We start from the raw sequence: 61439 nt of genomic DNA on the forward strand, positions 1-61439 counted from the left end.
TGCCCGATGTCTGCGTGTCCTGTTTGGTTGTGGTGAGTTTGGGATCCTGGGAATTCTGGGAAGCAGCTCTCAGAATTTGCATAGGGTATTTGCAAGTCCTTTGAAGAGTCTCCTTTCAGTAAAGTGTCAGACTTGCTCCAGTGATGGCTCCTGGGTTTGTTGATTAGTAACCAGATGGTTTTGTGAAGCTTTGGTCCTTCTTATCTCTGAACCTTGGCCCTTCGCCCCTCAGGAAACTGACTTTTTTTTTACCGAGGCCTCTCCCTATCTGCCTATTTCCTTTCTATCTTCTCACAAAGGGCCTGCCAAGTAGCCGAGGCTGTCCTCGAACAGCAATCCTCCCGTCTCAGCCTCCCAAATGCTGGAATTACAAGTGTGCCCCCCTCAAAAAAACTCTCTCTTTTTTTGTGGTTGTACTGGAGGTGGAACCCAGAGGCTTTCTACCTCCGGGCTATACTCCCAGACCTATTTTATATTTTATTTGGAAACAGGGTCTCACTAAGTTGCTGAGAGCCTCACTAAGTAGCTGAGGCTGGCTTTGAATCTGCAGGATCCTCCTGTCTCAGCCTCCCAAGTGCAGGGATTACAAGTGTGCGCCACCACGCCCAGCGTAAAAACAAAAAACAAAAAACAAAAAAAAAACTCTCTTATTTTGAAAGTTTGATCTTCCCATTTCCTATTCAGAAATTTAAATCTCCAAATTTCTGAATTCTCTTGTCTCTTTTGTCTCTAGTTTGCCTACCTATCACCATCAGATTTTTGGGGTAAGGGAAGAGGATGCTTCAATTTCTATTAATAGTGTTATGAACATTCTTCCAGGCACTCATGGTGCTATTTAATAGGAAGCAGCCTGAGGCATAGGAAGGAAGGCTTTAAGATAAGATTTGGATTCTAACCACAGCCCAGATGAACTGAGGAATCTTCAGCAGGTTTTTTGCCTTGGCTTCTTAAGTGAAGATAATAAAACTTTTTTTTTTTTTTTTTTTTTTTGCAGGTTTGGAGATTGGACCCTGGGGCATTTAACCTCCTAGCTACATCCCCTGATCTATTTTTTATTCTTATATTGAAACAGGGTCTCATTAAGTTGCGGAGGGCCTCACTAAATAGTAGCTGAGGCTGTCAGTGAACCGCGATCCTCTGGTCTCAGCCTCCAGAATGCTGGGATTACAAGCGTGTGCCACCAGGCCCTGCTAATAAAACTTTTAATACTCACATTTATTTTGTTTCACAAAATAAAACTCCTTATGATGACAAAAATGTAGTCATATATTTTTGGTGTTTTGCTTGTTTTGTAGTAGTGGGGATCAACCCAGGGCCTTGCACATGCTAAGTCCTATATCCCCAGCCCTATGACTTCAATTCACAACCCTAATGTTTATGGCCCTATAAACCTGACAACACACATATTTTTGTGACTTACATTTAAAATAAATTAGGAATTTGTAGGGCACACTTTGTCAAGTGTTTTATTTAAATCATTCTTAATGGGTGTGCTGGAGCATGCCTGTACTCTGAGTACTTGGGAGGTTGAGACAGGGGAGTCTTAGGTTCCAGATAAACCTCAGCAATTTAGTGAGACTCTGATAACCTAACTAGATCCTATTTCAAGACCTTCCCCACACTCCTACCAAAAAACAAAACAAAACAAAAACCCCCACAAAAGCGGTGGGTGTAGCTTGGAGGTAGAATGCCTCTGGTTCAATTACCCAGTAGCAAACAAAAAACAAAAACAAAAACAAAACAAAACAAACAACAACAACAACAACAAAAAGGAACAAAAAATGTTGTCATGTCAGGACCCTATTCAGATCCAGGAACAGCGACACAAGTTTGTAAGCCTAGTACTTGGGAGGCTTAGATGATCACAGGTTCTAGGCCAGCCTCAGCAATTTAGCAAGAGACCCTTTTTCAATGTACACAAACGGAGCCGGGCGTGGTCGTATATGCTTGTCATCTCAGTTCTTGGGAGGCTGAGACAGGAGGGTCATAGGATTGCAGCCAATGGTCAGCTACCTTGTGAAGCCCCCTGCAACTTAATGAGACTGTTTCAACATTTTAAAATCCGGCAGGGAGTGTATCTTGGAGGTAGAATGCCCCTGGGTTCAATCCCCAGTACCAAAAAAGAAATCATCATAGGGCAAAAAGGTCGTGGTAAAAACGCAAAAAAGAAAACAAGGAACTTGAGAGTTTCCATACAAACGTCAAATTTAGACCAAGAGGCCTCGCCCGTTCTGATTTCCTATTGGTTAAGCTTACTATCAATCGCATTTGTAAATAAGCTGGGGAACGGAAGCATGTTGTCAAGGGGTGGGATTTTCCTGTCGCCATTGCTAGGGTGGGTGAAAACAGGTTTTCTAATAGGCTGAAAGCTCCTTCTCCCGCCTTCCACACTGCTACTAAGGGGTGGGACTCCCAGGGTCCTGGGAGGAATCGGCGTTCGTCCCAATTGGCCGGTAGGGGAGAGCCTTGTAGAGGATTGGCTGCTGCGGCTGTCTGTCAGGGGCTAGTTGCTGGGGAGAGGCACGTGAGGAGGAGGCGGCGTAAGGCCACCATGGCGGGAGGAATCAAAGTGGCGGTCTCCCGGGGAGTTGGTCCCGGGCCCTGGGGCTGGGGGTCCGGGGGCGATGGGGCAGTGTGGCTGCTCCTGGTCCTCTCCGGCTGCTGGGTCTGCGGCTCAGGTACCATCCGGGCTGCAGCTGCTAAGGGGGCGGGTGCTGGGGCGTTTGTTTTGGGAAAAGTGGAGTTTGTCCCTAGGGTGTGGGCCGTTACTCGAGGAGGGGCGCCGGGCGAGGTGGGCTAGTGGGCGTCGGGCTGAGGGGCTAGGTCCTGGGCGGGCTGGAGGGGCTCGCCAGGAGTGGGGAGGAGCGACCAGGAAGAGGGGAAGCCTGGACCGGATGACAAACGGGCTGGGGGCTGCGTCGCGCTGCTGGAGTCCTCGAGTTTTTAGGTTGAAAGGAAGAAGGTCCAGGGACCCGTCGGGCGGCGGAGCTGCCTTGAAAGGGAGCGTCCCATGCATTCAGCGAATTAGCAAACACCTCGGCGTCTGCTCAGTCAGGACCGAGGGCCAGATAGATGGAGTTCACAGAAATGTATTGATCTTTTGTAAGACTCCGGACCCTAACAGCCCTATAGAACAGAGTTTTTATACTGTTTCCCGGAAAAAGATAAGCGTGCCATTCAGCATCGAATGGATTTCTTTGGGATATGTATTTATTCATTCAAGCACAATTATTTCGTACCTGCTGCTTGGGACCAGAAAGTTCTGGACTGCTCGGATCCAGAAAACTTAGTGTTTGTAGGAAACCTCCTTTTTATCTCATTGTTAAATTCAGGACAGAAAAATAAGCGAGGTTTCCAAGTTTCCACTGGGGGGAGTTGGAACTCAGGAGAATAAAGATAATCGTATCTTGTCAACGCACGTTTTTGCTCTTGACTTCTTTCTGTTCAGGTTCCTAACTATTCCTGAAGTCATTTAAGCATTATTATTATTTATTATTATTATTAATTATTATTACTATTGTACTGGGAATGGAACCCAGGGGCATTCGACCTTGGAGCTACACCCTCAGCCTTATTTTATTTATTTTAGGTGGTACTGGGGTTCCTGTAAACCCTACTTCCAGGCTACACTCCCAGACCTATTTTTATACTTTTTATTTATTATTATTATTATTTTTTGGTGGTGGTACTGGGGTTCCTGGAAGCCCTTCTACCTCCGGGCTACACTCCCAGACCTATTTTTACATTTTTATTTGGAAACAGGGTCTCCCAAGCCAGCGCGCGCGGCTGGCTTCGAACCTGCGCGATCCTCCTGTCTCAGTCTCCCAAGCGCGGGGATTACAAGCGTGCGCCACCACGCCCGGCTCTATTTTTATACTTTTTAAAATTTGGAAACAGGGTCTCTTTTAGCCAGCGAGACTGGCTTCGAACTTGCGTGATCCTCCTGTTTCCGCTTCCCAAGCGTGGGGATTACAAGCGTGCGCCACCACGCCTGGCCACCCTCAGCTACTTAGTGAGGCCCTTCGCAACTCAGTGAGATCCTGTTTCAAAAATAAAAGACTAAAAAATAGGGCTGAGGGTGTAGTTCGGAGGTAGAATGCCTCTGGGTTCCATCCCCAGTACTGCAAAAAAAAAAAAAAAAAAAAAAAAAAGAAAGAAAGAAAAGTTCTTTTTATGACTTTTTAGAATCATATTCAGTCCTCGCATACTGTGAATCATTTTTATTATCTTCTACCTGATGAGTATTATTGATTGAAAGGTCCGGAATGATTAAAAGTAAATATGAAGCTAGGTGTGGTGGCACATGCCTGTGATCCTGGTGTCTGCGAAGCTGAGAGAGGAGAATCGTAGGTTTGAGGTCAGCCTCAGCATTGTATTGAGACTCAGCAACCTAGAGGGATCCGTTTTTTTTTTTCTTCTTCTTCTTCTTCTTCTTTTTTTTTTTTTGTACTAGGGATTGAACACAGGGTCATTCTCTTTTTTAATAAAAAAAATTTTGTGTGTGTGTGATACTGGGGATGGAACCCAGAGACATTCTACCTCTGAGCTATACCCCAACCTTATTTTTTTTCTTTATTATGAAACAGGGTCTTACTGAGTTGCAAAGGGCCTTAGTATTAGTGAACCGTGATCCTCTTGTCTCAGCCTCCCAAATGCTGGGATTGCAAGTGGGATTACCACGCCCAGCTCAGGGGCATTCTAACTCTGAGTTATACCCCTAGCCCAATTTCCTTCCTTCCTTCCTTCCTTCCTTTCTTCCTTTCTTCCTTCCTGTGGTACTGGGAATGGAATCCAGGGGCATTCTACCTCTGAGCTACACCCCCAGCCCTATTTTTTATTCTTGATTGTTTTGAAATAGGGTCTCACTGAGTTGGAAAGGGTCACTAAATAGTTGAGGATGCCCGCAAATCACGATCCTCCTGTTTCAGTCTCCCAAATGCTAGAATTACAAGTGTGTGCCACTGTGCCTGGCTTCTGATTTTCTTACTTGGTAACAGGGTCTCACTAAGTTGTGGAAGGCCCCTATAAGTTTCTGAGGCTGGCTTCCAAACCTGAGATCTTCCTGTCTTAGCCTTCCAAGTACTGGGATTACAAGTGTGCGTCACCATGTCTGCTGAGGGACCTTGTTTCAAGGTCCGGCTACAATCCCCAGTGAGACACACACACACACACACACACACACACACACACACACACGGAGTTATTAACTAATGATGGGGATTTAACCCAAAGCTTCATGCATACTAGGCAATCTACTACTGAGCTACACTACACCAGCCCCTAGTTATTAGCTCTGAATAGTTACTTATTAGGTAAATAATAAGTTATGGCTCACTAAATTCTGTGAAGTTCAGAAAAGGTTTTTTTTTTTTTTTCTCTCCTTTTTTTCTTTTTTTTGGTGGTACTGGGGATTAAACTCAGGGGCATTCTACGTCTAAGCTACACCCCCAGCCTGACTTTATTTCTTATTTGGATACAGTAATCACTAGTTTGCTGAGAGCCTCCCTGAATTGCAGAGGCTAGCTTTGAACCTGTGATCCTCCTGTCTCAACCTCCCAAGTGCTGGTATTACAAGTGTGTGGCACCACATTGGGCTTATTCCTTATTTTGAAGCAGCCTCATTAACTTGCTGAGGCTGGCTATGAACCTGTATCCTCCTGTCTCAGCTTCCCAAGCCCTGGAATTACAAGTGTGTGCCATCACACCTGGCTAGAAGGTGTTTTTTTTATTTTTACTTTTTTTGAGGTACTAGAGATTGGACCCAGGTACTAGAGGTACTTTGAGGTACTAGAGATTGGACTCTACCTCTCAGCTACACCCAACCCTATTATATTTTTTAGTTAGAAACAGGATTTCACTAAGTTGCTGAGGTTGGTCTTAAATCTCCAATCCTCCTGTTTCAGCCTCCCAAGTACTGGGAAGACAGATGTGTGCCACCATGACCAGCAGAAGATGTTTTTCTTACAATTTAATTCTGCTCTTTTACATTTTTTTGGTGTGTGTGAGCTTTAATTTTTTTTGTCATCCTTTGGACCTAACCCAGGATTTTATGTGTATTAGGTAAGCGCTCCACCACAGAGTACCCCAACCCTAGTTTATTCTGCTTTTTTTTTTTTTTTTTTTTTTTTTTTTTGCAGGTCTGGGGATGGAACCAAGGGGCATTCGACCTCCGAGCTACACCCCCTGCCCTGTTTTTTATTCTTTATTTTGAAACAGGGTCTCACTAGATTATGGAGTGCCTCACTAAGTAGCTGAGGCTATCCTTGAACCAAGAGCTTCCTATCTCAGCATCTCAAATGCTGGGATTACAAGTGTATGCCACCACACCCGGCTTTTATTATTTTTACTTGGAAACAGGGTCACACAAAGTTGCTGAGAGCCTCAATGCCTTTTTTTGTGTGTGTTTAACTTTGGCTTTCTAAGTTTGGTGGAGGTTTTGTTTGCTTATTTATACATTTATTTATTGTGATACTGAGGATTGAACCCAAAGGCATTCTACCTCTAAGCTACACCTCAGCCCTATTTTAATTTTACTTTTTTTTTTTGGTGGTACTGGGGGTGGAACCCAGAGGCTTCCTACCTCCAGGCTATACTTCCAGACCTATTTTATATTTTATTTGGAAACAGGGTCTTACTAAGTTGCTAAGAGCCTCACTAAGTAGCTGAGGCTGGCTTCGAACCTGTGCAGTCCTCCTGTCTCAGCCTCCCAAGTGTGGGGATTACAAGCGTGTGCCACCACACCTGGCTCTATTTTAATTTTAATTTTAATTTTAATTTTAATTTTAATTTTAATTGGAAGCAGGGTCTCACTAAGTTTCTGAGAGCCTCACTAAATTGCTGAAGCTAGCTTTGAACCTGTGATCCTCTTGTTTCAGCCTCCCGAGTACTGGGATTATAGGCATGCACTACAACCATGCCCAGCTTAGTATTTATTATTACTTGTTCTGAATATTTGTAATATTTATTCATTTATTTTGGTATTGGGGATTGAACTCAGAGACATTCTACCTCCAAGTTATACCCCTAGCCCAATTTCATTTCTTATTTGGAAACAGGGTTTCACTAAGTTGAAGAGGGCCTCACTAAGTTGCTGAGTACTGGGATTACAAATGTGCATTACCACATCTGGCCTTATTTGTAATATTTAAATAATTAAATATAGGTTGGGTTATAGATTGTGGTAGAGCATTTGCTTAGCAGGCTTCAGATCCTGGGATTAGTCCTAAGCATGCTTGTGCACACACATACCCACACACACCCAAAATTGGATAGAAATACCATTCTGCTTTATTTACTCACCAGTTTTTTCTTAATTTTTTTTTCTTTTTTTGTGGTACTGGGGGTGGAACCCAGGGGCTTTCTACCTTTGGGCTATACGCCCAGATCTATTTTATACTTTTGGAAACAGGGTCTCACTAAGTTGCTGAGAGCCTCACTAAGTAGTTGAGGCTGGCTTCGAACCTGTGCCATCCTCCTGTTTCAGCCTCCCAAGCACTGGGATTCTAAGCATGTACCACCATGCCTGGTATTTTTCTTAATTTTACACAAAGTTAATTTTTTTTTTTGTGTGTGTGTGTGTGTGGTACTGGGGGTGGAACCCAGAGGCTTTCTACCACTGGTCTATACTCCCAGACTTATTTTTATATTTTATTTGGAAACTGTCTCACTAAGTTGCTGAGAGCCTCACTAAGTAGCAGAGGCTGGCTTTGAACCTGCGGTATCCTCCTGTCTCAGCCTCCCAAGCACTGGGATTACTAGCATGCACCATTACGCCTGGATGCCAATATTTTAAATATGTGAGAAGTGACAGTTCCCGAATCCATTGGCTTCAGTTTCCTGTCACTATTACCAGCTTAGCTCGCAGAGGCCTATTCCTCCATCAGCTAGCTGACGGGTCAGAGACAGGAGGATCTGCAAAACCATGCCCGGCTTTTTCTTAATTTTAAAACAGGGTCTCACTGTTTTGAAGGGCCTTTCTAAATTGTTGAGGCTAGCCGGGCATGGTGGCACATGCTTGTAATCCCCTTGCTTGGGAGGCGGAGACAGGAGGATTGCCCAGGTTTGAAGCCAGCATAGCTGGCTTAAGAGACCCTGTTCTCTGTTTCCCCCTTAAAAGTGTAGCCCAGAGTGTAGCCCGGAGGTATAAGGGTTCCATCCCCAGTACCACCAAAAAAACAAAACCAAAACAAACAAAAAAACAGGTGTGGTGTCCCACGCTTGTAATCCCAGCGTTTGGGAGGCTGAGACCAGAGGATCGAGGTTCGCGGACAGCCTCAGCTACTTTGTGAGGCCCTTTGCAACTCACTGAGACCTGGTTTCAAAATAAAGAATAAAAAAATAGGGCAGAGGGTGTAGCTCGGAGGTTGTAATGCCCCTGGGTTCCATCCTCAGACTCACACACACACAAAAAAGAAATAGCCGGGCATAGTGGCGCACGCTTGTAATCCCCGCGCTTGGGAGGCAGAGACAGGAGGGTTGTGCAGGTTCGAAGCCAGCCATGCTGGCTCAAGAGACCCTGTTTCCAAATAAGAAAAGTATAAAAATAGGTCTGGGAGTGTAGCCCAGAGGTAGAAGAGCTTCCAGGAACCCCAGTACCACCCAAAAAAAAAAAAAAAAAAAAATTGTTGAGGCTGACCTTGAACCTGTGATCTTTCCTCAGTCCCCAAAGTACTGGGATTATAGGTGTGTGTCATCATGGCTGGCATATTGCTGATATATTAACCCCAAGTTTAAGAAAGTGGTTAGTCAGGCATGGTGGCACACATCTGTCATCCCATTACTTGGGAGGCTGAGATAGGATCACAGGTCTGAGGACAGCTTCAGCAATTTAGTGAGAACCTGTTTCCAAATGAAAAAATCGGGCTGGGGGTGTAGCTTGCAAGTAGAATGCACCTGATTTAACCCTCCCAAAAAAGTGGCTAGTTTAATTTTTGAAATGAGTTAGTTATTCGCATGTTCCCTTATGCTTAATTCTTTTTTTCCTTTTTTGCATAAAGCTGGAATTGATGTAATGATGCTTCAGGAATCACAAGTTTATACTATGGATACCAGCCAACAGTTCTGTTATAGAAATGTGCTTAGCCCAAAGTGGCATGATATATGGACACGGATACAGGTAATAATTTGGAGGCCCCTCACCAGGGCATCTCAGCTTCCTTAAGTAGCTTATAGTACTATGACCCTGAGCTAAACTTCCTTCCTCCCTTCTTTTCCCAAAGAAACTGCTGCTTTTTCTTCCCTCCTTGTGCAGCATGCGTGGACTCACATACCCACGGCACACACATCCTTGTCTTTCTCTTTACAGGTCTTAGGCTTTTTGGGCTTGAAACTGGCATGTCTGTCAGGATGTAAACTTCTGACTCGCTGCTCCTATTCTATTTTGGTTCTACCCAAGATGTTTCCTCAACTCCCTGAGTTGAAGTTTCCCCTTGGCAGAATGACTTTGGTCTCATTTATTTCATAACACTGTTAAGTCACCTGGCAAGCAAGAGTGCCCAGCTCTAATAGTGATTGAACAAAACGAGTCCCTTTGGAAATGCTGCTGCTGTGATAAGTAGGGATACGGAGAAGGGTATTTGTTGTTCACATAAAAAAAAAAAAAACAAAACATAAGATTGGGCTTGTGGTTTTTGGCTTTTTAAAAAATTCTCGTTTATTGTCTGATATAAAAACCATATTCCATCTGGGGCACATAATAACCGACATTTACCCATAATCAGTGATTTGTGACAATGGGTTGAACTTCTCAGCCTGTCATTATAGGAAACATTTTCAGTTTTCTGGGGCTGTTTGTGACAGGCAATTTTCCTAATATTCTAGACCCTTGCTTTGTATTATCTCTCATAAATAGCTATATTGATAACTCAGCCTGGGAGGCTCTCCCCACTATGTTCTAGCCTAATAGTAAATTCAGATCATGTTAACAAGACATCTTAACAACAGCCTCTCTGTACCATGTGCGGTATTATTTGCCCAATTATGTTTTAGCTGCTGCCTCTGTATGTTTCTGATGAGCCTTGTGGAAACTGGCACCATTTACTAATTTAGCTATTTAAGATTTTTAAAAAATTGTGTTTGTGAAAATTCTGCTTCCTTCTTATTTTGATTTTACTTGTATTACAGATCCGGGTAAATAGTTCCAAACTGGTCCGAGTCACCCAGGTGGACAATGAGGAGAAACTGAAGGAGCTAGAGCAGTTCAGTATTTGGAACTTTTTTTCCTCCTTTTTAAAAGAGAAATTGAATGACACCTATGTTAACGTGGGTCTGTACAGCACAAAAACCTGCCTCAAAGTTGAGATGATAGAGAAGGACACCAAGTACAGTGTTGTGGTGACTCGGAGTAAGTCTCGTCTCTGTTTTTCTGGTGGATTCTGTAGTGAGAAGGGACTGAGCTTTGAAGGTATAATTAGTGAGACAGGGAAGTCAGCCAGGACAACTTCACTGGGTTCTGATTATAATCCTGAATATACCATGGTTCCATACAGTTCATCAGTTCATGGAGACTCCACCCCACATTAGACTGTGTGTGTGTGTGTGTGTGTGTGTGTGTGTGTGTGTGTGTGTGTGTGTGTGTGTGTTACTGGGGGTTGAATCCAGTGGCATTTTGCCTCCGAGCTATACCTTCAGCCCTATTTTATTTTATTTTATTTTATTGATTTTTTGCAATACTGAGAATGGAACCCAGGGGCATTCTACTTCCGAGCTCCATCCCTAGCCCTATTTTTTATTCTTTATTTAGAAACTGGGTCTCACTGAGTTGCAAAGGGCCTCACTAAGTAGCCGAGGCTGTCTGCGAACCATGATCCTCATGTCTCAGCCTCCCGAATGCTGGGATTATAAGCGTGCACCACCATGCTCAGCTATTTTTATTTTTTTAATTTTGAAACAGGATCTCACTAAGTTGTGGAGGGCCTTGCTAAGTTGCTGAGGCTGGCCATGAACTTGTGATTTTTCTGTCTCATACACCCAAATTTCGGGATTACAGGCATGCGTCCTCACACCTGGCTCTACATCAGACTCTTCAGGCTGATGAGTCAAGACTCACAGCATACCAGAATCAAGACTCAGAATCAAAACTGCCTCAGGCCATTCTGAACACCTCCTTGTTAGAACTATGAAGGCTTATTTTCCTAATATTGCCAATGACTTTGAGCTGATATGTCTAATATTCTTACAATAAATCAGACAGTTAAATTCATGGTTTCTAGATATAGAAACCTGTCCTGCTGGGTACATTTGAAAACCTTAATGCGTAAGCAATAAAGAGCAAAGAAAGGTTAAAGTGGATGTTAGTAATTCACAAGTAAAAAAAATATGTTTGTAGAATCATAAGTGAGATGAAGGCCACTATAATTGAAGACTTATTCAGTGGAACCGGGAGAAGTTTTCCTTTTCTGAAGGTTCTGAAAAAGTTTTAGAAGAGATGGATTCTGTTGAATTTTCTCTGACTTGGTTTCTCTTTGGTTACTACCCAAGGTTCTGGGATGTTGTGAGTAGTAGACATGTTTGTAGGGGTTTTTTTTTTTTTTTTTTGGTGGTACTAAGGTTTGAACCCAGGAGCCTTCTACCTCTGAGCTATACCCCCAGCCCTATTTTTTTTTTTTTTTTTTGGTGGTACTGGGGATGGAACCCAGGGGTCCTCTACCTCTGGGCTACATTCCCAGACCTATTTTATATTTTTATTTGGAAACAGGGTCTCTTAAGCCAGCTGAGGCTGGCTTCGAACCTTCATGATCCTCTTGTCTCAGCCTCCCAAGCACGGGGATTACAAGTGTGCGCTACCACGCCCGGCTTATTCTTTATTTTAAAATAGGGTCTCACTAAGTTGCTGAGGGCCTCACAAGTTGCTGAGTTTGGTCGCAAACCTGTGATCCTCCTGTCTCAGCCTCCCAAATACTGGGATTATAAGTATGAGCCACCATGCTGGGCTATGTTTGTAGATTTTGCTACAAAAATAGGTCCTTCCAGCTGTCCCAGGGATCCACGGTTGTATAGGATTAACCCCATCTTTTGGTGTTCCATATATATATATCCTTCTTGCTCTTGCGCTTCTGTCTGTTTGTGGGCCTTCCTAGACTCAGCTTTTTTTTTTGTTTGTTTGTTACTAGGGGTTGAACCCAGGGGCATTTGGCCTCTGAGCTAGACCCAGCCCTATATTATTTTATTTTATTTTTTTAGGTTGAAACTGGGTCTCACTAAGTTGCAGAGGGCATTGCTAAATTGCTGAGGCTGGCCGTAAACCTGGTATCCTCCTGTCTCAGCCTCCCAAGTACTAGAATTATAGGTATGTGCCACTACACCTGGCTTAGACATGCAGCATTCAAAAGTCAAAACTGTAGGAGTCTCTGGTATGCCAGGAAGGTCCCCCAGTTCCAGGTAAGATGTGTTTGGTAGGTAGGCTTTTTCAGTACAGTGCTGTATAGTAAAAGAAAGTGGATGGTATTGTTGAACATGAAAAGTAGTAATCCCAGCATGTGGGAGGCTGGAACAGGAGGATTGCGGTTCGCAGACAGCCTTAGCTACTTGGTGAGGCCCTCTGCAACTTAGTGAGACCCTGGTTCAAAATAAAGAATGAAAAATAGGGCTAGCCAGACCCGCAAAAAAAAAAAAAAAAAAAAAAAAAAAAAAAAGGCTGGTGCTGTAGCTCAAAGGTAGAATGCCCCTGGCTTCCATTACTAGTACCGAAAAAGAAAAGTAGAGAACAATACAACACAGTGCCCTCACTCAAAGTTCTTTGCCAATCTGTTGCCTTCTGTGTCTGAGGAGACTAAGGCTTGAAAGCCAGAGTGGTAGCGCTCCCTTGTGGGAAGTGCATGAAGTGCTGATGACACTGTGGCTCGATCCCAGGGAAGCCTTGGTTCTTTAACTCATAGCCAAATAAATGTCTCACCTTTGGGAAAGTGCAGGTTAAACAGAGATTCGACTATACTTTATATTTGTAAGGAATCCCAGACTCTGTGTGGAATTTATAATGCCATTTAGATAGGCTATTTGCATTTTTTATAGTAGCTGACCAGCAATGCTAAAGCTAATAAAGTTCTTTTATTCTATAATTTCTTAAACTGTTTGGCCCTCTTTTAAGAAAAAATATTTCTTTATTTCAGGATTTGACCCCAAACTCTTCCTCACTTTTCTTCTTGGACTTACGCTATTTTTTTGTGGAGACTTGCTGAGCAGGTAGGTCCAAGGCTCGTGCCCACACTGCTTGACTTCTGATGTCCAAATAGCAAGAACTGCTGTCCATACCTCCAGAGCTGAATGGCTAAGATGTTGCCTGCTTGGGTATTTTTAAAACATTATGATGTGTTATGATTTTTGTTTTTTTCTGATTTGAGTAGTATTGTTAATAACCCAAATTCCCATATTAGATAGACTTACCACTAGGTTAGTAAGAGTTAGTACTCTAAAGTTGACCACAAAGCTGGGCGTGGTGGTGCAGGTTTGTAATCCCAGCATTCAGGAGGCTGAGACCTGGAGGATTGCGGTTCGCGGACAGTCTCAGCTACTTAATTAGTGAGGTCCTCTGCAACTAGTGAGACCCGGTTTCAAAATAAAGAATAAAAAATAGGGCAGCGGGTGTAACTCGGAGGTCAAATGCCCCTGGGTTCCATCCCCAGACCCGCAAAAAAAAAAAAAAAAAAAGTTGACCACACCCTTTCCACTGTTAGAAGTAATATGTTAAGGTCTCATTTCTGTAGGGCCATGTATTGATGAGTTTCATGCTATTTAGATGTAAGGAGACAGATTCCAACTACTTGTTCATTTCCTTTCTTTTTTGCCTAGTAATTAAAGAGTGGTGAAATTGTCATGTGTAAATATGAGAAAACACATAAATACTAAGCAAACTTTGAATGAAGGTAGAATCAGCGTTAAATGTATACAATATAAAAAGATAGTTTGGGGATGAACGATTAATAATTGGAGTGTAAAGTTGGGCTGATGTGGGCTTGGTGGAATTGTTCCTTATTTTTGAGATCCCGAGAGAAACTCACCAAGAGTAAAGAATAACTGGTAGAGAGAGCCTGGAAAGGGCTGCGCGTGGTGGCCCTCTCCTGTAATCTCAGTACTTGGGAGGCTGAGACAGGAGGATCCCAGGTTTGAGACCAGCTTCAGTGACTTAGGGGACCCTTTCTCCAAAAAAAATTAAAAGGGAGAGGGGTATAGATTGAAGGCAGAATGCCCCTGAGTTCAGTCCCCAATACCATTAAAGGAAAAAAAGAAACAAGAAAGAAAGAAAGAAAGAAAGAAAGAAAGAAAGAAAGAAAGGAAGGAAGAAAGGGAAAAACTATTAAAACAGGGTTGAGGGTATAGTTCAGAAGTAAAATGCCCTTAAGTTCAATCCTAAGTACTAAAAAAAACCACAAAAACAAAACAGCAAAAACAAACAAACAATAAGGAAGAACTAAATGGGAGTAGAACCTCTCTGTTCTAGGCTCCACGAAGGACTTTAGTTTATCCTTCTGGGTAGTTAATTCTAGTTTTTATTCTCTACTTGGGTCATGTGTGTATGTGTGTACGTATGTCATACTGGGGATTGAACCCAGGAGCATTCTGCTTCTGAGCTATATGCCCAGCTCAATTTTATTTTTTATTTGGAAACAGGGTCTAACTAAGTTGTTTGGGGCCTCGCTCAATTGCTGAGGTTGGCCTTGAGCCTGTAATCCTCCTGTCTCAGCCTCCCAAGTACTGGGATTACAGATATGCACCACATGGCACTTGGACCATCTTCTTGCTCATTCCTTCTTCCCAGGGAAGTTGTATAATTCCTCAGGGGAAAAATATTTTTATTAAAAATAGGTTTAGGAGAGAGATTGGGGATGGGAGAGGGAGATTAATCAGAGGCTTAGTGTTTGGATATATTTGAGGGGAATCTCATTGATACTAATCTTCATATCAGTTTCCACAGTTTTCTGATAAATCGTGGGCAAATGCCTGCTCTAATCTTGTGCTTTTGAAAATCTTTTGGCTGGTTAGTTATGTTAGTTTCAACAATGCTGTGTTAAAACTATAGTCAATAAATTTTCTCCTTGCAGGAGCCAAATTTTCTACTATTCCACTGGGATGAGTGTAGGAATTGTAGCCTCACTACTAGTCATCATTTTTATACTTTCCAAGTTTATGCCCAAGGTAAGTGGCAGAATCCTATTTTGCATCTTGGATGATCTTGGATAGCTGGAGGACTGTTTTCTTGGGTAATCTTAGAACATTGGAAGTTTGCATTGATGGCTGGTGAGTGAATGTCTTATTCTTTTTTTTGATTCTGAAAGGTACTTTCCATGATGAAACTTGAAGCCCAATTACATGCAAACTCCCTTTTTATTTAAAATCCTGTGCTCAGTGGGAGGTTAAAGTCCCTTTTCTGTTTTCTAATTACATAGTCAGGCTTTTAAGTTACTTAGCATCTCATCTTCCAGGTTTCTTGCAGACTGTACCCTCGCATATATAAAGGACATCTTTTTAAGAGATGTGTTTTTTTGTGCATTTTGAGTAGGTTGAATTTTAAGGAAAAAAGTTACGGTTGCATTTTGCTTTTTTTATGTATGGAAAATCTGCGTTAACTTTTTGCTTTCACTTCTACTCTCTATCTTAGAAAAGCCCCATTTACGTCATCCTGGTGGGAGGCTGGTCCTTTTCTCTGTACCTCATTCAACTAGTTTTTAAGAATTTACAAGAGATCTGGAGGTGTTACTGGCAGTATCTTTTAAGTAAGTGTTGGTTTTGCTTTCTTTTTTGCATGTTTATAAGCTATGTTAGTTAATTTGATCATGAGAAGCTGTTGCCTGCTTACAAGGAGTTAATAATTTATGTCATTTTATGAACTTGTAAGTCATAGTTTTCCACTTTGAATACCTCCACCATAATCACTTTTTTTTTTTTGCGGGTTTGGGGATGGAACCCAGGGGCATTTGACCTCCGAGCTACACCCCCTGCCCTATTTTTTATTCTTTATTTTGAAACCGGGTCTCACTGAGTTGCAGAGGGCCTCACTAAGTAGCTGAGGCTGTCCGCGAACTGTGATCCTCCAGGTCTCAGCCTCCTGAATGCTGGGATTACAAGCGTGGGCCACCACGCCCAGCTTATCACCTTCCTTTAAGCAAAAAGAAACACCAACCCATTAAAGTATTTTCTTTAGTAGCTTTAATGTTTCATTTGAGCCAAATAAACTGTAACACTGAAAAGATAGACACTTAAAGATATTATGTATGTTGGTGTGTGTGTCTTTATATTTCCTAATAATGAAAAAGAGTGACAATTGAGTAAAGATCATATCCATTTTCCTGGTTCAGTAGATGCAAGTGGTGAATTTACCACTGTTCCACACAAATTATTTGCACTAGGTATAGATGAACAGTAATGTTTTCTGATAATTTTCTCATAGGCTACGTCCTCACAGTTGGATTCATGAGTTTTGCAGTGTGTTACAAGTATGGGCCCCTGGAGAATGAGCGAAGTATCAACCTACTGACCTGGACCTTGCAGCTGATGGGCCTGGGTTTCATGTACTCTGGCATCCAGATACCTCAAATTGCCCTTGGCATTATCGTTGTTGCACTGTGTACTAAGAACCTGGAGTACCCTGTTCAGTGGCTGTACATCACCTACAGGTGACTGAAAGGCAGGGTGACTTTGTTGACACAATACAGTGTGCAGTGCGGTTTGCAGCAAAGAATACAGAGGTGTTGCCTTGGGAGCCTCTTTGTTAATGAGAAGTTACTGTGTTCTGCTTCTGCCTTTGTTCCTTCTTGAGTCTTTTTTTTTTTACTCTGGGCATTACAATTTTTTATTCTAATCTTTTTATATAAAATAAAAACATCCAGTAAAGTGTCATGTGTTCTTGTTACCACTAGGTGGTGCAAACTATATCACTTTTGTACCACAGACCTCAGGTCACCTGGTTTCAGATTATTTCACACTGGCTCTGATTGCACTTGAAGTCCTGATCTTATTTTACGATGTAATTCATAGCATGTTATCATCTTGTATAATGAGTATGGAATGGGTCATGAATTCTAGGTTATCAATGGTTGTTCTGTGGCAGGTGATACCTTTCGTTGAGGAAACAAGTTAAAAGACCACACTATTATAGCATCATTTTCTTGTTTTTCCACTTATTGGAGAATAAATATTTTGCTTTTCATTTATCGGAAGATAAGTGAATTTATTCACACTAGTGAATAATACCAAGACTCTGACTTTTTACCCATAGTCTAATGTGTCAGGAGTCCATTATAAGGAAAGATGTCTATGGAAGAAAGGTGGGAGCGCAGACTCATAGCGTTCAGGTTGTCTGCTGTATGCATGGTCCACTGAAGGGAGCTAGACATAAGGATGGATTTAGGTTACTGATTAATGATTCATGATGTTATTTTGGTGAGCACAGAAAGATGTGTAAGGCAACAGAAAAGCCTGCCCCCCCTCGTCTCCTGACAGAAGAAGAGTACCGGATACAAGGAGAAGTAGAGACCCGAAAGGCTTTAGAGGAGCTCCGAGAATTTTGTAACAGTCCAGACTGCTCTGCTTGGAAGACTGTTTCTCGAATCCAGTCCCCAAAAAGGTAAATGCTTGGCCAGAGAAGCCAAGTGTCTGTCTATGTAACTGTGACCTTGAGTTCTAACAGAGATCCTATTTCTAGATAACCATTTGTATTTGTGGCCTTTGTTTACTGTTAACCTAGGAGTAGTCAAGAGAAAGGTACTTATTGCATATTAAGCAATATCCTATTTTTCCAAAGAAACACCTGCCCTAGCTTTGATTATATAATTCAGGTGGGAAGATTCCAGTACCAGATTAGGTTCCCCTCTGTAAGTTTTACATTGCTGTCTGAGTTGGTTCTTTTCTTTTTTTCTTTCAAGTTGGGAGCAATTGTATGGAGCTTCAATTTGGAATCCTGAGAGCATAAAGTTTATAGGGCCATAAACATAAATAACTGTTTAATGCCCCTAATCTTATCAGGAATATGGTGACTCAAGGAACCTTAGCACTTCCATAACTAAAAAGGACAGGCTATGCTTATTAAGCATAATGGGGTTGCCAGGGATATTGGCCTATGATCCTAGCCTTCCTTTTCTCCCTATTTCTTGCTTCAGTCTATTTACTTGCCAGAGTAAGGAAAAAGATGTTGGCCAGACTTAGTATCATTTGAGCGGTGAGCATATCAGGCATTTCAATTTGTTCTTATTTTGAAGGACAATCAGAAATGATAGAGGGCAGATTCCTAATGAGTATCACCTTCTCTTTTCCAGATTTGCTGACTTTGTGGAAGGCTCTTTCCATCTCACACCAAATGAAGTTTCTGTCCACGAGCAGGAGTATGGACTGGGGAGCATTATTGCCCAGGATGAGGAAGCATCCTCTGAGGAGGAGGACTCAGGTTCTCTGCTCCCTGTTGTCCCACAGAACAATTTCCTGACTTTGGCAGTGTCAGTTATTTTCATATAGATTGGCTTGGTGCCTCTGTGGTCCATGTTGCAAGTGTCATGCCATTGTTCAGGCCTTTATAGCAGGCTGAGGGATAGTGCAGAAATTGTTCCACTGAAATGAGAGGCCTGAGTAGGTCTCCCTCTGGGAGTAGTCTTGTGGTCTGTGGGTCCCCGAGGAAGGAGAGTGGATAAAGGTAGTAAGTGCTCTGATGGTTTTGCTTCCCACTGGCTAAGCTATCAGCCCACTTTTCTGTTCCCAAAGAAACTGGATGGCCACAAGCAGGACATTCTAGCTTCTCCTTGAAAGTTGATTCAGTCATGGCTTTTCTGTCGCTGTGGCTGGCCCTCCTAAGCAAGAATTGTTGTAAGTGCAGAAATGCTTTCAGAGGATGCTCACAAATCTGAGCCTCCTTCCCTCTTTTACTTCATTGGCTGTAAAATAATCTTTGATTTAACTGTTTTTAAAAGAAAATGGATTCTTATTTGTTTTGTTTTTTTAAACAAATATATTTTAAAAAAGATAACAGACTCATGTTTCAGAACCAGCAAATGCTCCAGATTGACAAGCCCTTGTGGTCCCTAGATACTTATTAATACAGATTATCACTTATTAATACAGATTATCCACTGAAGCCCCCAGAGCTGTTGTGTTGAGCTTTGAATTTGTTCTCACACATGATATTCTGAGTCATGCTTGCTTTTGGTAACATGTCTGTAGGTTCTTCTGCAGGTGAGGGCTCTTGGCTTTTTATTATATTCAACGTTTAACTCCATTTAAAAATTACATTTGCTAGCCGGGCATTTCAAAAATAAAAAAAAGACGAGCTGGGCGTGGTGGTGCACGCTTGTAATCCCAGCATTTGGGAGGCTAAGACGGGAGGATTGCAGTTCGCTGGCAGCCCCAGCTACTTAGTGAGGCCCTTTGCAACTCAGTGAGACCCTGTTTCAAAATAAAGAATAAAAAAATAGGGCTGGGGGTGTAGCTCGGAGGTAGAATGCCCCTGGGTTCCATCCCCAGTACTGCCCCCCCCCAAAAAATTGCATTTTTTCTTTCCATTTCTCGTCACACTTCTTTTCCCCTTCAGGAAGGATCTGCTCCCACACCTGTGGAGTGTGTTTGTCTCACTCCCATCCTTCTTCCCTTTGGTTCATAGCATTCCTGCTAGCCAGGAGAAGTGATCTGTTCACCCTATTTTATGTCAACAAGTCACATATCTTTGAGTTGTTATGAAATCAAGAAACGATCTCCTTTTTTTCCCTTCCTTTATGTACCTATTCTACGTATCCCTTTCTTTTAGCCTTTCCTCACCATCTGCAGTTTCCTAAATCTGGCTAATATGTAAATCCTGAAACCATCTATGAAGTTTTTTGATATACAGTTTTATAGCTTATGTAACTGCTATAATTTGCTTTGCCAGGAAATAGACTTCCAGGCTATCTTTTTGCCTCTAGATGCTCATTCAGCCATCAGGATCAGACACATTCTTCCAAAAATTTACTATATTTGCCATTTCCTTTTTCGCCAGAGATTGATGCTGCCTTTCATTACAGTGGTATTAGTTTCGGATTCTTTCGCCATTGGGAATTACCCTGTGTAGACAATGTCATTTGTAAGGGAGCAAATTCCCAAAGTGTCTGTCATTTGCTTGGTTCTTTGTTTATGATCTTCACCCTTTTAACTTGGAAAAAGCTGTAATTCCTTTAGCCAGGAAGAGAGACGCTCACTGTGGTGCACGACATTGGTCTTACTGGCTTAAAACAATGGAGAAGCATTTTTAAAAAGCTGTGTGACTCTTTCAGAACAGCCATTAGCATGTCATTTTGAAAGGCCCTGGACTCCATTGCTGACTTCCAGAATGTCAGCTCTGAGACTCTCCTCTAGGTGGCCAGTTGATTATTTCCATTAGTATTTCCTACCGCCTTAAACTGTCCTAAAGTGACAACTACCTCAGTGGGCAGAAAAGAGACTTAGAGTAGAAAGTGAAAAATGAGCATTATTTGGGCAGATGCTATGGGCTAACGTTGCAGAATACAAGGAACTTTAATGCCTTTGTGAATTACGTACACGGTAAAATTTTATTCCTCACAACAAAATATTAAAACCTCTACAGGAATTGGGGGGGGGGGGTGCGTGCCTGTAATCCCAATACTTGGGAGACAAAGAACAGGAGTATCTTAGGTTTGAGAACAGCCACAGCAAATCGTGAGACTCTCATCAACCTAGTGAGACCCTGTTTTCAGATAAATAAAATATAGGGCTGGAAGTGTAGCTCTGAGGTAGAGTACTCCTGGGTTCAACCCCCAGTAGCACCAAAAAACCAAAAACAAAACCAAAAATTTCCACAGGGCTGAGGATGTAGCTCAGTGGTAGAGCACTTGCCTATCATGCACAAGGCCCTGGGTTCAATCCCCAGCATGTGGGTGAGGAAGAGCTCTCTGAAATATTGTAATTATTGATCCTCTCTATAGAAATTGACACCTAACATTTGAGCATAAATTTATTTGAAAAAAATAACCCAATGTACAGGAGGTCTCGGGATTCTCTGGAGACTGGTGCCTTCCCCAAAATAGCTCCTTAGGGAGGTGATAGCTTGCCTCCAGGGTGACTTCCTGACTCTTGTCTTTATTTCAGTGAGAAGGCATTGTGAAGTCAGGAAAGAGCCTCCATCTTTTCTGGGTGGTAAATCCTTGTCATGTATTGTTATCATACCAGTTTTTCACTGTGTTTGAATTTGGAGCAAGTAAAATCCAACTCATGTTATTACTCCCTGGCGGGTACGTGGAGAGCTGAGCTTCAGGCGGTGGGGTGACCACTGGTTCTGAGGCAGACAGTGAAGGACGGCCCTCTCTGGGTGTGCTGCTCGTCCTTGCCTGCTGGGTGGCTGTGCTTCAGCTGCTTCAGAGCCGCTGTGTGCCTGGGGCTCGCTCGACTCCGTAAACCTTTTTTAGGAGCTGCTCTTGTCTCCCTCATGGCCACTTAGTCGGCTGGCCCAGTCACTACTTGAAGCCCCTTTAATTTTCTCTGGCAGTTACAGCTCTTGCAATTTCAGCATAGTCTCATTTCTCAGACCGATCTCATCAAGAAGGATTGAAGGGGTAACTGGGGTGAGCTGGACATTGGAGCCACGTCTGCTGCCACGTCAGCATCTTGCTCGGCAAATATCAAGCTGTAAATTGGCTCCAGGGCTCAGGGTCTCATCAGCATTGGAAATCTATTGCTTCTAATCGGTCTGACATAGTTGTGTGGAGCATGACTCCCACTAATGGGAGTACAAGAGGCAACTGGCCTAAAACGTTTCCTTTTTACTTTCCCACTCAGTTTCTTTTCATGAGAGCAGCAGAACACATGACCAGAACCAAGGAAAATTTGGCAACTTCGATTACTCCGAACAAGAAATTTCTATCAGTCATTGTATCATACCAAAGTAGTTCAAGTCTCTCTCCAAATTTGTGATTTTTGTCTGTTACAAAGGGAATTTTGCTGATGCTGGCTCCTTGGGTCCCACTGTTCCATTTTATGATAGTCCACGCCATTCTGGGGACCAGCCTCTCTTCACCTACGAGGTTCCCTTGACCTCATCCCCACTTGGCGTGTATGATGGAGGCCTGATGGATTGAAGGATCCAAGTAGGCCACAGAGGCCCCCGGCCCTTAAATTCCTAAGAGTCTTGGGGATGTATTATGTCATTGCCCTCAATCCTTTTATTATTCCAGAAAAAAAAAAAGATGGGCTCAGATGGATGCCTGCGTAAAAATGGTTCTTAGCCATGTACTCATAACTCTTTTCTGAATTGAGTGGTGAAAGTTGAAGTGGGAGGGAAAGGAAATTAGATGTCCTTCTAGTATTCCTTTGGACTCAGGTCTGACGTGAGATAATAACCTATTTTGAAATGCTAAGAATTTTATCTGAGTCAAGGAGCAGACAGTTGAACAGGTTTATTGTGCCCTCACATTGTATAGCCACTGAGACCAAGTAGTAAACACACAAAATAACCATTGCATAGTGCAAATGTACCCATACCTTTTGCTTTGGTTTCCATGTAGTGGAAATTGATTATTATTTTTTCAGGGAACCTATGCAGTTGTGGTGACCCAGTGGTGGTAGTAACTTATGGATTCAGGTCACCATTAAATTGGATTCTAGACTATTTCTACCTTGGAAAAGGTGCCTTACAATACAGGAGCCAGAGCCAGCTAGAAATAAATAAAGCAGATCCACACCAGTGTCAGCCTGCGTCTTTAGTGAGGATGGGAGTGGCCACAGACTCTAACTATGCAGCTTGGTCTCCCACTCCTCCCAGCCATGGGTGTTATTTTCCTCTTTCACACTCTTGATAACTTGAAAATGGTGAAGTCTCTTTCTTTGAACTTCCCTACAGCGGGAGCAGCATTCATATGTTAACAGACAGCTCATAATGTGAATTTTACTGCAATTGCCACAGTTTTCCATGTTTATGGAATTGATGTTGAATAACAGGGCTAAGAAATGACTAAGTTTTAGCCTGTTGGGTAATGCCTTAGTATTATTTAGATAAAAGATTTGTCATTTATATTTAAAATAAGTATTCATGAATGTTTGAAAAGAAAAAAAATTATCAGGGATGGCTCTTTGCTATGGGTCTTATTTTCTCCCACCATTCTGTAAGGAAAAATAATGTCTTATGTAATTTTTCATTTTTATTATACAGTTTGTAAGTAATCCTATTTTAATAAAGTTTTATAGAATATACTGTGGTCTCTCGTCATGAATATATAATCTTGTTCGGATTCATGTAGCCAGGTAATCAGCAATAAACTCCTCAGTTTCATGCCATTGGCTCCCCTTCTCTTTCTTCACCACCCCTCTACGTCCTGCGTCTCTGCTGTCTTCTCCCATACTTGGACTGAATCACTTCCCATGATGGTAGATCTCTTAAGGGGCATTTTTACAGAAATACCAGGTTATACTACTGTGCTCTCTCATAGGAAAAAATAGTAAGGTTTTTTCCTGGCCCAGGAAGCCACTATGGTTGTGCTTTAGTTTTTTTTTTTTTTTTTTTTTTTTTAAATGAAAAAGTATCTCTTGTTTCTCTGTTGGGATAGGGTTTGGGGAGACCTATGGATCCAGTGGACCCAGCTGCTGGATGCCTGCCAAGACATTTGTATAGATGAAGAGGGCACAGAGCTGTTTTGAGTATTAGGGACCATGGAATAAGAACTTCAATTCTATCTAGACCCAGCATCTGCAGTAGGAGTCTGGTACATTTCATTTTACTTTTGGTATTGGCTGTTTCCTTTGTTCCAGGAATCTTTATAGCATTTTTATTAGATCTGTATATTTTCTGTTACTTATACTACATGGAAATCCATTGTTTTTTTTTTTTTTTTTTTTTTTTCTTCAGTACTGGGGATGGAAACCAGGGGCATTCTACCTCCAAGATACATTCCCAGCCCCATATTTTATTCTTTATTTTGAAACCGGGTCTCACTGAGTTGCGAAAGGCCTCACTAAGTAGCCGAGGCTGTCCACGAACCAGGATCCTCCAGTCTTAGCCTCCCAAATGATGGGATTACAGATGTGTGTCACCATGTCCGGCTTCATTGTTCTTTTTTTTTTTTTTTTTTGGTGGTACTGGGGTTCCTGGAAACCCTTCTACCTCTGGGCTAAACTCCCAGACCTATTTTATACTTTTTATTTGGAAACAGGGTCTCTTGAGCCAGCACGGCTGGCTTCGAACCTGCACGATCCTCCTGTCTCCACCTCCCAAGCGTGGGGATTAGAAGCGTGTGCCACCATGCCTGGGCCATTGTTCAGTTTTTTAAAGACAAAGTTGGCAAAATAAGAAAACAAGAGCTGGGCCTGATGGTGCACGCTTGTAATCCCAGCATTTGAGAGGCTGAGACAGGAGGATTGTGGTTTGGAGAAATCCTTGGCTACTTAGTGAGGCCCTTTGCAATTCAGTGAGACCCTGTTTCAAATAAAGAATAAAAAAATAGGGCTAGGGTGTTGCTACGGGTAGACTGCCCCTGGGTTAAACCGGGCATGGTGGTGGCGCAAGCTTGTAATCCCAGCATGCAGGAGGCTGAGACCAGAGGATTGAGGTTTGCAGACAGCCTCAGCTACTTAATGAGGCCCTGTTTCAAAATAAAGAATAAAAAATAGGGCAGGGGGTGTAGCTCGGAGGTAGCATGCTCCTGGGTTCCATCCTCAAACCTGCAAAAAAAAGAAAAAAAAATGTAGACCATATATAAATGTAAGTAGATTAATCATATTGATGACATCTTTTCTCCTTTCTATAACTACTACTAGATAATTAAGAGATATGAGTGATTATTAATGGCTGAAATTAACAAAAAGTTTAAACCGGGTGTGGTGGTTCATGCTTGTAATCCCAGCATTTGGGAGGCTGAGAAGGAGGATCGCAGTTCGTGGACAGCCTAAGCTACTTAGGCCCTCTGCAACTCAGTGAGGATGGAACCCAGGTTTCAAAATAAAGAATAAAAAATAGGGCAGGGGGTGTAGCTCGGAGGTCGAATGCCCCTGGGTTCCATCCTCAGACCCGCAAAAATAAGTAAATAAAAAGTTTAAAGCATAATTGCTGGGTGGCTATACCACTGGTTGGTTGGTTTGTTTTTGTGGTACTGAGGATGGAACCCAGGGGCATTTATTCTACCTTTGAGCTACACACCCAGGCCTATTTTATTCTTTTTTTTTTTTTTTTTTTTTTTTTGGTGGTACTGGGGGTGGAACCCAGAGGCTTTCTACCTCTGGGCTATACTCCCAGATCCATTTATATTTTATTTTGGAAATAGGACCTCCCTAAGTTGCTGAGAGCCTCACTAAGTAGCTGAGGCTGGCTTCCAACATGTGTGATCCTCCTGTCTCAGCCTCCCAAGCACAGGGATTACAGGCATGCGCCACCATGCCTGGCTTTTATTTGTTATTTTGTAACAGGGTCTCACTAAGTGTGGAGGGCCTCACAGGTTGCTGAGGTTGGCTGTGAACCTGCGATCCTCTTGTCTCAGCCTTCTAAGGATGGGATTATGAGCGTGTGCACCACACCTGGCTCCCCACAAGGTTTTAGTTAGAAAAATATCAAAGTGTGTAAGGCAGTTCTTCTCAAACTTTGTCATGCGTAGGAATCATCTGGGGAAGCCTGTTAAAATGCAGATTCAGACTTTGTGTATTTGTCATAATGTCCAGGATTCTGCACTTTGAATCAGCTTCTAGGTGATTTAGATGCTGCAGGTCTGTGGACCTTAGTTTGAATAACAAGGATGTAAAGCACTTTGTTGCATGACAGATAATAAATACTCAGTATTTATTATTACTAAATTTATTTATTTAATTTATTATTAGATAAATTTATTTATTTATTATTAATAAATACTCAGTATTTATTATCTTTCCACCACCAAATATCTTGCCTACCATGTTTGAAAACGTCTTTATTTTTATTGTGTGACATCTTGTGTGTGTGTGTGTGTGTGGTACTGGGGATGGAACTTGGGCCTTTTACCTCTGGGCTATACTCTCAGACCTATATTTTATTTATTTTTTTTGTTTTTTTGTTTGTTTTTTTGGTGGTACTGGGGTTCCTGGAAGCCCTTCTACCTCCGGGCTACACTCCCAGGCCTATTTTTATATTTTTATTTGGAAACAGGGTCTCAAGCCAGCGTGGCTGGCTTCGAACCAGCGCGATCCTCCTGTCTCCACCTCCCAAGCGCGGGCATTACAAGCGTGCGCATTACAAGCGTGCGCCACCACGCCCAGCGACCTATATTTTATTTGAAAACATGGTCTCAGTAAGTTGCTGAAAGCCTCCCTAAGAAGCTGAGTCTGGCTTTGAACCTGCACAATCCTTCTGTCTCAACCTCCCAAGTACTGTGATTACAAGCATGCACCACTACGCCTGGCTACGTGGTGACATCTTTTAAAAAGTTAATATATCTGAATTGGTTTAATTGGATTACTGCCTTCCTAACTATCAGAATCAGCACCAAAGGATTTTGAATTGTTTCTGTCTTTATCACCATCCTTTTTTTTTTTTGCCAGTTTTATTGAAGTATAATTTATTTTTATAATAAAGTTCAGATTTAAGTACAATTTTGCTGAGTTTTGACAAATAGAATCAATCATATAACCACTACTACAATCACAGAAAAATTTCATCACTCCAAAAAGTTGCCCATTACATGCTCTAGACAACTTTTTGTTGCTGTTGTCCTCCCCTCCTCTTCTCCCCCTTCTTCTTCTCCTTCTCCACCTCCTCTTTTTTCTCTTCTTCCTCCTCCTCCTCATCCTTGTCCTCCTTCAAATAGCTCCAGACTAGACTTTTTTTGAGTACTGGGAATTGAATTCAGACATTTTAACTCTGAACTATACACCCAGCCTTTTTTTTTTTTTTTTTTTTTTTTTTGGTGGTGGTACTGGGGTTTCTGGAAGCCCTTCTATCTCCGGGCTACACTCCCAGACCTATTTTATACTTTTTTATTTTTGGAAACAGGGTCTCTTAAGCCAGTGTGGCTGGCTTCGAACCTGCGCGATCCTCCTGTCTCCGCCTGTCAAGCACCACCCAGCCTTTTTTTAATTTTTAAATTTTGAAACAAGTCTTGCTAAGTTACTGAGGCTACCCTCAAATATATGCCGGGTGTAGTGGCACACGCTGGTAATCCCCAAGCTTGGGAGGTTGAGACAGGAAGATCTTGCAGGTTCGAAGCCAGCCTCAGCTGGCTTAAGAGACCCTGTTTCCAAATAAAACATAAAATAGGTCTGGGAGTATAGCCCAGAGGTAGAAGGCCCCTGGGTTCCATCCCCAGTACCACCAAAACCAAACAACAACAACAAAAAACAAATATGTGATCCTCCTGTCTAGTCTCCTAAAGTCTGGGATTACAGGCATAACCCTACATTGGCCAGGTTGGATATTTTAATGGGGGACAAAGGTGATTTAGGAGTCAGACAGTAGAGGAACAGGCTAAGTTGCTTCAGTTTTGTCTAGAAAGTAAGAGATCACAATGTTGTATCCCCTACCTGCTTCCTCCCCACTTCAGTAATGCTTTGACAGATCTTGAAATTCTTTTTATTTATTGATTGATTTTTATTTTTTTGCGGGTCTGGGAATGGAACCCAGGGGCATTTTACCTCCGAGCTACAACCCCTGCCCTATTTTTAATTCTTTTTTTTTTTTTTTTTTTTTTTTTTTGGTGGTACTGGGGTTCCTGGAAGCCCTTCCACCTCCAGGCTACACTCCCAGACCTATTTTATATTTTTATTTGGAAAAAGGGTATCTTAAGCCAGCGAGGTTGGCTTCGAACCTGCGCTATCCTGTCTCTTCCAAGCGCGGGGATTACAAGCGTGCGCCACCACGCCCAGCTTTATTTTTGAAACAGGGTCTCACTGAGTTGCAGAGGGCCTCACTAGGTAGCTGAGGCTGTCCTCGAACCGCGATCCTCCGGTCTCAGCCTTTGAATGCTGGGATTACAAGCGTGTGCCACCACGCCTGGCTGACCTTGAAATTCTTTTTTTTTTTTTATTCGACCTCCGAGCTACACCCTCTGCCCAATTTTTTTATTATTTATTTTGAAACAGGGTCTCACTGAGTTGCAGAGGGCCTCACTAAGTAGCTAAGGCTGTCCGCAAACTGCGATCCTCTGGTCTCAGCCTCCCAAATGCAAGCGTGAACCACCACGCCCAGCTGATCTTGAAATTCTAACTGACTTGGATGTGCTTTTCATACCTTGTTCAGAGGGACCCACACATTCATTTTACCCAGGACTTTCATAGTTTTAGCCCTCAAATTCACACCTGGTGGGATGAGCCCACTGTGAGTCCCTGCAGACCCGCATGGCTGGTTGCTGTAGCTGTGATCTCATGCCTTTGTTTTAAAGCCTAAGTTGCCATCTCACGTTAGGTCACTCCCCTCCCATGAGCGCATATTAGGCACCGAGTGAATGAATAGATACGCAGAGAAACCCAGGAGGCTGCAGGCTCCTGGCCCGGAGAACATGAGGCGTGGGTTATGGGTTCTGGTGCCGGCTCTGCCAGCTTGCAGTGATGTGACCCTGGGCAAGTCTTTTTTTTTTTTTTCTTTTCTTTTCTTTCTTTCTTTTTTTTTTTTTTTACTTTAGGTCTGTTTCCTTCCTTGAAAATGAAATCTATAGCAACCTCTGACTCTGACGCTGCTCTACCTTTCCAGGGGTTATGTTTTGATGTCACATCTACTCAGCTTTCTCTTTCTTTCTCTTTTCTTTGATTTCCCCCACCCCTTCAAATAGATATAGTGGATCAATAAATAATGTAAGGGAAGGTTGGTAATGGAACTGCTGATGGGCCAGGCTTATGCAGAGTGTTTCTGTGAGCACAATAGGGCTTGGATGTTGAACCAAGCAGCCATGGCTGGGAGTCAGAGAATCAAGTCTCTATAGCTAAGTGTCTGTGGTTACCTAACCTGCTGTTTGCGCATGTCCAGGAGAGAGGATGGCAGGCAGAGGGGGCCCGCTGTTTAGGAATTCTTTCTGGGTAGATGAAGGGATGCTTGGGAAACTTGATTTGGTGGGCTTTTTATCAGAGAAAGCTCTATTCTGCTATGCTAATGCCCAGGAAACAGTATCTTAGAGTCTTAATCAGTATCCCAGTGCTGAAGAAGGATTAAAACTGGAAACATCAGAATTTGGGCTGTAACCTGTGGTGATTTAGGGTCAGGAAACTCTGTTGCTGGTTCTGACCTGGGCTGTGCTGGCCGTGGGACTAAGGGCACACTGGGCACCTCTCTGCGCCTTGTGTTTGCCTTTATTTCTCCTTTTGAACGGAGTCACCATTGCGTGCATCACAGAGTGGGGTTGCTCAGCGAGACAGCGCAGGTGGGAATTCAGTGAAACTGGGATGACTGCGCAAACGTGAGACATTATTACTAGCAACTTTAGTCTTTGGGTCTCTGTGATGAGGTCTGATTCACAGGGGAAGGGAAATAGAAAAGGATTTGGGAATTTTGTCTGCTTAGCTGTCTAAGTAATCTCATTAGACCCTGACTCCCAGTAAGACAGGACAGGGAGATTTAAGGGAGGTGCTACCTCTTTGCTAGGAAGACATCTCAGTCTGCCTTCCTCCTTGGCACAATTCCAGACTTCTTGGAAAACCTTTTCCTTGGATCTAAATTCCATTCCTCTTGCTCTCATCTCCAAGCTGGGGGTGTGTGTGATGGAGTGAGATCCATCCTTTATTTCAGCTTCTCAGCTAAAACTAGCCAGATACACTTTCCTACCTAGAGGGAGACTGAGCAGCAGAGGCCTGCGAAGGGTTAAGTGCGCCACACCCTCAGCAGGAACAGCCTGGACTTTGTGCTGAGCAGCCATCTCTCTGGCCCCTCCTGGCCTGCCTGGCAGAGGGAGCCTGGGCTGGGGAGGCAGCACAGAAGATCAGAAGAGTGGACACTAAGAGGGGAGCAGCCTCTTTCCTGGCGTCTGACACCATGGACAGCTCCCATTAATCAGGACGCCTCTCCACCCCGCGGTGCCTGGGACTCCTGCCGCCTTCCTGTCGAATTGGAATTTCTTCCACCATCCTGCAAAGGACACTGAAGTTACACCCTCGGCCCCGCATTCGGTGAGTCCTGCCTGACCTGACACTGCTCTTTCTCACCCCAGTGCCCATCTGGGGCCTGCTTCCATTTCCCCTGACCCGTGACCAGCTAAACACTTTGCCACTCTTCTCAAACCCAAACCCAAAGAAGATGCCTTCTCCCCGCCCACCTTCTGCTCCTCGCCCTTCCTTACTAAGTTACTTCAAAGGCTTCACTTTTTTTTTTTTTTTGGAGATGCAATGCAGGGCCTCGTCCATGCCAGGCAGGTGCCCCCTCTCCCCCCCGCTGAGCCACACCCTTGGCAGCTTTTTCTTTAAAAAAAAAAAAACAAAACGAACGAACAACCTGGAAAACCTGAGATGATAGTAGTATCTACTTCGTGGGGACATCAGAAGCATCACATGAATTAGTATTTGCAGTGTTAGAGTCCTGGCTCCCTGATTTCTAGACACTATTATCAGTATTCTTGTCACTTCCTCAGTTGTGTCTGTCTAGGAGCTTGGGGGAAGCAGAGTGGGCTGAAGCAAGCCTGTGCCCTCTTCTTGCTCCTTCTTCCTCTCCTGCGTCCTCCCCTCCCCCATCCGTGTTCTGAGACGCAGGAGAGTGGGAGAATGTGCCTTCTTTTTTTCCGGTTTGAGGGTGGCATTGACCATTGCACAAAGAAGTCTGTCCTGTATCGGGCCACCCCGCCTACTCATCTTTGCAGAAGGGCCTGGCAGGTGCTTTCTCCTGTGGGAGCGCCTGCCATGTGCCTACTGCGTGGGGCCCAGCCCCACAGCCCTCCCTGCAGCCGTCTTCCTTGCCTACGCAGGCCAGCAACTAAAAAGCTGGGTGTGTCCTTCTGGGCAAAGTCCATGCCAGAAGTTTATGGGAATGGGTGTCACAGGTAGAGGACATCCAGGGGCCCTGATAGCCATTTATTAGTTGGGGACACAAACCACACTTTCTTTTCCTCTGGGGAATTCTAGTGTTTTACAGAGTACTGCTGACTCTGTTGTTTAACTTATTGCCTTGTCCAGTCCCCATTTAGAAATAAAGCTTAAGCGGGTCTGATGGCACACACTATTAATCCCAGTACTTGAGAAGCTGAGACTGGAGGATCACAGGTTTGAGGCCAGTGTGCAGTAACTTAGTGAGACACTGTTTTAAGATAAAAAATAAAACAGGGCTGGGGGTGTATAAATAAATGAAATAAAAATGAAGTTCAGCCAGCCACTGTGGTCCACACCTATAACCTCAACTAAAGATTGCCAGTTTGAGTCCAGTTGGGGCAACTTGTCAAGATCCTGTTTGAAAATAAAATATAAAAAGGGAGTGGGGGTGTAGTTCAGTGGTCCTCACCTGCTTAGCCAGCATGAGGCCCTGGCTTCAGTCCATAGTACCACAGGAAAATAAATAAATAAAAATGGAGCTTGCTGTAGTAATGACGGGAGGAGAGACGTCTGGAGCACCAGGGAAAGTAGTCAGAAGATCTGGATATGGGCCAGTACCTCAGAACAGGAGAGAGGGAGCTCTCTGTACCTGGCTGTAGCATGAAGCTCGGCTCTGCTCTCCTCCTCAGCCCTCTCCTTGGAGCACGACACTGCTCCCCCGTCGCTGCCTACTGGGTGCAGTCCTTCCCCCGCTTCTGGACAGGACCAGAGGCCAGTGGTCCTGTCCCCTCCCTCCAGGGAGCAGAGGGCTGCCCTGCCTCCAACTGAGCGTTTCTACCTCCCTGGTTGGCTCGGGCTGATCCAGAGCTCTTTTAGGTAAACCCCTACTAGGACAGGGGAAAAGGTAGGCTCTTGGGGTCCTTCTGTCCTCTCCTCACACAGTTACCAGCCCCTTAGCTGAGCAGACATCAGCAAATTGCAAATTGCCCCTTTCACTCCTAGGATCTACAGCCCCTCTGGATATGCCTGTGCTGGAAGGTTCCGTGGGGGTGGAGGACCTTGTCCTCCTGGAACCGCTAGAGGAGTCCTCTCTGCTCAAGAACCTTCAGCTTCGGCATGAAAAGAAGGAGATTTACGTTAGTGCATTATGGGTGCCCCTGGCCATGGGTGTGTCTGGAGGGTTCACACACGCCTATCCCCCACCTGCCCAGCTCATGGTCTTCACCTTCTTCCTGGTTCCAGACCTACATTGGGAATGTGGTGATCTCAGTGAATCCCTACCAACAGCTGCCCATTTATGGCCCAGAGTTCATTGCCAAGTACCAGGACTATAACTTCTACGAGCTAAAGCCCCATATGTGAGTGGGGAGACCAGGGAAAGCTGACAAAGGCCCCAGCTTTGTGACAATGAAGCATCCAGCTTCCTGTCTTTCCCGCTTCCCCTCACGCCCTGGCCCTCTGGAGGCCCCTCCCCAGCCCTGCTGCTTCTCATTTTGAACCTAGTGCTGGGAATTAAGTACATGGTGGTGCCTTGGGCTGGCCCCACAGCAGACATTGCCCACTTCCTCCCCACCAAGCTATGCTTTGGCAAACGTGGCGTACCAGTCGCTGAAGGACCGGGACCGAGACCAGTGTATCCTCATCACAGGCGAGAGCGGCTCTGGGAAGACTGGTGAGGCGCCTGGCCAGAGGAAACCATGGTGGTGGGGGAGCTGGACGCACCCCTGGAACTACCTCCTTGTCTCTTCCAAGCCAGGCTGACCCTGTCCCTGTCCCTCCCGGTGCCCAGATATCCCTTTCTAGTTTTTCTAAGTTCTGGGGTGGGGGTGAGGTTCAAAGTGGTGGGAAGTTCTGGGGGGATGGGTCAGCCCTGGTGGGCACCCGAGGAAGAGTCTCTCCTGCACAGAGGCCAGCAAGCTGGTGATGTCTTACGTGGCTGCCGTCTGTGGGAAAGGGGAGCAGGTGAACTCTGTGAAGGAGCAGCTGCTTCTGTCAAACCCAGTGCTGGAGGGTGAGCATCCTGGTCTCTGCCCTCTCCCTCTCCCTTTCCCTCTTCCCCAGTGCTCCAAAACCACTGTCCTCCTCAGTCTGAAAAATGTAAGTGGGTCTGAGGCCTGGGAGGGTCTCCCTACAGGGTTTCCCTTCTCTTCTCTAGAGTCTCCTCTCCCTTCAGCCACCTCACTCCCCTCTCCTCATCCCTGCAGCCTTTGGCAATGCCAAGACCATTCGCAACAACAACTCCTCTCGATTTGTGAGTGAACGAGGCCTGCCTGGGGGTCAGGAGCTGGGGCTTGTGGGAGAGCAGGAGAGTGCCGCACAGAGCCCTCCTGTCAGGGTGGCGAGGAAAGGAGGAAGCAAACCTTTCTCTGGTCTCTCTCTGAAGGGAAAATACATGGATATCGAGTTTGACTTCAAGGGATCGCCCCTCGGTGGCATCATCACAAACTGTACGTGTCTCCTCACGCCGCTTACCCGCGCTCTCTTCTACCTGCCTCCTGGCTTCCCTCTCTGCTTACCTGCTCTTGTCGGGAGGAGGAGCCTTAGACTTCTGGAAACTTTGCAATTACTAGGAACACCAGGGCTGAGGCAGCAGGAGAGGGATGCTGGGTTATCTCCCAGGCCCTCAGGAGGTTGTTTTCTAATCCTCTGCCAGATCTGCTTGAGAAATCCCGAGTGGTGAAGCAGCTCAAGGGGGAAAGGAACTTCCACATCTTCTATCAGCTGCTGGATGGAGCAGATGCACAGCTGCTGAGTAAGTGTCTGTGCCCCGGGCGTGTGGCAGAGCACCCCAGCCTCATTCTCTCTTCAGGAGCCCCGGCCCCTCTGGGCCTCTGCAGCCCCTTTCCTTTGGGTCTCCAGACTTCTGCTTGCCTGCATTCCTCGCTCGAACCTCACTTCCCATTGTGAGGAACAAATCTCCTGACCCGTCTGTTCTCTTCCTTTGCTGGGGATTGATTGCCAGGGACCTGCCTTTCTCACTCTCCACTGCTCTCGTCTCTCCATCCTGCCTGGGCCTCTCTTTCCTCAAGTTGGTGTCAAACATGGATCACTCATCTTCATCTTCCTGCCTACCTTCAATTTTAGGGACTTTATTTACAGTTGAACAGGGAAGTAGCTGGGATGTAAGTCTCAGGAACTTCCAAGGCACTCTACTTGAAGCTGTCCTAGGTCTACGTCTGACTCCCCTTGGACCCGATCCCTGATCATCTCTTTGATAGTTCTAAGGTTTCTTCCATTCATTCATTCTCCAGACATGTCCTGAATACCTACTGTAGATAAGTATTATGTGAGCGTCTAGGAATACAGCAAAACATGGATCCTGTCCTCAAAGAACTTGTAGTTTTCTAGTGCTAGCAGACGTGTGAAAGATGTCAAATACTGTCTGAGTGCTGCTGGTAGAGCTGCACAGGTGGCTATAGGAACAGAGGCATGGGGTTGCCTTCCCTTGTCCTGGAGAAGAGCTCACCTTAGTCTGGATGCTAAACTGGCCGAAGATGGTTCTGGGTGGGCATCTCGTCCACTCAGATCCCTAAGACTCTGACCCTTTCTTTTCTGTTATGCTCTGCTGGACCTATGCCTAAATACTTTTCCCCTCCTAGAGATATCTGTGGTTCAAGGATCCCCTACTGTCCTTCTTGGCATAGTACTCTTAGTCATGTTCAATTTGTCCTAATCATGGGTACCAGTGTCTTGTTCTGGCTGGCTCCATCATCTCTGGGTTTAAACTGAGTCTGGGTATCTTTATCCTTGGGTTTTCTGACTCATTCTCCTTTTTAATGCCCTTCCTTAGCAGGCTCTTGTTTCAAAATTTATGTGTTAGCCAGGCATGGTGGCTCACACTTGTAATCCCAGCATTCGGGAGGCTGAGACAGGAGTATCGCAGTTTGCAGACAGCCTCAGCTACTTAGGCCCTTTGCAACTCAGTGAGACCCTGTTTCAAAATAAAGAATAAAAAATAGGGCTGGAGGTAGAATGTCCCTGGGTTCCATCTCCAGTATCACACACACATACAAAAACAAAAACAAAAACAAAAAAAACACCAAAAAAACAGCTTTGAACATTTCCTTGATTCATTTGTTAAAAGGAAAGGAAAAGAGTTCCTGCTTGCCAGGCAGGCAGGCACACAGAATATGGAAATGAGGAACACTGTCCTAATAGCACATTGCTCATTTGTGGGAGAGACAAGAGGAAAGCAAAATCCTAGTCCATGCAGTATGGGCTGGGATAGGGAACTCAGCGCCATTTAGCTCAGCTCCTCAGCATCAGAGAAAACTTGCCAGAAGTGTCAGGGTCAGAGAACTTACCATCTGCCACTGTGTTGGTGCTCAGTGAACAAATAATGGATACACCAACGCAGGCCCGAGTGAGCAAGGTGTGGAGGCTGGGGCAGGTGGAAGATACCTTACCTTTCTTCCCTTGCCTTGTCCTCCCAGAGCCACTGAGACCTGAGCGGGATGGAGCGTTTACTTGATTGTTTCCTCCCCTTCCCCTTCCCCTTCCCCTTCCCCTTTTCCTTCCTTCCTTTCTTTCTTTCTTTCTTTCTTTCTTTCTTTCTTTCTTTCTTTCTTTCTTTCTTTCTTTCTTTCTTTCTTTCTTTCTTTCTTTCTTTCTTTCCGGGGCTGGGGATGGAACCCAGGGGCATTCGACCACCAAGCTATACCCCCTGCCCTATTTTTTTATTCTTATTTTTGAAACAGGGTCTCACTAAGTTGTGGAGGGCCTCACTAAGTAGCTGAGGCTGTCCGTGAACCATGATCCTCCAGGTCTCAGCCTCCCAAATGCTAGAATTACAAGGGTGTGCCACCACGCCTGGCTCTACTTGATTGTTTTCATTGTTTAGAACCCCGATGGTGGGAAGAAGAGTCAAATGAGGCTTTTCTTTTACAAAAGTTTTGGGGGAAAAGAACCCAACAAGTGTGAATACCCAAACTCTAAAAACTACTTAAAAATTTAGTCCATTATAGGAATTTAATTATTCCCAAAGAATGGAGAAAAGGGAAGAACTTAAAAATGGCTTCTTCCAATAAAGGAATGAACCCAGCTAGGGCATGGGCAGTGAGGTGCCAAGGCTGGAGGGCTCCAGAGCCTAACACTAACCCTCTTTCCCATGCTGGCCCTCCCAGAGGCCCTGAAGCTCGAGCGGGATGCAAGTGGCTATACCTATCTGAACCGGGAAGGATCCAGAGTGGGTGGCATGGATGATGCCTCCAACTTCAGGGCTTTACAGGTGGGTGCCCCATGTGGGCCCAGGACGGGCCCTTAGGGTGTTCCCTGAGCCCAGGTTCTGGCCTTAAGAAGGGAGGCATTGCACTGGCACCACCGGCTCAGCTGAATTCTGCTTTCTCCCCAAGAATGCAATGACAGTGATTGGGTTCTCAGAGGAAGAAATCCGACAAGTGCTGGAGGTGACAGCCATGGTGCTGAAGCTGGGAAATGTAGAGCTGATGGATGAGTTCCAGGCCAATGGGATAGCAGCAAGTGGCATCCGTGACGGGAGAGGTCTGTCACCCCTGCTGGAGCCCCCACCCTGAATGTCCTGCTGCACGTCCTGAACTGCTATCTCCAGTGCAATTGACCCTGATGCAGCCTCACTCAGCTGGCTCCTGAATCTTTCCCAAAGAGACACACTGAGAAGTCCCAGTGAAGCATACTAGGACAAAGTGTTGAAGGTTGATAGACTTAGGTGTGAGATTTCTCAGAGTCTCAGTTGATTCTTTCACAGCATGGGGGTAATCACATCGATTTCAGGAGATCCTCCTATTAAAGTAGACATTGCACACCAACTACCCAGATGCCTCTTCTCCCACCAGCCACCCAAACCCCCAGGCCTATGTTCTGGGGTAGCTGCAGTGACTTCCCCAGCAAGACCCAGGGCACCAGTTTCCCAGCCAACTTCACTTATTATCAGCTCCCTCCCCAGAGAGAACACCCCCTCTCCAGCTGGGTTGTCTATTTCCAGATCTTCAGGAGATCGGGGAGATGATAGGTTTGAATTCAGAGGAATTAGAGAGAGCTTTGTGCTCGAGGACCATGGAAACGGCCAAAGAGAAGGTGGTCACCGTCCTGAATGTGGTTCAGGTAGGGCCCTCTCAGAGGAGGCTGGTATGGAGGTGTTCTGTGGCCGGCACACTAACCAGGTCGCGCTCCACTCTGCAGGCTCAGTACGCTCGTGACGCTCTGGCTAAGAACATCTATAGCCGCCTCTTTGACTGGATAGTAAATCGAATCAATGAGAGCATCAAGGTGAGTGGTGGCCCTCTGCCCTCAGCACCCACTGCCAGCTGCAGCCCCTCACCCTGGCCGCGGCTCCACCCCTTTGATTCTGAGGTGAACAGAGAGCGAAGGAGACGGAAGGGTACAGTTCCCTTCAGTAGTGTCTGTGGGAACATCGCTAATGTTTGAGTTTGGCAGTCTGACCCATCTACTTCCTAGCCATGTGGACTTCAGTTTCACAAAGATCCTGAGCTATACCCCAGCCCCAATAAGGCTGTTATTAGGCAATTATCTAGATGAAAGTGCCATCTACTTAGGAGCTGTTACTGAAAGGCAGCAGGTAAGATGGGAATTGAATCTAGCCTAGGGTAAAATGCTTTCTCCTTATGAAATTTAATTTTTTATCTGAAAAATGGGAAATCATACTTTATGAGGTTATTATAAGCTTATTCAATGAAATGGATTTTTTTGTTAAATACAAGTATAAGGGATGGTTATAATCCTGAGAGGATTATAATGGCTTTTTTTTTTTTTTTTTTTGGTGGTGGTACTGGGGCTCCTGGAAACCCTTCTACCTCCGGGCTACACTCCAAGACCTATTTTTATACTTTTTTTATTTGGAAACAGGGTCTCTTAAGACAGTAAGGCTGGCTTTGAACCTGCGCGATCCTCCTGTCCCCGCCTCCCAAGCGCGGGGATTACAAGCGTGCGCCACCACACCCGGCTTATAATGTCTTTTTATCTTATACCACAGGAGCATCATCCTGGAATCTATTTTCATGGTCCCTGTCCTCTTTCCTCTTCTTTTGCTTATCCTGTAGCAGATGGAAGAGGAGGGAGAATAAGATACCACAGTCCCTTTTTATTTGGGACTTAGTTCTAGCTTTGTTCTCTTTGCCCCTACTCTGACCCCTCTGCCAGAAAGGCCTATTCTGGTATATCCAGGGGGCCTGTCCTCAGATTTATCTTTTCCCCTTCTTCAGGTGGGCACCGGGGAGGAGAAGAAGGTAATGGGGGTCCTGGATATCTACGGTTTTGAGATTCTGGAGGTGAGAAAGCCAGCCTCAGCAGCTGCTTCCTAGTTATGCAGGGGTATGAGAGGGGCTGTGGTGGGGTTGCAAGGGTGGAGGGGTCTTGGGCGAGCTGTTCTGTCTCCTTAACCCTCAGGACAATAGTTTTGAGCAATTTGTGATCAACTACTGCAATGAGAAGCTGCAGCAGATATTCATAGAATTGACCCTGAAGGAAGAGCAAGAGGAATATAAGAGAGAGGTAACCGGAGTCTTCTCCCTGCTCTGCCTCTGAATTGACTGCCAGATGTATGCCAAATCAATCTCTATATCTATCTCTATCTCTCTGTCTTTCTTTCTTTTTCTTTTTTCTTTCTTCTTTCTCTCTCCCCCCTTTTCTCTTCCTTCTCCTCCTCTTCCTCCTCCTCCTCCTCCTCCTCCTCCTCCTCCTCCTCCTCCTCCTCCTCTTCCTCCTTCTTCTTCTTCCTGGGGATGTAACCCAGGAGTATTCTACCTCCAAGCTACATCCCCAGCTCTATTTTTTATTCTTTATTTTGAAACAGGGTCTCACTGAGTTGCAAAGGGCCTCTCTAAGTAGCTGAGGCTGTCCGCAAACTGAGATCCTCCTGTCTCAGCCTCTCAAATGCTGGGATAACAAGCGTGCGCCACCACACCCCGCTTTCTTCCTTTCATCTTGATTACAACTTCCTCTGAATTGTCCCCCAATGGGGACAAAAAGAACAAAAAGTTTCCCTTGCACAGCTGAGAGTTCAGCATTGATAAGTAATTCTCATGCTCTGTCCCCATCCTCTGTGTCCCCAGCCTCCCACTTCAGGCCACAGGCCAGGCGGGGCCCCAAGTGATGGGAAGGAGTTTGTGGGGAAAGTCTTGACAAGAGTGAAGTGACAGCTATTCTTGGCCGATGGCAAACTGTGAGCCAGATTTAGAAAGGACATTTCTCCTAGGCTTGGCACCCTGCCACATCCCTTTCTGTGCCCTTCTCCAACATCCCAGAATCCTTTGTCTCCTCTGGGCACTGGCTGATGTTGTTGTCCCCTCTTAGAGCACTCTGACTCCAGACTTCCTCATTAGAAGTGCCCCAAGGCTCCAAATTTCCACATTCCTTCCCTGATTCAGTGCAAACCCCTGTTTTCTATGGTAAAGTGTTATAAACGCTCCCTGATTGAGCCAATCCCTCCCAAAGTGTGAATGGCTGAGAGCCTTACTCATCAGAACCCTCCCAGGGATGTCCTCTGACAGCTCTCAGGAATCTGTTGTGGCAGAATTTCAGGCAGGGTGGTCACAATGTGTGGAAAAGTTTTTCCAATTGTTTTGCATATTTGAATTAAATTAAATTAATTAATTTATTTATTTTTGGTGGTACTGGTGTTCCTGGAAACCCTTCTACCTCCGGGCTACACTCCCAGACCTATTTTATATTTTTTTATTTGGAAACAGGGTCTCTTAAGCCAGCAAGGCTGCTTTCAAACCAGCGCGATCCTCCTGTCTCCGCCTCCCAAGTGCGGGTATTACAAGCGTGCACCACCATGCCCAGCCTGCATGTTTGAATTTTAATAATTTAAGTTATCTAATAGATAATATATCCCTATATATCAATATTCAAGAAGTTTAGCTGGGCGTGGTGGTGCACACTTGTAATCTCAGTATTTGGGAGGCTGAGACAGAAGGAGGATCTCAGGTTCACAGCTAGCCTCAGCTACTTAGTGATGCCCTCAGTGAAACCATGTTTCCAAATAAGGAATAGCCGGGCGTGGTGGCGCACGCTTGTAATCCCCGCGCTTGGGAAGCGGAGACAGGAGGATCGCGCAGGTTCGAAGCCAGCCGCGCTGGCGTAAGAGACCCTGTTTCAAAAATATAAAATAGGTCTGGGAGTGTAGCCCGGAGGTAGAAGAGCTTCCAGGAACCCCAGTACCACCAAAAAAAAAAAAAAAAAAAAAAAGGAATAAAAAATAGGGCTGGGGGCATAGCTTGGAGGTAGAAGAATGCCCCTGGGTTCAATCTCTAGTACCAGAGGAAAATAAAATTCAAGAAGTTTAAGAAGGTGTACACATCTTCCTGTCCCCATCTTCTAGTTTCCCTTTGTACCCAGAGGCAACCATGATGGGTCTCCTTCCAGAGGTCTCTTATATGTACACAGCAAATATGTAAATGTATTCTTCTACAAAAATTATACAAAGGGCATTAAGCATACTTTCTTCACCTTGTTATTTACTTTTTATTTTTTATTTTTTTGGTGGTACCGGGGGTGGAACCCAGAGGCTTCCAACCTCTGGGCTACACTCCCAGACCTATTTTATATTTTATTTGGAAACAGGGTCTCACTAAGTTGCTGAGAGCCTCACTCAGTAGCTGAGGCTGGCTTTGAACCTGCGCGATCCTCCTGTCTCAGCCTCCCAAGCGCGGGGATTACAAGCATGCGCCACCACGCCCGGCTTCACCTTGTTATTATCATTCAACAAGAGATGATGTCTCCATGCTAACCAATATATACAGATCCTATTTATAGCTATATGGCATTGTAAGGATCGCATAATTCATTTAACCAGTTAGCGTATTTTGGGGATGAAGTGGGAAGGCAACTTTATTCAATCATCCCTTTTTCAAAGACCGTGGGCCTCACTGACACTGTGTGCATGTATGCCTCTGCCATTCTGAACTGTGTCATGATGCATGATTACAATGCACCAATAATAATAATTTTTAAAAAGCACAAGGGCGGAGGGGAAGAGGCTGTGCTCCCAGCCACATTTTGGGATGGCCCCAGCCTGGGAGGTACCCTTACTGTGGGCCTGGTGTACAGCAATTCCCCAAAGCAGGAAATGATTATCTTTTGTTCTGTTGTTTCTGTACTACTCTTATTTTTAAATTTTTATCCAGTCCCAATGTATGGTATTGATCAGTGTGTGTGTGTGTGTGTGTGTGTGTGTGTGTGTGTGGTATTGGAGATTGAACTCAGGGGCATTCTACCTCTGAGATACACCCCACTCCTTTTTTTTTTTTTTTTCGGTACTGGGAATTAAGCCCAGGGGCATCCTACCTCCAAGTTATACCCCCAGCCCTATTTTATTTTTATTTAAAAACGGGGTTTTGCTAGGTTGATGAGATTCTAACTACTTGCCGAGGCTGGCTTCAAACCTGCAATCCTCCTGTCTCAGCCCCCCAAGTATTGGGATAGCAGGCACGTGCCACCATAGATCAGTGGTTCCTAGAGGGTAGTCCTGGACCAGCAGCATCAGCGTCACCTGGGAATGAATATGCTGCGTGCTATCCCAGACCTGCGGGATCTGAAACTTGGTGGGGAAGACGCGGCCATCTGTGTCTGTGCCTAGCAAGACTTCCCAGTGACTGTGATGAACTCTCAAGTTTGAAAATTACTAGTTTTTTTTTTTTTAAGCACTGGGGATTGAACCCAGGGAAATTCTACCACTGAGCTCCACCTCCAGCCCTTTTTATTTCTTGTTTTGAAATAGAGTCTCAGTTTGCTGAGTCTTGCTCCTTGCTGAGGCTGTTCTCAGACCTGTGCTTCTCTTGTATCAGCCTCCCAGACACTGGGATCACAGGAGCGTGCCACCGTGCCCAGCCTGGCATAGATCTGTGAGGACACATTGGATTAGCATTGTTACTTTATGGTGAACTCTTGCTCATGTAGTTCAGTCTTAAGAGTTTATTGCCAGAGTAGAGTGGCCATTTATTCTTCATACTGGGGTAATTTCTATTCCAACCTCCATGCATATGTTACACTTTCCTTCCTTCCATCCTTACCACGCAGGGCTCTGTGCATTGCCCACCTCCTCCCACAGGGGCTCTGGTCTCCCCTTGTGTGTATCCACCACCCCACAAGTTGTCCACCAACTTGGAAGAATGGAGACATAAACAGAAACATACCAAAGACCCCTGTGAACCTTGGGCTTTTCTGGTGGTTCTTTGTAGGATGGGTAAAAGAATGGCCAGGTCTAGTGGAGTCTTTGAAGCCTTGATCTGGACCTGCTCCTATAATTTACATCTCCCCTTGCTAGGGCATACCATGGTCAAAGGTGGACTACTTTGATAATGGCATCATCTGTAACCTCATTGAGCATGTGAGTTCTCTTTCTCTTACCTCTGGGCCTCCCTTTCCATGCCGCCTAAACACCGGTCCCCTGTCTGCCTCCAATGCCCCACTTAGTAAGGATGGTAAAGCAGGGCAGGGGGGAGGGGAGGCCGGGAGGCAGCATGGGGAATGTGGGCATCTTGAAGGACCATGCCCAGGCTGCACTGAGCTTGTTCCCTCGGCCTAGAGTCAGCGAGGCATCCTGGCCATGCTGGATGAGGAGTGCCTGCGGCCCGGGGTGGTCAGTGACTCCACTTTCCTAGCGAAGCTGAACCAGCTGTTCTCCAGCCACAGTCACTATGAGAGCAAAGTCACCCAGAATGCCCAGCGCCAGTATGACCACAGCATGGGCCTCAGCTGCTTCCGCATCTGCCACTATGCGGGCAAGGTGATGTGGCAGGGCTGCAGGGTACCGTCTAGGACCTGGACACAGGCAAAGGCAGTGTGGGGGGAGTTACAGGGGGAGGGAGGTGAGGGCTAAGAATACTTTACAATGAGACTGGGAGGACCCAGTGTTGGAACAAGGTTGTGGGGTCTCCAAACCCATAGTTACTCCTCTATAGGTGACATACAATGTGACCAGCTTCATTGACAAGAATAATGACCTGCTGTTCCGAGACCTGTCCCAGGCCATGTGGAAGGCCCGGCACTCCCTCCTCCGGTCCTTGTTCCCAGAGGGAAATCCTAAGCAGCCGTCTCTCAAACGTCCCCCAACTGCTGGAGCCCAGTTCAAGAGTTCTGTGGCTACACTCATGAAGAACCTGTATTCCAAGAACCCAAACTATATCAGGTGAGAAGCTGGGCTCACGAGGGAGCACCCTCATGTGAGCTGCACGTGCAGGCCCAGGAGCTGCAGAACGTGTCTGTGGGGGGCATTTCTGGAACAGGGTATCAGAGGCCCCTTCTTCCTGGAAAGAAGAGCCAGATCAGGAGCTGGGTGCCCTGGGTGGGTGGGTGGGGCATTGGAGCAGTGAGTATAGCTGAGAAGACCAGCCATCCTCTTCCTCTGAAATTTTCTACTAAGGGGACTGTGTGCCGAGGAGGGTGTGGAGACTGGGACAGGCTCCACTGGCAGCTGTCTGTCCTGAAACCTGTGCCTTGCCCCACCTCCCACCAGGTGCATAAAGCCCAACGAGCATCAGCAGCAAGGCCAGTTCTCCTCCGAGCTGGTGGCGGTCCAGGTGCGGTACCTGGGGCTGCTGGAGAATGTGCGGGTGCGGCGGGCGGGCTATGCCTACCGCCAGGCCTACAAGTCTTTCCTGGAAAGGTACCGATTGCTCAGCCGGAGCACCTGGCCCCACTGGAATGGGGGAGATCGGTAAGACACAGTGGGGGGCAGCGAAGGGCAGAGCTGAGAACATCTCTGGGGAAGAGAGCTGAGGGGCCAATCATGTGTGCTGAAGCCGGCAGATGGGCACCTGGGGAAATGGTCACTCCCTGAGGCTGATGGGCTTGGGGAAACGTGGAAGGGGACTGGCCCTGAGGCGCCCCTCTGTGGCTTCTCCCTCTGCCTCTGTAGGGAGGGGGTCGAGCAGTGTCTGAAGGAGCTGAGCATATCCTCAGAGGAGCTGGCTTTTGGGAAGACAAAGCTCTTCATCAGAAGCCCCAAGACTGTGAGTGAGAGAGCGCTGTGGATCTGGTGGGGTGGAAGGTGGTGGCGTCAGGAGCCCACCTGGGAAAGAGGATAGAGGGAGGAGCACCCATTCCTGAGTGGATGCTGGTGAAGAAGTCTCCTGTCAGCAGGGGCTCCACCCCGGGAGCCAAATCCTGGGGTTCCCACCATGCCCTAGCTTGGGGGCCGGGCGTGCTGCCTGGCCTCTGAGGGCCTCTGCCTGAAGCAGAGCTCTTTCAAGGCTCAAGCGATCTAGTAAGACGGGGCTGGGAAGCCTCTGGTGCTGTGGGCTGCAGCAGGAGAGAGAGCACTGTCCCGAAGCCTGCTCCCCTCCCCTGCTCCCGTCCTCTTCTTCACAGCTTTTTTACCTGGAAGAGCAGAGGCGCCTGCGGCTCCAGCAGCTGGCCACCCTCATACAGAAGATCTACCGGGGCTGGCGCTGCCGCACCCATTACCAGCAGATGCGCAAAAGTCAGATCCTTATCTCTGCTTGGTTTCGGGGCAACAAGGTACCGTTGCCCCCAAAGTCCCACCTGCTTCACTCTTATTAGAATGGGAGAGGTGAGGCCGGGCATGGTGGTGCACACTTCTGATCCCAGTACTTGTGAAGCTGAGACAGGAGAATCACGGGTTCAAGACCAACCTCAGCTACTTAGTGAGGCCCTCTATCATTTAGTGAGATCCTGTTTCAAAGTAATAAATAAAAAATAGGGCTGGGGGTGTAGCTCAGAGGTAGAATGTCCCTGTGTTCAGTCCCCAATAACACACACACATACACACACACACACACACACACACACACACACACACGAATGGGAGAGGTGATTCCAGAGGTGGGGTTTTGACAGCGTCAATGTTCTACAGCAAAAGAAGCACTATGGGAAGATGAAGAGGTCGGCGTTGCTGATACAGGCTTTCGTGAGAGGATGGAAGGTGAGGGGGTTCCTGGCACGCTGCATCTCCTGGGTTGTGCCAGCTGCTGGGGAGAAGGAGCCCCAAGAGCGAGTCCGCGGTGCCCAGGCTGTCCCTGTGTGGGTGCCTTCTGCTGTAGGTGTCTCCTCACAGCTGCCTGGGCTGATTTCACACCCTCCCTCCCGCTACACCCTAAGCTCTTTATCCTGCTCTGTTCTTTGCGTGACAGAAAAAATACCAGAACCTCTTCTAGGATCCATCTTCACTTTGGCTACTTTCTTGTGTGTCCTCACCAGGCCCGCAAGAATTATCGAAAATATTTCCGGTCAGGGGCTGCCCTCACCTTGTCAAATTTCATCTACAGGAGCCTAGTAAGTTCTGGGGGGGCTCGGGCACAAGTGGGGGGGCAAAGGGGGTTGGGACAGGTTTGGATGAGGAAGAAGCAACTCTTAAGATTTCCCTCAAGAGCCTTCTCAGCCTGTGTGCATCTGAGTCCAGAAGAAGGGACGGAGCAGCCACCCGCAGGGAGCAGGCCCAGTGTGCCTCGGGCCCAGGACAGAATCAGATGGCATTTTGGCTTGAATGGGCAGTACTGGCTACCTGTGGCAGGAAAAGTCCCAGCACACTCACCATCTGGTCCAGGGGCCCGTGGAGAGACCAGGGCTGGATGGTTAACCATCTCATGGAAGGGCAGAGTGAGGACAGAGGGTTTAGCCCAACCCTCCAAGGTTTGTTTTGGGGTGTGTGTGGAGGAATCATATCTTCCTTCTATACCCGCTGGACCTGTAGTTCAGAGATAGAATGCCTCTAGGTTCAATTCCCAGAAAGGAAAGAGAGAGAGAAAGGAAGGAACCAACCCCTGGAGTGGTTAGAAGCTCAAATAGTTTAAATTCTAGCTCTACTATTTACCGGCTGTGGGACCCTGGCAAGTTACTTAACCTCTCTGAGCCTTAGTTTCACAGGGCTGTTGAAAGCCTTAAGAGTTAGCCTGGTGGCTGGGTGTGGTGACGCGCGCTTGTAATCCCCGCGCTTGGGAGGGGGAGACAGGAAGATCGCGCAGGTTCGAAGCCAGCAGCACTGGCTTAAGAGACCCTGTTTCCAAATAAAAATATAAAAAAATAGGTGTCTTAGAGTGTAGCCCGGAGGTAGAAGGGTTTCCAGGAACCCTTCTACCACAAAAAAAAAAAAAAAAAAAAAAAGAGCCTGGTTATGCAGCTTAGGAGTACAGCAATTGCCTAGCATACATGAGGCCCTAGATACAATCCCCAGTCTCTCACACACACACATACACTCTCTCTCTCTCTCTCTCTCTCTCTCTCTCTCTCTCTCTCTCTCTCTCCACAAACATGTGAAGAGCTTGGAACATAATAAGTCTTCAAAACATAACGGGCACTAGCCTTAGTTACAGTCAAGACCACAGCAAGCTACAGAGGAGCTGGGAACCCTGGGGGCCTGGTGTGGCTTCTGCAGGGGGTGTGTTACTGAAAGACAGCTCTGGGTTGACATTCAGCAGCTGCCCGATGAAACAGCAGTGAAAGGAAAAGTGGAAGAAGGGCTGGTCAGGAGATAAGAGCAAAATCAGATTGCAGGTCTCAGGCATGTGGCCAGAGAGCACGTAGGCTGGGGAGGCAGGCAGACCCTGGAGCCAGTGGGTGGAGAGGAGGCCGGGCCAGGAGCAGGCCTGGAAGAGGGAACTGCCCAGGGAGAAGGGAGGAGAGCAGGGCTGGGGAGGCAGCGCCCCCAGCCTCAGGACCCCATTTGAATCTCTCTTCAGCCAGGGATCCAGACTCTGACAACATAGAGGGTCTCCACGAAGCACAGGTAGTAAGGGTGCTAACAACCGTCCAAAACCCCGTTGGTGGAGGTCAGCTATAGCTTTCTGCAACCCTCTGGAACCCAGGGACATTGTACTTCTGAGCTACACCCCCAGCCCTATTTTTTAGGCTTTTTTTATTTTTTTATTTATTTTTATTTTTTTATTTTTATTTTTTTATCTATTTTTTTTAAATTGGTGCACTGTATTCATACATCATAGTAGGATACATACTTTTGTAGACATACATGCACACTTTTCCCAGTCAGCCCTCACCCAATCCCCACCCCATTCTCTCCCCATCCCTCCCTCCCATGCTTGGCTTAGTAGTTGACATCTAGTATTATGGCAATTTATCTAAAATTAAAAATGATAATCTCACATAACAGTTTCATTTGTCTGATACCAAGCTTTTGATGACTTAAAGATAACATTTCAACATTTCTTTTTGCTTTCTTTCTTACCAGAGAATATTTTTTTTTCTATTTTTCTTAGGTGAAACTATCATATATTTATATATTTATTTTTCAGGAAAAAAAATTTATCCTAATATGGAATCTGGACTCTAGGTACCCAAAACGATCTTGAAAAAGAACAAAGCTAGAAGATATATATTTTCTGCTTTCAAACCATATAAAGCTACAATAATTGAAAGAGTGTAGTACTATTCTAAAGGCAGATATATAAACCATTGGAGTTAAATAAAAGCCTAGAGCTAAATTCTTCCCTATATTGTCAAGTTATTTTTGACAAGGTTTCCACGAACATTTGGTGGTGGAAATATTAATCTTTTAACTAAATATTGTTAAAAAATAATAATTACATGGAAAAGAATAAAATTGGACCCTTACCTAATCCCATATACAAATATTAACTCAGAATAGATAATAGACCTAAATATAAATCTTAAGACTATAAACTTTTAGGAGAAAATCTGGGTCATTAAACCTCACAACATTGAAATTGGCAGTGATTTCTTGGTTATGATTTCAATGGCACAGGCAACAGAGGAGTATACAAACTCCCTAAAAAATAAAAAAAAATATTGTATATCCAAAGACAATGTAAACAGAGTTAACAGTTACTAATAGAATGGGATAAAATATTTCCAAATGCTATATCTGAAGGTATATTAATATTCCAACTAGAAATCCTAAAAATTAACAACAATAAAGGCAAACAATACCCTTTAGAGATAGGTAAAAGACTAACATAAATAATGAATCTCCACAGATAACCAATCTTAGTTGTCTGTTGGATGGAAAATCTTGTTTCTCTAGTTCTGGAGTGTGTTACCTATTTCTTCTTTGTAGTTAATCTCTTTGAGTATTTTCTCTAGTGCTGGTTTTGAAGACATAAATTCCTTCAGTTTCTGTTTGTCATGGAAGCTTCTTATTTCTCCATCTAATTGGATAGAAAGTTTTGCTGAGTAGGAAATTTTTGGCTGGAAGTTGTTTTCTTTCAGAGTTTGGAATATGTTACTCCAAGCCCTTCTGGCTCTCATAACTTGGTTTGGGAAGTCTGGAGTGATTCTAATTGGTTTGCCTCTGAATGTCACTTGGCCCTTTGCTTTTGTTGCCTTTAAGAGTCTCTGCTTGGCTTCCACATTGGTCATTTTGACAATTATGTGGCGTGGGGATCCTCTTCTCCGATCCTGTCTAAAGGGAGTTCTATAAGTTTCCTGGACCTGTGTATCGACCTCTTGCTCTATGTCTGGAAAATTTTCTGCTATTACTTCCTTGAAGAGATTGTTGATCCCTTTGGTTTCACTTTCTTTTCCCTCCTCTATTCCAATTATTCTTAGGTTAGCTCTCTTAAAATGGGCCCATATTTCTTCAATATCAGATTCCTGCTGTCGGATATTTTTTTCTAGATTAGAAACTATGCGTTTATTTTTGGTTTGCTCATCTTCTAAGAGTGAGATTCTGTTCTCCATGTGGTCTAATTGGTTGTTTGTGCTTTGAATTGAGGCCTTTACTTCATTGATTACATCCTTTATCTCTTTTTGGCTCTCTCTGAGTTCTTTTCGAAGCACCTCTATTATTTCTACAGTTATTTTCCTGATTTGATCTTCTAGAAATCTCTGATTTTCTGTTTTATCGGGTTCTGATGTTGTGGGGTTGTGGGCATTCATTGCTCCAGTATTATTCCTCTTTCCCATGATTTCGGAAGTTTGTGCCTTCTCTGGGTTCTTCCCTTGGGTCACTATGACTTCACTTAAGGTGTTCTGGATCTCGAGTCAGTAGTATCTCAGACCCCACTACTCCTTTACTGGGTTTTATCCTAGAGTCTCCGACCCAGAGAGTCGATAGAGGCTGCTTTAGACTGTGGGGGGTGCCAGGTTGCACGTTCTCCTATGGTGTGATATCTCTGCTACCACCCCTCCCCAACTGGGTCAAGTCCCAGGGAGTACAGTACTGGGATTTCTCCTCTGTGGCCCACAATTTGACTCACTGTTCTTGAGTACGCAGATGTAGCTGTACTGGATTCGGTGAATTCTCTGCTGCTGCCGCCGGTGGCAATATGGCGCTGCTGCTACGCCCTCGGCCATGAGGCTGGCGTATTTCTTCTTGGTTTTGTTTTGTTTTGTTTTTTTTTTTGGTGGTACTGGGGTTCCTGGAAGCCCTTCTATCTCCGGGCTACACTCCCAGACCTATTTTTACATTTTTATTTGGAAACAGGGTCTCCTAAGCCAGCGCGCGGGGCTGGCTTCGAACCTGCGCGATCCTCCTGTCTCCCAAGCACGGGGATTACAAGCGTGCGCCACCACGCCCGGCGTTCTTCTTGGTTTTGATTTCCACTCTGAATCCCTGCAGCGTGTGCTGAGCTCGGCCACTGGGAGCTTTAGATGCTCTCTGCGCGGAGAAATCCTGCCTGGCTGTTCCGCAGTGGCTCACCTCGGCTTGCTGTACCCGTCCCGTGAATTCGCCGGTGCCACCGGCAGTATGGCGCTGCTGCCGCGTCCTCGGGCGTGAGGCCGGTTATCTCCTCTGTGGCTCTGTTCTCAGTCTGCTTTCTCTCTGGAGCCTGGTGATTTTTTGTTTCACTGGTGATGGTGTTTTCTGGCTATGAAAGGCGCTTATTTTGTGGTAATGGAGATTTGTTGTTAGCGGGGCTCTTAAGTCCCACTTTTCTCGGTCGCCATCTTCCTTTTTTTTTTTTTTTTTTTAAACAGGGTCTCATTGAGTTGTGAAGAGCCTCGCTAAGTAGCCGAGGCTGTCCGTGAACCGCGATCCTCCGGTCTCAGCCTCCCGAATGCTGGGATTACAAGCGTGCGCCACCACGCCCGGCTCCTGTTTTATATTTTAGTTTGAAACAGCCTCACTAAGTTGCTGAAGGCCTCACTAAGTTGCTGAGGCTGGCCACGAACCTGTGATCCTCCTGTTTCAGCCTCCCAAGTATTGGGATTACAAGTGTGCGCCACCTGGCTGTGAGGGTTCTTGATGTCGTCACAGAAAGGAATATAAGGACAGATCACAGTGAGGCACAAATGGATTTCATTGAGAGAAGGAGAGAAGTACACATTCTGAGGGACAGGGCAGGCAGAGCGTGGTGCTGGAGAGGAATGTGCTGGTTCTATCTTAGCTAGGCAGTATCTATACATGTAAAACCTATAGTGTAGGAACATGACCCAAGAGGTTCTCCTTTGTGTGGAGACTGGACAAATTAATTATTACCTACTAGTGGCTGTTTTCTTCCCTGTTCTTGATGAACTGTACCTGATAATTTCCCCATCAAGAGGTTTTGTTCTTATGTTTTGTGAACTTAAAAACAGTACAGCCAGGTGCATGGTTTATGCCTATAATCCCAGTACTTGGGAAGCTGAGAGGAGAATTGCAGGTCCAAGACGAGCCTCAGCAATTTGACCCTCAGCAACTCAGTGAGACCCTGTTTCAAAATAAAAAGTAAAAAGAGCCAGGTGTTTAGCTCCGAGGCAGCATCTCCTGGGTTCAGTCTTCAGTATCAAGCCAAACAAAACCAGTACTACACTGATGTAACGTCGAGGGTGTGATACTGCATTGATAAACATTGAAGGTTTGAGTGCAGGTATGGCACAGCTGAAGTGAGCACATGGCCTGTGGCTAAGGTCTAATAATTGATTTAATTGTGCTGTCTGCAACTCGAGTATGTGAAAGTGAACTGTAAATCTCGATTTTTAATCATGCCCACTCTTGTTTGGTCTCTCCTGTCTCCTTTCCACCTGTCCTTATGTGGTTTATCCTAAAGCTACAAAGAGCTCTAGCGGTTCCTGCAAAGTCACAGCGTTATACTGTGTGCCCTGCCTTTGTCTATTATATACTTTTCAACCTAACATCTTAGTAAGACATTTTCATAAACATTCTAAACATTAGTCAGGCATGGGAATATAGGCACACACAGAGCCCTGTAATCCCAGTACTTGGGATATCGAGACAGGAGGATCTCAAGTTCAAGGCCAGTCTCAGAGACTTAGTGAGACCCTGTTTCAAAACAAGAAATAAAAAGGGCCGGGCGTGGTGGCGCATGCTTGTAATCCCCGTGCTTGGGAGGTGGAGACAGGAGGATCTCGCTGGTTCGGAGCCAGCCTTGCTGGCTTAAGAGACTCTGTTTCAACATAAAAATGTTAAAAAATAGGTCTGGGAGTGTAGCCCGTGGGAGTGTATACCGGAGGTAGAAGGGCTTCCAGGAACCCCAGTACCACCAAAAAAAAAAAAAAAAAAAAAAAAAAAAACAAGTAATAAAAAGGCATGGAAAGTGTAGCTTAGTGGTAGTGTGCCTCTGGGTTCAATACCCAGTAACAAAAACAAAACAACAAAAACAAAAACATTTGGCAATGCACAATATCAAATAATTTTTCATATCTTCAGTAAGTCTATGCCATAAATAAATAGCATGTTAGGTGCTCTCTGTAATATAAAAACTTTAGAGTCTTAGTTCACTGGGCACGGTGGCACATGCCTGTAATCCCAATATTTGGGAGGCTGAGGCAAGAGGACCACTTGGCAACTTAGTGAGGCCCTCAGCAACCTAGTGAGACCCTGTTTCCAAATAAAAATAGAGTAAAACAGGGCTGGGGGTGTAGCTTGGAGGTAGAATGCCTCTGGGTTCAATCCCCAGCAATGTAACATAAACACACACACACACACACACACACACACACACACACACACACACGTCTTTGTTCTAAACTATAATCAGGGAGGCTAAGCAGTTAGATACTAGGTATGAAACTATTGCATTTGCATTTTAGAACAGAAAAAATGAAGCTAAAGTGGACATGTTTAGAAGTTTACAGAGGACATACGGAGTCACTGAGTGTGGTCGATGTTAGATTGTGCATCTAATGTGGATTTTCTTGGGGGTGATGATGGAGTTTTGATCATGCAGGAGAGTTTCTGGAAGATGCATGCTAAAGTTTTAGAAATGTATGACCTACCTAGGATGGTGTAGTAGCAAGGATTTGTGTGTATATGTGTGTGTATATGCTACCTGCATGTGTGTGTGTGTTGAGAGTGCACACAGGAGAGAGTGCATAGATAGGGCAGAACATCAGCATTATCAGTTGGTGTCTATAGGTGAAGGATCCGCGCATACAGATGTACACTGTACCGTTTTGATTTTTCAACTCTTCTGCAAGTTTAAAAACCTCCAAAATAACAAATAAGCTATATTAAGTTAAAAAAAAACCCTAATTGTGTTACTCTCTGTTTAAACCTTCTAACAGTGTTCCACCTCACTCAGAATAAAAGCTTGCGTGTCCTTTCCACACCCTACAGGCCTTTCCTCATCTGCCCCTCACCAGCTCTCTGTCCTTCTCACCTCTTGCTCAATTTACTCCAGCCCCACTGGTTTTCTTCATGTTTCTGGAACACGTCATTCCCACCTGAGATCCTGCTTGTTTGCATCAGAGCAGATAAGCATCGTCTGACATTGCGTTATGTATTTATCTGCTTATGGTCTGCCCGCTCCCCTGGCCCCTGTAAATGTAAGCCCGATCTGCGTGAAGGCTTTGCTCTCTTCACTGCTGTGTCCCCATTTCTAGACAGTGAATGTTGAATGCTGAACAACATTGCCACCCTAGGATCTTGACTCCAGAAGACTGTAGAAGAAAGATAGATGCCTTCCATACCCAGAACTGTAGTGCAAAGACAGAGGTCTAGACAAAGTACAAAGGGGCTTCAGAGAAAGGAGAGGCGCCCCACAGCCTAGGGCATCAGGCTTCGATCAGCTTTGAGCTGCATCTCCAAGGATGGGCAGAATCTGAGTGGGCAAAGTTGAGCTAACCGAGAGGTTGAGGTAGGCACAGAATGAGACCTGGAATGTGTAACCTGGTGTTGGGGTCTACCTTGAGGACATTATTATTATTATTATTATTATTATTATTATTATTATTATACTGGGGATTAAACCCACGGGCATTCTACCTCTCAGCTACGTTCCCCAGCCCTATTTTATATTTTTATTTGGAAACAGGGTCTCCCTAAGTTGCTGAGGGCCTCACTGTGTTGCTGAGGCTGGCTTCAACCTGTGTCTCAGCCTCCCAAGGACTGGGATTACAAGCGTGTGTCAGCATGCCCAGCTTCCATGGGGGACTTTAAACATCAAGCTGCTGAGGTGTTAGACTCAACTGATCAGAGGAGAGGGCCGATTTAGTATCCATCTAACAGCCAACACAAGCTGTAGATGGCTGTGAGCTGAGAGAATAGGAAGCTCTGGGAGAGAGACTGACACCAGCTTTGGTGCTGATTGTGTCCACCTTGCTGCCATGGCTCGCAGGTCGCTGGCTAGATGAGTTCTTCTCTCTCTGCTCTCATTCACGCTCTTGCCTCCCAGCTTCAACCTGCCCTTCATGCCAAGAGATCAGCAAGACCCCCTCCCATCTCTTTGGCGCTGCTCCTGTTTCTTCCTAGGGGTGGCCCCCTTCCTTGTGAGTGGCGTGGCGGGGTCTGCATTGAATCTGCCTGCCATGATTTGTTTCTTCTCACCATTCTACTCCCAATCCCCCTCCCAACCCAGGCACAGAAATTCTTGCTGAACCTGAAGAACAATTTGCCATCCACCAAGGTCTTGGACAAGAGGTGGCCAGCGGCCCCTTACAAGTGCTTCAACAGGGCTAACCAGGAGCTGCAGCAGCTGTTCCACCAGTGGAAGGTGAGGCCAGGCGCACCTCCTCTCCTTTGTGCTTCTGTGTCTCCCTCTTTGGCCTCCCTCTTCTACTCCTCCCCCACCCCATACTTTTATTTTTGTGGTACTGGGGACTAACCCAGGGTACTTTGCCTCTGAGCTGCACCTCTATCGTGTTTTTGTTGTTGTTGTTGTTTTGACCTCCGAGCTACACCCCCTGCCCTATATTTTATTTTATTCTTTATTTTCAAACAGGGTCTCACTGAGTTGCAGAGGGCCTCACTAAGTAGCTGAGGCTGTCCACGAACCGCGATCCTCGGGTCTCAGCCTCCCAAATGCTGGGATTATAAGCGCGTGCCACCATGCCGGGCTAACTTCTATCTTTTTTTTATTTTTGAAATAGGGTCTCCTGGGTTGCTGAGAATCTCACTAAGTTGCTGAAGCTGGTCTTGAACCTTCAATCCTTCTGTCTTTTCCTCCCAGGTACTGGGATTACAGGCATGTGCTACCATGCCTAGTTTTCCCAGCCTTTTTTCCTGGGGTAGAATAGTCATGGTGATGAACATCTGTAATCCCAGTGTTTAGAAAGCTACTAGAATGAGGATTGCAAGTTCGAAGTCAGCTTCAGCAATATGGTGAGACTCTCAGCAACATGGCTAAACCTTGTTTCAAAAAAAATAAGTAAAAACAATATACATGACTTAACATTGACCATTTTAACCATTTTATTTTAGTTTTAGTTTTTTTGTGGTACTTGGGATTAAACCCAGGGTCATTCTACCTCTGTTACACCCCCCAGCTCTATTTTTTTATTCTTTCTTTTGTGTGTATGTGTGGTACTGGGCATGGAACCCAGGAGCGTTCTACCTCCGATCTACACCCCCAGCCCTATTTTTATAATTTATTTGGAAACAGGGTCTTACTAAATTGCTGAGAGCCCCACTAAGTAGCTGAGGCTAGCTTTGAATCCTCCTGTCTCAGCTGCCCAAGTGCTGGGATTACAAGTGTGTGCCATCACGCCCGACTTATTCTTTATTTTTGAAACAGGGTCTTGCTAAGTTGCAGAGGGCCTCACTAAATAGCTGTGGCTGGCTGTGAACCTGCCATCCTCCTGTCTCAGCCTCCCAAGTACTGGGATTACAAATGTGTGCCACCATGCCCAGCTCATTTTAACCATTTTAAAGTGTACAATGGTATTAAGTATCTTCATGTATTCATTAAGCAATAGCTCCCCATTTTCTCCTATAACTTATAATTCACTTTTTTCTCTTCTCTCTCTCTCTCTCTCCCTCTCTCTCTTTCTTTCTTTCATTCTCTCTTTCTTCCTTTCTTTTTTCTTTTTTTCTGGTGCTGGAGATTAAACCCAGGGGCATTCTACCTCTGAACTACAACCCCAGCCCTATTTTAATTTTTATTTGGAAACAGGGTCTCACTAAGCTTCAGAGGGCCTCACTAAACTGCTGAGGCTGGCCACGAACCTGCAATCCTCCTTTCTCAATTTCCCATGTACAAGGATTATAAGTGAGCACCACCACACCCAGCTATGATCCACTTTCTGTTTCTGTGAATTTGTAGGTACCTTCTAAAGTGGGAATCATGCAATATTTGTCTGGCTTATTTCACTTTTTGTAATGTTATTTGGTGTGTGTGTGTGTGTGTGTGTGTGTGTGTGTGTGTGTGTGTGTGTGTTGCTGGAGATTGAACCCAGGGGCATTCTACCTCTGATCTATACGCCCAGCCCAATTTTTATTCTTTATTTTGAAACAAGGACTCACTAAGTTTCAAAGAGCCTCACTAAGTAGCTGAGACTGGCCACGAACCCAGATCCTCCTTTCTCAGCTGTTCTTTTAGTCAAGAAATACTTGTTGAGCCCCTGTGTGGGCTAAGCCCTTGTGTGCTGAGCACACCCTCACGGTGCTCACATTTGATAGTGTCTATTTCCCTCTCCAGCACGCCTGGGTTTCCTCCGGCCCCTGGCCTCTCCTGAAGTGTACACACTTTGCAGTGTCTAGCGCCTGTCCTTTCCCCTCTGTCTCTCTCCTCCCCCTAGTTCTCTAGTCCACATCTCTCACCTCCTCCCCAGCCCTGCCCTCCAACTCCATGATCTTCCCTTCTCACAGTGCAAGAAGTTCTGGGATCAGCTATCCCCCAGGCAGGTGCAGGTACTGAAGGAAAAGCTCCGTGCCAGTGAACTGTTCAAGGACAAGAAGGCTTCCTACCCCCAGAGGTGAGGCCCTGGCCTGCATAACCAGTTCCATCAAGGGCAGTTTTTAAGCTAAACCTGCATCAGGATCACATGGCAGGATGCTGTGCTCCTCCTCAAATCTCTGACTCAGCAGGTCTGGGGAGGTCCCACCCCTGGCAGTACTAATATTATCGGCTCTGGATGATGTCTGTGAACCACTGAGGCCAAAAATATGGTGGAGGGTGGGAGAAGGGTGCCAAGGACCAGGATGGACACTGTGGGGTCGGGATGGGGCACAGGGCCTTGCCCCCACTGCACACCCACCGTGTGTCCTCAGTGTCCCCATCCCATTCCGCGGTGATTACATTGGGCTGCAAAAGAACCCCAAGCTGCAGAAGCTGAAGGGCAAGGAGGAAGGGCCCATTCTGGTGGCAGAGACTGTGAAGAAGGTCAACCGCGGCAACGGCAAGGTGAGGGGCTGCGCGCTGAACTCCGCAGCGATCCAGACCCGGGCAGGCGGCCAGAGCAGGGGCTGTGCCTGCTCTACTGAGCCCAGAGGGCTGGTGGGTGGCTAAGCCAGTGCTCACTCTCTCATTCCACCCCTAGACTTCTGCTCGGATTCTCCTCCTGACCAGGGGGCATGTGATTCTCACAGACTCCAAGAAGTCCCAGGCCAAAACTGTCATTGGGCTGGACAGTGTGGCTGGGGTGTCAGTCACCAGCCTTCAGGACGGGCTCTTTAGCTTGCATCTGAGTGAGGTATCACTGCTGGCGAAAAGGGGGTGGGCACCCTGGGGGTGCGCTGGCTGCAAGTGTGGGGGCCTCATCTCTCACTCTGGGGCTTTAAAGTCCGTCAGTCTGCTCCTACGGAGGAAAAACACAAATCCTTTCCCTGCTATTTTTCCCTCTGTCTAAGACATCATCAGTGGACTCCAAAGGGGACTTCTTGCTGGTCAGTGACCATCTGATTGAACTGTTGGCAAAAATGTACCAGGCTATGCTGGATGCCACACAAAGACAGCTTTCTGTCACCGTGACTGAAAAGTAAGGCCATGAGTTGGTGGCGGGGGACAACTTGGGACAGATGACCGGGCTGATGGTCATTGTGACCGGGGAAATTTGTGCAATCAGAAATGAAGCATACTGTGTCAGGCCAGGGCTTGGAAAGGCTTCTTAGTCCCTGACCCAAGTTCTCTGGGGCTTGAGTCACCTGACAGGGGGCTGGGGGATGTGTTATGGTCTTGCCCCAGAGAGGGGGAGCCATCATGGAAATGCAGGTATAGGGCTGAGAGGAGGGGGACTAGCTTTGGGTTTTCTGTCTGTCCCCCCTGCAGGTTCTCTGTGAAGTTCAAGGAGGGCAGTGTGCTTGTCAAGGTCATCCAGGGCCCTGGGAGCCATGGGAACAGCAAGCTATCCTTCAAGAAGAGGGGCAGCGACTGCCTGGAGGTGACTGTGCAGTGAGGAGGTGGGGCCTCCCGCAGAGCTGCACCCTCCCGGACCAGCACAACCCCTCCATCTGCCTTTGTGAGGATTCCTGTCTAGCCCTCTGAGATAGGCCTCGGAGAAGATGAACCCTTGAAGAGGAACTTTCTTCTCCTCAGCACTTCCACTCCTCCCACTCTCAGCCTCTTGGTCCACTAATAAAACATGGCTCTGAAAGGTTTGGTCAGTGAGGCTGGGTCCCTGTCCCTCCATCTCCTCACATGGTTGCAGTTAGACCCCCACTCCCAAGGCCCTTTCTCCTCCGCCAGGCTCCTTGGAGCCAGCTAGTACAGACAATAAAGAAGGAAAAAGAGGGGAAATTGTCTCTGGGCTCCTTAACCGGCTGAGCTCTGGCAGGGTTTGGAGAGACAGGTGGGGGTGGGGCGGTGGGGGATAGGGCTCAGGTCGCAGGTGGCCAGTGGGCTGATTCATTACGTGTGTCCCTGGAGAGAAGTGAGGATCCCTTCGTGGCAGAGAGGGGATGCTTTGAAGATTTAGCCTGAAAAGAGGCCCAAGGCTGGAGGGCTCCTGTGAGCTGAGATGGGCTGGGGAATGCAGGGTCCCCTGCACCTAGGAGCTCCGGCGCCCCTCCACCCTTGAGCCCAGCACCAGCTGCATCACGCCCGCCTCCCCGCAGCCCTGCCTTTCCACAGCCGCGATGCCAGGCCGCTGCCAACAGTTTTCTTGCTAATCAGTGTCCCGCAGCTGGGGCCTGCAGCTGGTGGTGCTCGACAGGGGCAGGTCCCCCACCAGACTCTCCCAGCCCTAAGACTCAGCCCCTTTCCTCTTGTCTTTGTTTTCTCTGTGTCACTGTCATTATCTTCTCAGCTTCCAGAGAAGCTCACCCCACCTCATTATCCCTGTTTGTGTGGCTCTAATATTAATACATGAGATTTTGTAGAATGCTTCATATATTTTCTCACCCCCCTCACATCTGCTTTGTCATCGACTGTCTAGTCTCCACCCCTCATCATCCTGGTCTCTGCCTTTGAGGAACACACTGTCCATATATTCACAGGAATTTAGATCTGTGGTCGGAGAGCCTACGGGGCTGCCTTTGTTATGGCTGCTGGAAGTCTCCTCTCTCCTCGCTCTTTCTCCACCTTCCCTGCCTCTTCCCTTCCTCCTCTGCTGAGCTCTGTACTCACTGTGTCTTGAGGCTGGGGTCTCCCTCACCTCACTGCCATCGGCAGGCAGCTCACGGCCCCAGGCAATCACGCTGGCAGGGAGACCTGATTAACTTCTCTTCCTGCCTGCAGATTAATCTTACCCTCTGCGCTCTAAGCCCCACACCTTGCTCTTAGCTGAGATGGGACCCAGGGCTTCAGCTCTTCCAGGCGGGTGAGGGGCCATGCCCAGAGGCCGGGTAGCAGGCTCTGGACAGGTGCCTTCCACCCCTGACAACCCCCTCATCCTTGACTTCTCAGAATCAGGCCGAGAAGATCCTGTCTGCCCGACAGGGGAGTGGTGACCTGATCCTGATCGCCCCCGCTCTCCGCCTCATCTCCTGCTCCCAGGGCCCAAATTGTCGTCACTTTCCCAGTGAAGTGTCTGGTCATTTTCAGAAGCAATTTCAGGAGAAAATGCAGCTGCTGCTCCTGTCATGCTCCCCCCACCACCACCAGGGCTGAGGGCACCGGCAGCTCCCTGGGCAGGGTGTGGCGTGGGGGAGGGCTAGGTCTCCACCACGCGGATGGATGCTAGTTCAAAGACAGGTGGGGCTCCTCTTCCTCTTCACCCTTCCATTTCTCCCCTTCTCCTTTTTCCTGTCTTTGCCTTTTTTCTTTTCTGAGTCCAGGAGCAGGAATCTCTAGGGCTCCGTTTTTCTACCTACATTACAAGGCTTACATTGGCTTGTAGGAAGCAGTTCTGCCACCTTCTTTCTTCCCTCTCCCCTTGGCCTGTCCAGGACTCTCAAAGCCTACGTTGTTCCAGCCTTTGAGGGGCACAAGCCATCCTGGACTGCCCTGACCCTCAGGAGGAGCCAGGCTAGCATCTCAGCACTTAAACCAGCTCTGGCGTGGCCCTGGCTCAGCACATTTCTTCCCCGCTCTGTGGGTTGTCTCCAGCTGGGTCCCGGCTGCAGGACATGGCGGGTCACAGAAGCTGCCAGCCTTGCATTCTTCACTGATATCTTCACCTGACCTCACATGTGGCCCCTGCCTGCCCTCTCCCCCAGCAACTCTCCAGGTCACTGAGGGAGCCCACAGGTTGGGTATGTGGTGCACGTGTGCAGGTCATCTTGGGGGTCTGCTCCACCTCTACCCCCCTGACAAAGACTAACCTGTCTCATCAGGATGTCCATACACACCTTTTAGTGGCCTCGCCCCCAACAAAGAGAAGGAGCTGTTGCTAGGAACCCTGGACTCCAAGTACCCTCTCCTCTAGGCTGATGACAGTGTCTGAGATGTGGCTCAAATAAAGAGTAGATACTCAAAGGAAAAACACTAAGTGCTCTATAGCTGCAATAGGCAATTTACATGTAATTTGCATATGATACTCGGGCAAAATGAGGCTGCCTGCTCCAGCTCTCCAAAGCCTCCCCCTTCATCACCTCTCTAACTTAGGTTAACACCAGCTCTTTCAAGTCTCTGCTAGTCCCAGAGATCAAGGGGCGATCAATTCTCCCTGCCATTCCCTTGCTCCCCCTAGTCTTGGCTCCCACCATTCTCTGTGAGAAGCTGCATCATCAAAGGACATTATTCATGGTGGACCTTTGCTGAAGCCCTGCTTCCCTGGTGCTAGAGCTTGGGGGCAGGGATGCCTGGGTTGGTGGGAAAGGGTGCTGATGCAGAGATGGGGCCCAGGAGGTATTTTGTCCTGGAGAACAACTTCCCTCTGCCTGCTTAGCTTGGGTTTCCATCTCTAGGTTGGGACAGGGGAGTACAGAGGAGGAGGAGGAGGAGGAGGAGGAGGAAGAGGAGGAGGAGGAGGAGGAGGAGGAGGAGGAGACCTAGGTCCAATTAGGAGCAGCACCTGAGCTTCTCAAAGGACTAAACCAGTCATGTCATTTGTATGTAAACTGTCTTCTACTTCTATTCCCCATCCCATTAAATATTCCCAGCCTTGGGTCCTGGCCCATGTTCTTTGCCCACACAGCCCTACAATTAGCTGGGTAATGAGAAGCTTTTAATGAGGCCCCATTAGCCTCTCACATAATAAAAAGCATTGGTACCAGCTGCTGCCCTCACTCTGGGGTGAACATGGAGCCCTGTGTGGCCAGGTTGGCTTCTGTCAGTATGGCCCAAGTGCCGGGTGGGTACCCTATTAGCACTTGAGGGGTTCCATGGAGTATCCATGTTTTGGGCTAAGACACAGGAAGCTTGGCTCTACCCTTTAGATTTTACAAATAAATTTTATTGAGCATCTATTATATGCCAAATACTATAAGACAAGGGACACAATAGCAAACAAAACACAAAAATTCTTGCCTTTGTGATGTTAATGTTCTAGTGGCTATAGCGTGTATGGGAGAGAGACAGCCACAGCACAGCATATTGTCTGTAATAAGGGCATAACAAGTAGGAGGAGGACATTTGCAATATTGGGGTGGTACTATGTTTCAGTAGGGTGATTGGGGAAGGCTTCATGAGCCTTCATGGAGTCTTTGTAGTAAATACCAGATATACTTTTCTCTTCTGGTCCCAAGATGTAGCAGAGTAGATGCTCCCAAATCTCCAAGTCTCAGAGAGGTGGAACATCTGCTCCCTCTGGGTCAGTCACAGGTCAATGTTTGTGCCAGACAGTAAAAAAAAAAAAAAAAAAAAAAAAGGGGGGGGGAGAAATCTGGGCATAGTGATGCACACTTGTAATTCCAGTACTTGGGAGGCTGAGACAGGAGGATCGCAGGTTCTCGGTTAGCCTCAGCTACTTAGTGAGGCCCTATTTCAAAATAAATAATTAAAAAATAGGGCTTGGGGTGTAGCTTGGAGGTATAGTGCACTTGAATTCAATCCCCAGTTCTGATGAAAAAAAGAAAAAGGAAAAAACAACAATGTGAGATTTGGAGTAAAAACTTGTGTGGCTGTTCTCTACTAAGCAGTGGCTGTATGTATTGCAGTGGATGACTGAACCTTCTGGGCCTCAGTCTCCTCATCTGAAAAACAGACATGTTTCCTACTTCCATGGTGGAGGCGATGAAA

General features: G+C 46.1%; 2 protein-coding genes across 2 annotated transcripts; both read left to right on the plus strand.

Moving 5' to 3' along the window:
- Positions 1–2551: 2551 nt before the first annotated feature.
- On the plus strand, positions 2552–16611 carry NEMP1 (nuclear envelope integral membrane protein 1; the record flags this gene model as incomplete). The annotated part of the gene is made up of 7 exons (XM_080705418.1): positions 2552–2678; positions 8997–9115; positions 10123–10342; positions 13107–13179; positions 15036–15129; positions 15593–15707; positions 16382–16611. 7 exons carry the CDS (start codon positions 2552–2554, stop codon positions 16609–16611), a joined length of 978 nt encoding a protein of 325 aa, XP_080561544.1.
- A 15266-nt stretch (positions 16612–31877) lies between these two features.
- On the plus strand, positions 31878–57276 carry MYO1A (myosin IA; the record flags this gene model as incomplete). Its single annotated transcript, XM_080705097.1, has 27 exons — positions 31878–31991; positions 32098–32213; positions 32433–32527; positions 32762–32866; positions 33060–33106; positions 33239–33302; positions 33509–33607; positions 35979–36082; positions 36207–36354; positions 36815–36933; positions 37012–37098; positions 38052–38117; positions 38236–38340; positions 42116–42178; positions 42377–42577; positions 42753–42979; positions 43307–43507; positions 43709–43802; positions 44161–44310; positions 44666–44734; positions 45010–45084; positions 53523–53657; positions 55751–55857; positions 56153–56285; positions 56422–56574; positions 56732–56859; positions 57150–57276. The coding sequence occupies 27 exons, from the start codon at positions 31878–31880 to the stop codon at positions 57274–57276; spliced, it is 3132 nt and encodes a 1043-aa protein (XP_080561223.1).
- Positions 57277–61439: the final 4163 nt, after the last annotated feature.

This window comes from Muscardinus avellanarius, assembly GCF_963383645.1.
Source record: "Muscardinus avellanarius genome assembly, chromosome: 11".
Taxonomy (NCBI): Eukaryota; Metazoa; Chordata; class Mammalia; order Rodentia; family Gliridae; genus Muscardinus; species Muscardinus avellanarius.